Source organism: Bos taurus, chromosome 6 (assembly GCF_002263795.3).
Source record: "Bos taurus isolate L1 Dominette 01449 registration number 42190680 breed Hereford chromosome 6, ARS-UCD2.0, whole genome shotgun sequence".
NCBI classification, from domain to species: Eukaryota; Metazoa; Chordata; class Mammalia; order Artiodactyla; family Bovidae; genus Bos; species Bos taurus.
The window spans coordinates 44,571,058-44,643,146 of record NC_037333.1 but is presented as its reverse complement, the minus strand read 5'-3'; the positions used below and the strand labels follow the sequence as shown (position 1 = coordinate 44,643,146).

The window sequence follows — 72,089 nt, the reverse complement described above, 5'->3', positions numbered from 1 at the left end:
ATCTATCAGGGCCCAACTAGGGAAACAGAAATTTCTTTGGGTATTTACAGAGGGAATCAAATGCAGAACTTTTTATACCACGAAGACATAAGAGGCCAAGGAGTCAAAAGGAGACAGAGTGGTAATCCTGAGATCAGCAGCAGTGGGAAGCTATGATTGGGAGGAGGTCAGAATCACCTAGAAGAAGCTGAAACCATAGTGGGTTTATGTGGGTGAAGCTGGGGCTGCGGGAGATACCATCTGAGATAGATAGGGAGGGAAGAAATATCCGAGCTTGCCCCTTATCCACTCTCCCGTCCCGCTCAGTCCCTCTCATTGGTTGAACTCAGTCAGCAGATCCCTGACATAGCAGCTGAGAAATGGTCTCTGTTGCCTAGAGACAACAGAGCAGGGTAAGGACGTGGATTGAGGACAAAGCAGCCCAGGACCCTGTCGTGGTGATCAGATCAGATCAGTCGCTCAGTCGTGTCCGACTCTTTGGGACCCCATGAATCGCAGCACGCCAGGCCTCCCTGTCCATCACCAACTCCCGGATAGGCATCAAGAAAGATGCTCCAGAGGGTGGAATTACATTCTGCTTCTTCCCTAGAAGATTCAGAATCATTCCTTTCTTTTTTGTGTTTTCCTCTCTGTGGCAGACGGGTCCCCCAAAGATGTCCACATTCTAATAGCTGGAAAGTGTCAGTGTGTTACCTTATTTGACAAAAGGGATTTTCTTGATATGATTAAACTAAGGATTTGGAGATGAGGAGATTATACTGGATTATCCTGATGGGCCCAATGTCATCACAAGGGGCCTTATAAGAAGATAGGAGGTCAGATACTAGAACAGGGATGTGTTGATGGATGCTGAGGTTGGAGTGATGTTCTTTGAACATGGAGGCAGAGGCCACTAGCCAAGGGGTCCAGGCAACCTCTAGAAGCTGGAGAGGGCAAGGAAAGCGATTCTCCTTGAGGTGCTCCAGAAAAGAACAAGAAAGAAAGAAAGTGAAGTCGCTCAGTCATGTCCAGCTCTTTGCAACCCCATGGACTGTAACCTACCAGGCTCCTCCATCATGGAATTCTCCAGGCAAGAGTGCTGAAGTGGGTTGCCATTTTCTTCTCCAGAGGATCTTCCCAATCCAAGGATCAAACCCGGGTCTCCCACATTGTAGGCAGAAGCTTTACCAACTGAGCCACCAGGGAAGCCAGAAAAGAACAGAGCCCTGCCAACTCCTCATCTGAGCTCAGTGAGACTGATTTTAGGCGTCTGAACTCCAGAACTAAAAGATATTAAATTTACTTTGTCTTAAGCCACTAAGTTATGGTCATTTCTTTCAGAAGCAAAAAAAAAAAAAAAAAAAAAAATTAAGCTTTCTAACCTTCTACTTCAAACAGTAAGATTAAGATATCCAATGTTATTATCTCTCCAGTTGTCACACTTTATTTTTTCCACTCATTTCTAAGTGTACCTCTTTGCCAGGAAAGTCAAAAGGCCAGAGGAATAACTATACTGATTTCATGCAGTCTAAAGGATTGCCAGCCATTGTTTTTCTAGTAAATGATGTTAGAATTATTTTGTGTCAAAATTGGATTTACAGCTATAGGGTAGTGTTTAATTCAGTACCTGTACTCAACAGGTAATTACATTGCTTTTGGACAAATGCCCTTTTTGAACACTTAGGCATAATCCTTTTACTTTGGTGGTTAGTTAGCATTACTTGGTGATATTTATTAAAGCTATAAAGTGTCCTCTGCTATTACTTTAGTGTCTTCATTAAATTAAGCAGGATTGAATCACATAAATTAAGTGGGAAAGGATCTTTTCTAAAATAATACTTAATGTATTTGCAAAAGTTTTTACAACCTAATTAATGGCAAAGCCCATGGAAGTGACATTATTTTCCTTTCTTATTTCTCCATTCAAGGGGGCAGGGGGAGGGGAGAGAAAGAAAAAGGTAAAAAATAAGGAGCAGGGACCAAGTGATAGACTAATTATAACAGTAGCAATAGCAGTAATAATTCAGTTTAACTATATAGAATCTATGAAGCAATGATTTTGCATACTCTTTTCATATAGCTCTCACAACCTAATGAAAGAAGTATAATTAGCCACATTTCACAGCTGAAGCAGTTGAGTCTCAGTAGATCAAAGTCATCCAGTTGGTTAAGCATCCAAACTAGAACTCCTGAGTCAAATTTTTTAAGTGCTATATTCAGGTGTTTAATTTTTCCCCCTAGCTTATCTGGAAAAGGGAGAACGCCTCCGCTCAACAATAATTTATACATGGTATGCATTTGTTAAATATTTATCACACTCATATATGAATAAATGCATGAAAATTGTCCACCCAGCCACTGCACACCTCCAGGCAAGCTACGTGCTAATTCTATGCCTAAGCCATGTGTTAAAAAGAAGCAAGCCTGCTTCTGGTTTGGAAAAGGATGAACGGCTTGAGTTTGTTCATTCACCCATTCACTCTTTGCCCCATTGAACAGACATCACCAAAGATTTACCAGGAGCCAGGTACTGGGCTGGCTGGTGGGAGCTACAGGTAAGGAAAACAGTTCCTTCTCTTAGGGATGTTCAGTGGCCTCTCCATAGGGCCAAGAACCTCCACCTACTCTCATAACTTGGACACCATTGACTTACAAAGTCTAGGCCTGAAAGGAACCAGGGAGGGTGTCTTCACGTGAAAGAGGAATTAGCTGTCCACCTGGACTGTAGCTGAGAGTCAGATAGGCCTGGGTGATACTTACCAACTAGACTTCATCCGATGCGCTTGCCCATCTAGGAAAATCAGTACAGTCGTCCCTTGTTGTCTGTAGGAGAATTGGTTACAGGACCTCAAAACCCCAGAACGCTTGTCTCTTATATAAAATAGCATTGTATTTCATGTAACCCATGCACATCCTCCTGTATACTTTGAATCATCTCTGGATTATTTATAATACCTAATACAACATAAATGCTAGGTAAATAGTTGCCAGAGCACAGAAAATTCAAGTTTTACTTTTTGGAACTTTCTGGAATTAAATATATATATATTTCTATCTCTGCAGTTGGTTGAAACTGTGAGTACAGAACCTGTCAATGAAGAGCCCACAGTTCAGAGGGCTGGGGTGAAGTTCATATGAGATGATATCCAGTGCTTAGCTAAGGATCTCCCCCTAGAATGTGCTCAATACATATTTAAATTCTTACATCACTGTATCTGCCATGCTTGGGTCTGTATGCATTCCATTCTATCATTCTTGAATATTTAACATCTGTATGTCTTATCTGTTTATCAGTATTGTAAGTGCCTTCAAGATTGGTTAAATAACATGTAAATAGAAAAGCGATGAGACTGAATATTTTGGTAATTCTTTAAAATAGAGATGACCGTATGTAGAGAACAGAAATAGATTCACAGACATAGGAAACAAATTTATGGTTGCCCAAAGGGAAAGAGCAGAGGGATAAAGTAGAAGTTTGGGATTAATATATACACATTACATATATAAAATAGATAACCAACAAGGACCTACTGTACAGCACAGGGAACTGTAAAAACCTATAAGGGAAAAGCATCTGAAAATAATGTGTGTATTATATATATACATATTATATATATATATACATGAATCACTTTGCTGTATACCTGAAACTAATATAACATTGTAAATCAACTATATTTCAATTAAAAATAAAATAAAATTTTAAAGTTTGAAAAAAATGGAGATTTTAGGCCACAAATTTCCTGGTGCCACGACTTGTCCAAGCCCCCATGATGTCTTGCAGGGACCCTTCTATGCAAGTCTCTTTTTTACATGCCAGATCTGGCCACTCCCCACCTTCCAGTGAGTTCCCATTTCACTTAAAATGAACCCAAGCTTCCTATCGTGGGCTGCAGGCCCCTATTGACTTCTCTGCCATCAAGCCAGCCAATTCCCACTTTGATCTCTCTGTTTTGACCACCTAACCTTCCAAGCTGGTTTTAGAAAAGGCAGAGGAACCAGAGATCAAATTGCCAACATCCACTGGATCATCAAAAAACAAGACAGTTCCAGAAAAACATCTATTTCTGCTTTATTGACTATGCCAAAGCCTTTGACTGTGTGGATCACAATAAACTGTGGAAAATTCTGAAAGAGATGGGAATACCAGACCACCTGACCTGCCTCTTGAGAGATCTGTATGCAGGTCAGGAAGCAACAGTTAGAACTGGACATGGAACAACAGACTGGTTCCAAATAGGAAAAGGAGTACGTCAAGGCTGTATACTGTCACCCTGCTTATTTAACTTATATGCAGAGTACATCATGAGAAACGCTGGGCTGGAAGAAGCACAAGCTGGAATCAAGATTGCCGGGAGAAATATTAGTAACCTCAGATATGCAGATAACACCACCCTTATGGCAGAAAGTGAAGAGGAACTCAAAAGCCTCTTGATGAAAGTGAAAGTGGAGAGTGAAAAAGTTGGTTTAAAGCTCAACATTCAGAAAACTAAGATCATGGCATCTGGTCCCATCACTTCATGGGAAATAGATGGGGAAACAGTGGAAACAGTGTCAGACTTTATTTTTTGGGGCTCCAAAATCACTGCAGATGGTGACTGCAGCCATGAAATTAAAAGATGCTTACTCGTTGGAAGGAAAGTTATGACCAACCTAGATAGCATATTGAAAAGCAGAGACATTACTTTGCCAGCAAACGTCCGTCTAGTCAAAGCTATGATTTTTCCAGTGGTCATGTATGGATGTGAGAGTTGGACTGTGAAGAAAGCTGAGTGCCGAAGAATTGATGCTTTTGAACTGTGGTGTTGGAGAAGACTCTTGAGAGTCCCTTGGACTGCAAGGAGATCCAACCAGTCCATTTTAAAGGAGAGCAGTCCTGGGTGTTCTTTGGAAGGAATGATGCTAAAGCTGAAACTCCAGTACTTTGGCCACCTCATGCGATGGTGACTCATTGGAAAAGTTGACTCATTGGAAAAGACTCTGATGCTGGGAGGGATTGGGGGCAGGAGGAGAAGGGGACGACAGAGGATGAGATGGCTGGATGGCATCACCAACTCGATGGATGTGAGTTTGAGTGAACTCCGAGAGTTGGTGATGGACAGGGAGGCCTGGCGTGCTGCAATTCATGGGGTTGCAAAGAGTCAGACACGACTGAGCGACTGAACTGAACTGCACTGAACCTTCCTTCTGCTCCTTGAACACAAGAACCTCTTTTCTGCCCTAAAACCTCTGTCCCCTCTACTTAGAATGCCCTTCCCAACCGTCCCTCTGTTGACTCTGCCTTATTAAATGCCACCTCCTCAGTGGCAGTGTTTCCTTCCTAACTCTCCAACCCTTGCCTGGTTGTATTTCCCTCCTGATATTCATCCTGGGTGTTTACTTGTTTATTGTCTTCCTCTTACACTGGAAGGGAAGCTATAAGAACACCGTCTGCCTCATTCACATCTACATCCCTGCTGCCTAGGACACAGCCTGGCACAGAGCAGGTGTTCAATAAACAGCTGTTGAATGAATGACTAAATCTCTCATAAGTGGTTTTTTCAACTTGGGAAAACACACTTTTATAATTCAATAACAAGTCATTAATATCATTTTTATATTGTGCGTGCTTGAGCCATGACTGCTTAATAACAACGACAGAAGTAATAGTAGGTAATTCCTTATTCCTCTCCTGTAGCCCTGTGGGCCTCACTGGACAGAGTAGCAGGAAGACATATGTTTATGGACAACATTTTCAATACACTGGTGAGGAGAGTGTGTCCTTAAGGACTGTGATTCCCTGGAGTCCAGGCTAGACCAAACCAGGAAGAGTGCCAGCACCAAGGAAATAAAATTGCAAGCCAAAGAGGGCAGCTTTCAAAGCTTTAAAAAGAGGTATGGGATGTGTCATGGTCAGCATACACAGGACGTGGCTCAGTGCTCTTCAGATCTGCCCCCTTGTTCCCTACACCCTTGAAGAAGACACTTGGGAGTCAAGTGTCTTGTTCAGTGAGTTCTTAGCCCTGGTGGTTTGCTTTGAGAACAGACACCTCTGGAACTTTGATTCAATGGCTGAGGTAGAAAGATGGTATGAGATAGGACAGATTGTGCATTCTTTATGTGAAAACTGGTTCTTGGGTGATAAAAAAAATTGTACCATTTTTACGTATAAAACACATATATAAATCCACATTTCATGGTAGGGGGAATTAGGAAAAAAATTCTCTAAATGTTACATATAACTCACCAATAACCCCTGTGAGGTTAGGACTCTTTTGACCACTTTAGGGATGAAGACACTGGTTCTCAGATACAGTGAATGGTGAGCTCAGGTTCACACAACCATAAATGAGGGAGCAGAGACAGGAAGCCCCAAAGTGCCACATTTTTCCAAGAAAAAATTCTCATTAAAAACCCTAGCAGGCGCCTGGGTTCACTCAGGGCTGCTGGAATACTCTGTTCACAGAGCAGGAAACAAAACCGGGAGCTGGTTGTCCTTCCAACTTCCCATCAAGAAGCTCTCTGATGCCTCAAGAGTTCCAGAGCTCTCTATCTGAGACTTAACACTTATGTCATCGGTGTTCACGGGTCTTCTTATGAGAACACAAGGTGGTAAGGCCTGGAGGAGTTACACTGACAGAACACAGCACAAAGGGAAGACAGAAAGGAAAGCAAGCAAGAAAAACCACTAGGCTTCACAGATTTCTGTGCCTCCAAAGGACAATGCAGCCCAGTTCTACCCCTTGGCACTGTGTGACCTAGGCAAGTTATTCAACCTCTCTGAGCCTTGCTTTTTCCATCCAAAAGAAGAGTGTGAGGACTAGTGAGCTCTTCTATGAGGATGACCTCCCAGCCCCCACTGGAGAACGAGCTGTGTCTCCAGTCCCGGCCTGCCATCCTCCAGGACAAATGCTTTCTTTACCTGAGAGCTCCTCCCTTTCACTCTGATGCTCAACATGTCTCAAATGATTCACTGGGTGAGGGGATGAACCCTGCCAAGCCCAGTGTAAGTTTTCAAATGGATCCACCTCTGTAGATTTCATCACAGCCCACTGGTGACCACAAAGCTGCTCACTGGGTAAAAAACAAATCCAGGAGGAATGCTCAGTTCATGGGTAACTTTAAATTGCTCTCAATACTCTCTAATACTTTGAGAGCCCCTGTTAACACACAATTGACACAGTAGTTTCTAATTATTCTTTAGGTATAGAATAATTATAGCACTTATTATAGCACATCTCCTAGAAGCCTTTACTTACCTTCCTTTCTTAGTTCTTTTCACCCCATGTACAGGAGCGTCATTGATTTCCAGTTTTTGATGCACAGGAAATAAAAACCTCCCCACTACACTTTGTGTCTTGGGTTTGCCACTCCGCTCCGGAACTTACCATTTTCCGGCCTTTCCTGCTTATCTGATTCTTACGTGTCCTTTGAGTAGGAAGCAGTGTTTACTGTTGGAAACTCCACCCTCTTGGAGTCAGGAAGAAATGGCGGTGAACCTAGCGCTGTCATTTCCTGGCTAGGTGAACTTGGGAATGTTACTCCAGTTCTGTAGGCCTCGGTCCCTTTCTCTGTTGGATGGAAATGGTGCTTCCTGACATGAGAACTAAATGAGATCTTGTTTGCTCTCAGTGTTCTAAAGAACACTGGCAAGTGGCAAAAAACTCAGCTCAAAGTGGCAAAAATAAAAAAAGAGAGAATTTATTGGCTCATGGAACAAAAAATCCAGGGGTATAAGAGGTCAAAGACTGGACTAATATGGCAGCAAGGGACACCCCTCACACACAGTGGGACAGAAAAGAGGGGCTGTGACTGATGTGGGTTATTGAGCCTTTACCACTTACCACGTATTCCTTCAAGAGCAAAGACCCGCTGGTGCCTACATACACTCTGTGACTATCAGAGGAAATGTCTTTCCTCTCATGTCAGCAATGAGAAAACTTGGAAGTGTGTTTGGAAACATTTGGATAGGTGACTCTGCTTTTTCAACTGGAAATTTTATGAATGCTAGATACAGATAAAGTATTCTGGATGAAAATTTAGTGCTATAAGTATAAACTATTTTAAGTATAAAATATACCACTGTATATTATACTGTAAGTATAAGATTCATTACTAAACTTCAAAGTCTTAATAAGTTACACAGAGAAATGATATTTTAAGTACTTTGATGTTATAGGTTGAATTGTATGTCTCAGGATTCACATGTTGCAGTCCTAATCCTCAGCATTTCAGAACTCTACTTTATTTGGGAATAGAATCACTGCAAGTGGAATTAGTTAGGATGAGGTCCTACTGAAGCAGGGGGTGTTCCTTATCTGAATGCCTGCTACATGTTAAGTCGCTCAGCTGTGTCCAGCTCTGTGTGACCCCATGAACTATTGCCCACCAGGCTCCTCTGTCCATGGGGATTCTCCAGGAAAGAATATCGGAGTGGGCTGCCCTTTCCTCCTCCAGCAGATCTTCCTGACCCAGGGATCAAATCTGCATCTCAAGTCACCTGCTTTGGCAGGCAGGCTCTTTACCACTAGCACCACCTCTGACTGGGGTTCTTATAAAAGAAAGCCATGTAAAAAGGAAGACAAACTGAAGACCCAAGGACAATGCCATCTGTAAGTCAAGGAACACAAAAGATTTCCAGCTAACTACCAGAAACTAGGAGAGAGGCATGGGACAGATTTCTCCTCACAGTGCCCAGAAGGTACCATCCTGTTGATCCTTTATTTCAGACATCTGACCTCCAAAAATATGGACATTTCTGTTGCATAGCCCACTCAGTTTGTGGTTCTTTGTTAAGGCTGCCCTAGGAAACTAATACACTGGGCTGAGTAAAATATATTGTCAAAGTTAATTTCACCTTTTATGTTTTTTTTTTTACTTTTTAAATTTGATTTGTTTGTTGTTTTAGTCACTAAGTTGCAGCCGACTCTTCTGCAATTCTGTGGACTGTAGCCCACCAGACTCCTCTATCCGTGGGATTCCCCAGGCAAGAATACTGGAGAGGGTTGCCACTTCATCTTCAAGGGGATCTTCCTGACCTGCTGCTGCTGCTAAGTCGCTTCAGTCGTGTCCGACTCTGTGCGACCCCATAGACGGCAGCCCACCAGGCTCCCCCGTCCCTGGGATTCTCCAGGCAAGAACACTGGAGTGGGTTGCCATTTCCTTCTCCAATGCATGAAAGTGAAAAATCAAAGTGAAGTTGCTCAGTCATGTCTGACTCTTAGCGACCTCGTGGACTGCAGCCTACCAGGCTCCTCCGTCCATGGGATTTTCCAGGCAAGAGTACTGGAGTGGGGTGCCATTGCCTTCTCCACTTCCTGACCTAGGGGATCGAATCTCCTTGTTTTCCTGAATTGAAGGCAGATTCTTTACCGCTGAGCCACTGGGGAAGCTGCTATAATGTGATTACTAGAAAATGAAAAGTTACATAGGTAGCTTGCATAATATCTCTTTGGACAGCTCTTCTTTAGAAGAAAAACACAGGTGTTACAAGTCTATAAGACAGGGAGTCCTGATCTCCTTAGGGAGTTCAGGAAAAGTTCTGAGGAAGCCATGTTTGGACTGAGATCCAAGGATTGTTAGGGCTTAATTAAGTGGGGGAGTGGGTGAGTGGGATATGGAATGGCAGAGAGCTCCAGGCAGACAGAATGGGTTCTGCAGATACTCACACAGCAACACACACACACACACACCCCACAGCTCTTTGCGTGAACCCTCCCCAGTCAGTGTATACCAAAAGTTGTCCAAATGATACATTTCTCTGGCACAAAGTCAACTTCATTGACTTTGATGACTTTGTTGATTCAACTCCTATGGGGTAAAATACTACCTGCAATCCCACCCCTGGATGCTGAGGGACACTGTAGAAAAAAAACCGAGGACCTGGAATAGTAGAGAAGTATCAAAAGAAAGTCAATAGTTTGGGAAGAGGGGAACACAGCATATCAGTGAAAGCATTGAATAAGTAATGTGTCTAATAAACACAGATGTGAACAATTCAGGCACACTTGGAAGAAGAGATGAGCCTATTACCATATTTAATGATTTCAAGTTACTAAAACATTCCCTGAAAGGTGAAAGTGTTAGTTGTTCAGTCATGTCCAACTCTTTGCGATGCTATGGACTGTAGCTGGCCAGACTTCCCTGTTCATGGGATTTCCTAGGCAAGAGTACTGGAGTGGGCTGCCATTCCCTTCTCCAGGGGATCTCCCTGACCCAGGGATTGAATCCACATCTCCTTCATTGCAAGCAGATTCTTTATCTGCCTTTATCTTTATCGTCTGAGCCACCAGGGAAGCCCAAAATATTCCCTAGTCACCCCTCAAATGAAACTGCTTCCCTGTACCCCTTGACTCCCTTTTCATGGCAGGCAATTGGACCAGTTTTTAGTGAGTTATAAGAGATAACAATCCCAACAAGTCCACAAGGATTTCACTGAGTAACAGCTAAGAAGAAAGACCCACCAGATTCCAATCTCTGTGCCCAGAAGAGGCATCTGTCCTCCATCCAGACACAGAATGTGAACCCAACACCCTGAGCCGAGAACATGGGTGAGCTAACTTTACCGAAGAGATGACAGAATGGAAGGAAGGGTAGAGACAGGCAGATTCACATACTGATTTGCAAGCCAAGCTCCACTGCCTTTGAACGTATCTGTTTCTTAACTTGTGAAGAAATCTCCACGCTTTGAAAAATGGGAATGTAGATGGTGAGCACTTGAAGCACATCTTTGAGGCAGTCTAATTTTGCATTCAATCTAATCCCCTTCCACCTCCGTGCTCCACTGAGAGTTCCTATGGCATCATGTTATCATCCATTCACTCCAATAACAATCTGTGGAGCCCAAAGAGCTTAGGCGACTAAGGTCACAGAGTCACTTAGTGAGACAGTCTGTCATTTTTGGCTGTAGCATCACTCCTCTGATGAGAACAGAACTTGAGAAGCCAGCCTTCACACTGTATGATCCTGTATGAGCCTCCTCATCTTAGACCAGACATCCAAACGACTCCAGGGGCCTAGAGCATCCTTGGTGCCTGACTTCTCTGTGTACACTTTCTCCTGTTCATTAGTCCCATTCCACATGCTCCAAATCCTGATGCTGTCAGGACACTTCCTCGGTCATACTGTGGAGATGCTGGGATGGATATTGGTTCTTCCTTCCTACTTTAATTTACTCATCCCACAAGGATTTGAGAGTCAGTGATGTGTCAGAGTCTGTGCTGGGTAACGGGACTAGAACAGTAAACCAAATGAGGTGTTCTTTGCTCTCAGTCCCTCCAGAACGGTACTGCCTTAATAGCATCCACTCATCCACCCATTATCTAGTATTGATCAACAGGCTATTCCCTGCCAGGGGCTTTTCTGGCTTCTGGAGACAGCAGAGACTATGACAGGCAAGGTCTCCACCTTCATGGAGGCCAAATGCTAATGAGAAAAACATTACTAAACAAATCAGCCAATGAATATATACCATGTCTTGCAATGGGAACTGCTTACAAATAAGAAAGGTGTATGAATTGATGGAGGGTGATGGAGGGTCCATTTTAGATGGGGTAGCCTTGCCGAAGATGAGACCCCTAGAAAAGATCTGAATGAAATGAGGGGTGAGCCTCTGCTGAATGAAGATGAGTGATGGGTTACTATTCTTCCCAAAGACAGAACCAACAATGAAGGGACCGACTTCAGGTGGCTCAGTCTCTGTGACCTCTGAGTGGGGGAAGGGTTTATTGGTGCAGAGAAAGAGGGGGGTCTTCCCAGCATCCCTTGGTCTGCCCCACCCCAGGCTCATGATTTTGTGTCTGAAGTTGCCCAGTGCCCTCTCTGGCTGGAGATAGTGCAGCCAGGGGATGGTGGGGAGTCGGCTGGGGAAGTCAAAGTCAGCGAGCCAGAAAGGAGACACAGCACATGAAGTCGCATGCCTGCTGCCTCCTGGACTTCTTCATCTGCTCAGGAGAGGGGAAGGCATCATTTCCCAGAACTGCTTGATCAGAACCAATTATCCCTGGAGCCATGAGTCTGAGCAGTGGGGTTTTGTCACCTGGCGCTGGGAAATGGGTCAGCAGCCAGGACGGACTGTGCCGCCTCGCCAAGTGGGCAGCCTTGCCAACGTGCACGTCAGGACACAACTTCAGTACAGGGACACTTACCCAATTGACACACCTACGCTCAGCACCTTTTTGCAGAAAGGAATTGCAGACATAATCTCCCAGACAGAAGGGCGATCTGGCCCTACTTCTTATCCTCCCCAAAGGCATGCCCCTCACCATGGCCACGGCAAGTCTGAGTCCATGGCCTTTTCTACCTTTGCACCTGATAGCCCTGGAAGCCTCCCTGTAACCACCCTCTTTGCACACAGGACATGCAGCTCTTCACGGCACTCCTGCCTGCCTGCCCAACCTTCCCGAAAGTCCACAGGCATCATCAGTTGAGAAGCTCTGGGTTCACGGGGCCTGCTGCTCCCCCAGGGGATGGGACAGGGACGCTCGGCTGGTTTATCCAGCTCCTAACCATCGGTTCAGGGCAGAGCCAGGCCCATGTCCATCTGTGCAGTGTCACTCCTGCCTTTCGAGAGTCTGCCCTTCGCCTTCCCCTCCACTGGACTCAGTCTCCATTGCGGCTTCTCCAGGGGTGGCTGAAGTTCCACCCTCAACCTGCTTTCTCTTGATCACAGCCACCTTGCTCCATGGAAAACTTGACAGATTTGATTTGAATCTCTAGCCTGTGAAAGGCCAGAGCTTTGCCATGATTTCTGTGAATCCCAGGGGCTTTGATTGTTAGGGTCTCTCCTCCTGGGGCCTCTGCTCCAAGCACATAGACACTGTTGGACTCAGTGTGGGCCTGACATGAGAGGATCCTTTGCTGGCTTACACACACACACACACACACACACACACACGAGTCACGTCCTGAGCATGTGAGTTTTAGTAGTTTTCCCAAAGACTGGGGAGTCGTGAGGAAGGGCTCATAGCTGGCAGAGCCTTCCTCACCTCTCCGTGACTGTCCTTCTTCCTCTCTCCCTGTTTCTCTAGCCCACTCTCACCCTGGCGAACGTATCCTGCTCCTCTTCTCCCACAGACAAGGCACTCAGCCAATTTGTAGAGTCTCGTACTCAGAGTGTTTGCCAAGCAGACCCATTGCTCCCCTTGGTAAATAAACAGGTCTCTCTACCTCCTAACACAGCAATGGCCTCTCCCTGTGTCTCTCCCCAGCGCTTTTGCATTTTAAGTGCAAATTTCCACCTGCTCCTCGGCACATCCACCTGGACGTTCCACAGAGAACCCAGGACTTAGAGCCACTGTTCTTCTCCCCAGAATCCCTCCTCCTCCTCATCCTCCGATGTGCCCTCCGTGGCCACGGGTGGCATTGGTCTCCAACTCACCCACATTAGGGGGCAGTGTAGGGTTGGGAATGGACTTGCAAGTCAGACGACTCGACTTTGACTCTTGAATCAGCTGTTGCCTCTGCTGTAGCCTGTCAGGCTCCTCTGTCCATGGATTCTCCAGGCAAGAATACTGCAGTGGGTAGCCATTCCCTTCTCCAGGGGGTCTTCCTGACTCAGGGCTCAAACTCGGGTCTCTTGCACTGCAGGCAGATTCTTTACCATCTGAGCCACCAGGGAAGCCCACTGCCTATGCAACCTTGGGCAAATTTCTCAGCCTCTCTGAGCCTCAGATTCTTCTCCTGTATGTTGAGGATATAAACACCTCCTTGACAGAGATGTTTCAAGTCTTAAGTAAGGCAAACTTAAACCAAGTGCCTAACACAAATAGGCATTGCTGTTGTTATTAATCAGTGACTTTGCTCCTTTTATTTCCTCCATGAAAAATGTCCCTCTCCTTGTATCTGTCTGTTCAGATCCTACCCATTCGTCATGGACCAGTGACAGCAACCGGGGGAAGGCTTACTTACAAGTTAGAAGAAATCACTCCCTCTTCTGTGTATTTATGGCCCTCTGTGTTATTAACTCCTGTTAAGCAGTGAATTTAGAAGAAGAAATCACTGCTAATAGTCTCTGGGGTCTAAAACAACCTGAAGAGCTTCTGTAAAGGCTTTTACCAAGTTCCTCTCCCACAAATGCCTTTCTTTTCAATGGCAATTGTATGATTTCCTGCATTTCTTTAGTTATTTATCTGCTTCTTAAGTGCCAGCTGTCTGACTGCAGGGCTTAAGCCTCAGGAATCTTTGTAACCTCAGTCCTTCCGTTGCCACATTCAAGGACCTCAGTAGATAAATATTGAAAGTGCTCAACAAATGCTTGTTCAATCAAGCAATGAACTATGAATGCATGAGATTCAATGAGCATTGGTTATCAGCTCCTCTTAAGCAGTACATTTCTCAGAAGAAATCACTGCTAATATTCTCTCAGGTTCAGAAAGACCTGGAGACCTTCTGTAACAGCTTTCACCAAGTCGCTCTCAGTTCATGTCAGTTGGCAAAACCAGAATGTCTTTTTCACCATTTATAGCAGAACCGAAGAATCACAGCTCTGACAACTCTTCGTGAAAGGTCTGGCTCCTCAGCAGCCAGGAGTGGGCTTAGCTGACAGTCTCCAGCTGCCAGCTTCTTCTAGAGCCTTCTCAGCTTGCAAGCCAAGGTCACTCTTGTCTCAGGGAAACCCTGCATTGTAACTGAGCAAGGTGGTGGTACAAGGGCTGGCCATTCCTGCTGAAAGCTGGACCGCTTTACCAGGCATCAAGGTTGGCTGAACGTAGTGGGGTCTGACATCTCCCCTGCCCCCATCTGCTTCTCCCTGTTTTCTTTTACAGCTGTTCCCAATAAAGTCTTTTACAATTTCAACTCTAGCTTAGCCTCTGCTTCTTCTAAATCCCAAATAGCACACCACCGCAGACTAGTGTCCCAAAAGAGCCTAGAAAGAGCCAGAAGGAAGACTGACCTCATTTTCCAGGAGAGATGCACATTTATGGCAGGTGAGAAAAAACAGAATATTGAGCCGATCCGACAGCACCAATTTTGGCCATAGTCTGACCATCGGAGTCTTTCCCAGTGGCCTGCCCAGATAGCATGAAGGACACCAAGGGAATCTTTGGTTTTTAATGGGGAAATCCAACTATAATTACATTGTCCAAAATATAGTGAAATTGATCAGAGAGAATGCTATTCTCACAGCACATTTTTTTATTTCCCAAATGAGTTTAAAAACAAGACATTATTGATGGATTCCATTATTTCTCTCAAAGGATAAAAGATAAAAATAAATAGCACTGTCTGGACTATACACTCCAGGGAACTGCCTTGGCTTGTACTGGGGTAGAGAGGAATGTGGAGGGTGGCTGGAGGGAAATTTTTCCAGCTGGTCCTTTTTTGGTCTGGAGGCTCCAGGATTATTCATGGTCTATAAAGGTGACTCTGCCTTTTCCTCTCTCTGCCCTTGTTACCCTTTGGCAACTCTCTGTTGGCTCCTGGGGACTTTTGCCCAAAGCCGGGCCTCATGTGCATCAAGTAGAAATTTGCAGAGAGCCTTCATTCTGCCACTCACTCTTTTCACTCAGCTGGTGCCTCCTGGGATTTTTGGACAGGTTCATCGTGTAGGTCACATATGCCTGGAAATCACTGAGACCGCCCCCCCTTTGAGGGTTTGAGGAATGGTCATATTTGACATTGCTTTCAGACAACAGTCCAGCACAGAGCTGTGCCTTCGTTGTCAGACCCTTAGATGATTTCCATATCTTGGCTACTATGATTAATGCTGCAATGAACGTGGGGTAGTAGGCATCTCTTCAGGATCCTGAATTCATTTTTGGGGGATATATACCCAAGAGCGGGACTGCTAGATCATACAGTAGTTCTATTCTAAGTTTTCAAGGAACTTCCACATCATTTTCTCTAATGAAAACCCACACCAGTTTTCTTTTTCTATGTCAATATAATATTCTATTGTAGATGGATAGATAGATACCACAGCTTCTTTATCCATCCATCCATTGATGGACATTTAATTTGTTTCTATATCTTGGCTATTGGAAATAATGCTGTAATGATCATAGGAGTGCAGATATCTCTTCAAGACAGCTATTTCATTTCTTTTTGGATAAATACCCAGAAGTGGAATTGCTAAATTATATGGTAGTTTTAATTTTAACTTTTTGAGGAACTTTCACATTGGGCTGGCTGCACCAAATTAAATTCCCATCAACAATGCATGAATGGCTGGGGAGATATGCTTTCAGATAACTTATGGCAAGATGGAGGAAGAAATGGCAGGGCTTCTGCTTTTTAGAACACTGTGAAAGGCATTGTTTTTTTCCTCAGTTTATCCCTAACCCTCTCCCCAATACCCTCCAGCAGGCCTGTGATGGGATAGGACAACTCTGTCCACTGTACTCCTTGACATCCTAAAACTGACTGCCTGATCCTGGTCAGGACACTTAACTTGTCCATGCCTCAGTTTCTTCCTCTGAAAATTCCTTCTGTTCATGAGGCTGCACTTGAGATGATGATGGGTGAAAGGCTTTGTAAACTGCAAAATTGCTGTGTGAATGTCAGATCTTATCACTGCACCCTTAAGAGGTACTTGACTTCTTCCACCGGGGAAGGTAAATATCCCACACAGGGCTGCTTGAGATAGTAACATTTTCACAACTTTTTTTCAGCAGAGGGCAAACCTTTATTTGACATGAGCTAAGATGGCCTGTAGAGGACAAACTCGGGATTTACAACTGCCCTCTTCCCGAAATGACCGCTCCTGTGGGTCAGCATTCAGGCCAGTGGACACACCTCCTTGCCCTCACTTAAATGATGGATCACCCGCTCTCCTACTGAACTAACAGCCTTCAGGAGCCACATAAATTTCAAGCTTCAGTGTCATCCTAACGGTCAAGAACAAGGAGTCATGAGGTTTGTTTAAGGGATGAAAATTTATCTCCGTGCAGTGGTGGGTCTGGTCTTGCCCTAGTGTAATGGGAGTGTGTGTGCTGGGGGAGGGGAACAGTGTGCCAGAATCAGCATCTCACCCTTTGGCTAAGCTCCTAAGGTTCTGCCTAGTTGCCTTGGGGCTGCTGATCCAGGCACACAGGATGTCCTTCTGGATTGACTGCATGGACAGGGCCAGCCAAGGGCAGCGACCACATCTGGACCACATAGCTGGACCGCATCTATGGATTGTGCCTTGTCCACCATTATAGTCCCAGAGTCCAGCACAGTTTCTTCTCAATAAATATTTATTGGATAATTAAACTAATCTTTCTTGCTTTCAGATAAATGTACCGATTCTGTCTCTTGGGCTGTGGAAAGGAAGTGGTGGGGAAGAATTAAAACCCTTCTGAGTACTAGTAGGCTTATTTGACATAGAAAAGTCTTATTTGCTTGGGTATGTTTTAAGCTCTCTGAGGAGAATATATTTAAATCTATATCTATCCATATTTATATCAGTTTATATCCATATTTAAATCTACTATGATTTGTGGCTTTCAATAAGCAGATAAAGACCAATCAGCTAACCATGTAATTACCTAACTTCAAATATGAAAACTTCCATATTCTTCAACTGGATTTCATCCTTCAAGCAATCCAGGGTGATGTGTATTGTCCTCTCCCATTTGTAGAAGAGGAAATTAAAGTCCTTTGAAGACAAGACCTGCTGAATCTGGGATTTATATCAGGTACCTTGACAACACATTTGGTGATGTTCCCACGCCATCAGTGGGTCCTTCCCAGCACTAGATTCTGAAGAACTCAGAAAGGTGGGCTTGAGGAAGGACTCTGAAGATAAGTTCTAGACACTCTTCTTCAGAGCAGCTCTTCCTCTAAGACATGGGTGGGTTATAGAGGGGCTTCCCAGGTGGCCCTGGTGGTAAAGAACCCTCCTGGCAATGGAGGAGACCCAGGTTCAATCCCTGGGTCAGAAAGATCCCCTGGAGGAGGACATGGCACCCCACTCCAGTATTCTTGCCTGGGGAATCCCATGGACAGAGGAGCCTGGTGGGTTACACTCCATGAGGTCGCAGAGAGTTGGACAAAACTGAGCAACCGAGCACACACGCACAGGCTGCAGATGGGAGACTCATAGTTGGGCCTGTAGGCAGTAGTGGAAAGCTTAGTCCATCTTCTGATTTCAGGGAAGTCTGTCTGAAGTTCCTCTCTTGGTGTTGATTCTGATTAACTTACTCCTGAAAGCTATATTCAAACACAAAGAAAACATTCCTGGGAAGGGCAGTCCAGTGAAGTAACAGTCATTGAGAAGAAATGTGGATGCATTTTAGATACTTCCCTCAGGATAAATTTTGATATGGGCTGTGGTGGGTTGAGCAGAGGGCATAGTGTAGAATAACTGAGTCACAGAATAACTCAGATTATTTATAGAATAAAATATAGAATATTTATAGAATAAAAAAACATAAGCCCCATATATCTTTAGTCTTAATATTTTTAGTCTTATTTAAAATTGAGACCAGAGGCTGTAGACTTCAACAGCAAGAAACTTGAGAGATTATATGTCCTTTGAGAATGCAATGCATTGAATTAGCCATGGTTTATGGATTAGAGAAGAGCTAGAGAATATTTAGAGACCCCTGATTATACACTGAAGTTAAATCTGTACTCATTTTTAAATTTGTTCTCCTGAAGTAGACTTTCTAAGTCTGTTTGCTAAGAAGACTGAAGCTATTTCCCATAAAATTATTATATTGATCTGTGAGTTTGAGATTGTGAAAGTTGGTATGGAAAACTGTCTTTGTCTTACAAGATTGACTTTACTCACAGAGCTACTCTCTGTGACTCACAAATGTACTTCTAGTCAACTTACTGCAACTGAAAGTTGGGCGCATTCTCCTAGAACTAGAAATATAGTTAAAGGCATTCTGATGTAAAGAGATTGATGTATTCATTGGGTTCTCCAGGAAAATAGAATCGATATGCTAGATACGAGAGGATTTAATACAGGAATTGACTGGTGCAGTCATGGAGGCTGAGAAGTCCCATGATCTGCTGTCTGTAAACTGGAGACCCAGAAACACTGACAGTGTACTTTAATCCAAAAGCCTAAGAATTGGGGAGGGAGTGGATGTAAAGGGCATGGGCACAGTGGTGTAAGTCTTAGTTTGAAACCTAAGAACAGATGCACCAATGTCTGAGAGCAGAAGATAGATGTCTTAGCTCAAGCAGAGACAGCAAGTTCACCCTCCATCTGCCTTTTTGTTCTATTCAGGCCCTCAATAGACTGGATGATGTCCACCTGTAGGTGAGGCTGGGGAGGGTGATCTTTCTTAGTCTACCTATTCAAAAGTTCATGTCTTCCTGAAATCTCCTCACAGACATACCCAGAAATCATGTTTTACCAGCTATCTGGGCATCCCATGGCCCAGTCAAGCTGATACATAAAATTAACCATCACAAGTGACTCTTGTAAAATAAAGTGATTGTAAACTAATGTGATTCTGATTAACTTCTTTTTTAAAAGTGCAAAATTTCAGAATAAATAGTAGAAAACAGATGATAAAGACAAAAACATAGTAATGACATAGAAAACAAAGATCAAATAGAAAAAAAATCTTGGTTCCTTGAGAAAACTAATAAACAAAATTCTGACAGTATTGATTAAGAGAAGAAGAAAATGACCAAAAAACTACAGAATTTAAAAATTTTCCTGACAAAGGGGAGGGAAAGGATATCACAAATCTGGGGAAAGAGCTTTGAGAGGCAAAGCTGGGGACACTTACTGAGTTTTCCTTGCTTCCCAGTTTCATCTTGAAGTTGCTATGTATTGTCCCTGATGTCTGGATGGATTAGTGATGCCTGGATGGACTAATGCTGTCTGAATGAGTTCGTGATATCTGGATCGGCCAGGTAAGATTCATCTGGTTGCAATAAACCAAAACCCATTCTCTGGTTAGTTACAAAGAAAGGGAATTTATTGTCTCACAAAACTGAAGAGTTTACTGGGTGACTTAATCTGAGGCCCAAACAACACCATCGAATTCCTCTCCTAGAGGGGCACCTCTCCTAAAGGGGCAACCTGTGTGGGTTCTCCAGCTCACACTACCCCAACTCCTTGGCGAGTAGAAGGTTAAGACTGCTTCCCCATATGGTAACCATAAGACCTGTCAAGCAGTTTTGTTAGCCCTGATTGCTCGTGTTGGATGGTGCATTCACCACAAAACCAGTCACTGTGGCTAGGAGAGTGGAATGTTCTGGAATGCTCTAGTCTAGAGCCATGTGCAATGGAAAATGAGAGTATTCATCAAATGAGCCACATAGAATTGAATTGAATTGAATTGAACGTTGGGAAGAAATCATTCCCTTCAAAGAAAAATTGTGTCCTGTTGTCATGAGAAGGGATTGTTAATAACTGGTGACGCATATCCCACAGGTGTCCATTACCCTGGTGGTGGGGAGGAGGTGGCAAAGATCATCAGACACCATGGCCAGCATCATGAGGGCCTTTCAGCTGATTTAGGAAACTGCATGAAATATCCACAGGCAGCTCTTCAAGAATACGATTGAATTCAAGAGGCCAGTTTGGGGCATATTCAGAATGAATTCCAGACTTGTGACACCCACTGAGTTAATGAAGAAAGGAAACGATGGGAAGCCAGAAATATTTGACCAGCAGCCAACCACAAGAGTGGCATATTAGGGTGATGTGGTCAAAGAGAGATTGGCAAACTCTGATTTAAAAAAAAAAGAGACAAGACTGTTTTGGTTTTTTTCCCCCCAGAGAATCCAATTTGTAGCCATTCAAACCAAGTGCCTTTGAGGTTTGGATGAATAATTTTTCTTTGGTTATTACAGCAAGCATCAGAGCCAGTTAGATGTTAGTGAAGGCTTTCTAAAGCTTGTAAGTCTGGTGAGAACATCAGTAAGGTGGCAAGGTGGGAGTAGGGGTGGAGGTGGGGGGTGAGGGGGTGAGCCTGCGAGGGATGGAGGGTGGGGGGAAGGGAGGGAGGTGCAGTGGGGTTTAGTTGGAAAGTGGGGGAGGGGTATGAGAAGCATGGTAAGGTCTTTGAGATTCTTACAAGATTTACAGATTGGTTTAGAATTTGAAGATTGTGTTTGGTTTAAAAATAGATCCCCAAACTGCAGTATTCTTAAATTATCACTCTTCTGCAAGATTTCTGTGATTCCCTGCTGATTAGACCTCATAGATATTTTCTCTTTAATGTCTGTATGTATGAAATATCATCCATTCATTCCCTCATTCATGCATTCAATCAACATTGCTTTGAGGGCTCCCTGAAGGAGCATCAGGGTTTCAGACAGGTTTGAGGATTTCCTATCCACCCCCACCATCTCCTCCTTACCATCTTCACTGGCCATCTAGCTACCAACTCAGCATTACCATGTGGATGGCTCATGGGCATTTCAGAGTCAACATCTCCAATACAAAACCCTTGATACCTCTGTCCCAGCCAAACTCTCTCCTCTTCTAGGCTTTCTCATCTCAAGAAATGGTCCCTCCATCAACCCACTGGATCCAGCCAAAACTGTCAAGAACTGGCATTCTTGACATTTCCTTCAACTTCGTACCTAAATCCAACCCAGTACCTAGTAGGCTCTGAATCAATATTGACCTAATGACCTAATATTCAACCTAATGGTTGAATAAGAGGTGAATGAATGAATAACGCTTTGATTTGCCTACACATGACACTTCAGCCTGTGCCATTTCATCCCCCATCGAAATGCATGCTCCTAATGTGGAGATATAGCTTGAGTAAGAGTATGTCTGAACAAAAATTTTTGCATTTTGAAAAACTCTTGCTATTTCCTGGAAACAGATTGTGTTTCTCTGATTGTCTATTAAGGTTTTTTTTTTAACCACTGAAGATCTTGGAATCAAACCAAAATAATCTGCATTTCCATTTTTATATCTTAATTTATAAACTGCACCTTATAATTTACAAGCACTCATTTAGTGTCTCTAGCAGAGCTGAAACAAATACCAAGCCTGCCAGCTATGCCACCCAAGTCTTCTCTCTGCACTCTTCCTATCAGGATCTTTTCCAGGTTGGAGGAAATGGGCTGGAGATAGACCTAGCTTGGAGAGGGTAAGGATAGGAATAATGATGATGAAAGTGAAAGTGTTAGTCAGTCATGTCTGACTCTTTGTGACCCCATGGACTGTAGCCTACCAAGCTCCTCTGTCCATGGAATTCTCCAGGCAAGAATATTGGAGTGGGTAGCCATTTCCATCTCCAGAGGATCTTCCGAACTCAGGGATTGACCCAAGGTCTCCTGTATTACAGGTGGATTCTTTAGCATCTGAACCACTGGGGAAGCCCAATAATGATGATATGTCACATTTATTTAGGGGATAAAGAGGAAGGTTTCATTATACCCATTTTATAGATGAGAAAATATAGGCTGGAGATGGGAGTGACATGACCAAGGTTTGTTTATGAGTGATGAACCAGGCCTAGAATCTGCATCTCTGGAATTCCTCATGCCAAGTCTTTCCAGGACACTAGACCAGGGTGTTTCCACTCAGCACTTGTGGTATTTGGGCTGGATCATGCTTTGTTGTGCACTGCAGTATGTTTAACAGCATCCTGCAGTATCCTAATAGGTAGGCTCTACCTATTAGATGCCAGTAGCATCCACCCCACTGCAACAACCCAACTATCTCCAGACTTTGCCAAGTGTCACCCCTGATTGAGAAACAATGTGTCATGTCCTTAAGTAAAGCCAAGGGACAAAGGTTAGGAAGATTCATCTCCCTTCACAGCCTCTCACACCCCACCCACTGCCCATTCCCTTCAATCCTAGGGTTTATCTGAGAATTGTCCTGCCCACAATATCACACACATCTCTGAACAAATACTTAGTACCTCTTGTGTGGCATTGCGTCCATTATACTCTTGATCACATTTAGCTCCCAAAGATACACCCAACTATCCCATTTTACAGATGAAGAAACTGAGGCATCGAGTTTGCCTTAATGTGGGCCATAACTTGCCCACAATCACACACTATCAGGCTGAACTGCAAACCCACAGCTATCTAGCTCTGGGGACAGAGAGCTTACCTTCCCTACCCTACTTCCTTGATCCACTTCACAGTTGAGAACATTTTACTGGGTCAGCAAAAAGGTACTGTGTTTGACAATTCCCATCTCCTCCTCTCTATAAAGCAGTAGCCTGCCTCTCTCAAGGGAGACATCTTTCAGGATGTGCAGGACACACATCCATGGCTGTGGGTCCATGTGCCTATCACCCTCTCCAGGCCATGGTCTGCATCCACATTGCAAGCACTGGGTCTTGCTGAGAAGGGACGGGGGCAATGCATGTCAACACAGCGGTGAGGAGGACTTCTCTGGTGGTCCCATGGTTAAGACTCTGTGCTTCCACTGCAGGTGGCACAGGTTTGTTCCCTGGTCAGGGAAGTTTTGCATCCCCTGCAGAGCAGCCGAAACCAAACAAGAACATGGCAGTGAGGGCTACACACAGCAGCCAGTTCTGGAGTAGGATCCTCCTGACTATGTACTGTGTGACCCTGGGCAAGAGAAATACACCTCTGAGCTCAGTTTTTCCCATCTATAAAATTCCCAGGGCAGATGTGAATTAAGTGATGATAAATGTAGATTGGTTCCCATGGATGCTAGGTGCTGGCTAAATAATGACCTGCAATGAATGTCAACGTCCTCCATGAAGTTACCTGCAACAGACTGACTTATGATTCCTGAACCCTTATGGTCAATCTGTGACCCCCATGTAGCCATATGGAGTTACTTCTTCAGGGCTATCTGCACAGCGAGACTTCAAATTCCCTGAGGATACGGCGTGATCCTTTGCCCACCCAGTCTCTCTGCCCCCGTGGCCAGCCATATCTGCTTCAAATGATTGCTGAAGCAGCCATAGTACTGATTCCTACAGTCATAACCATTTGCATCTGGTACTGCTTCTTCTCGGTGTATCTTAGCATACGAAATGATTTCCTTGGTTAGTAGTCTGATGATGGGCTCTTGATTCTGCACTCTGAGTAGTCCTGGCTTTTTGCCATTTTGATTCTGCTTTGACCGTCTTCTTTGATTTCTCCACCTCACACTACCTTGTGGTAAGATTCAAGCTCAGCACATCAAAGGTAGGGTGAGAAGAGGGGCTCAGCAGGGCCTGGTTACACACATCCCCCATCCAGGCTCTAACCCCCATTTCTGCCCAGCCATTTACTCCTTGACCACCGGTCAGTTATTGACGTTTTCTGTGCCTCAGTTTCCTAATGGGTAGATTAGGACATGCCTCAAAGAGTTGGAAGATTAAATGTACAGAGCCTAGAATGTACCACACCGTGGGTCTCTATTAACTATTGCCCCTAGTGCTTTAATTCGGGTGGGTGGGGTGGCTAGTGATGCGCTGAGGGAGGGAGAGCTTGGATAGGCTTTTGAGCTCAGTGGCAAGCAGTAGGCAGGCCCCAGAGCAGCAGGGGCGCGCAGTGCTGTAGCGGCTTTTCTTGCCTACATGCTTTCAGGAGAGAAAGGCGGCTAGCTTCCTCAGCCTCCGGTGCTGAGGGCAGGGAGCCGACCCCACAGCCCCACCGTAAAAGACAAGCAAGCCCATCCCCGCTGAACTCAAATGACAGCATTCACATCCTTCAAGTATTAATAAAGGCAGCTCAAAATTCTGTACTCTTCAAAGACCCAGGACAAAGTCTCCCTTCCCAGTGATCAAGCCATTGCCCCGAGCCCTACTTTTTCCTTTTCCTCACGTTTTGGTCTGGCTCAAAGGAGCCCAGAGTTTCCCCCCAAATCATTTGGAGCCGGTGGAGGGACTGCGGGCATCTGATCCCTCATCGCTCAGCCAGGTCCCCGGGGCAGGGGCGGGGGTCTCCGTCCAGGCCGGCCCCTCCCGCAAGGTCACCTAACTTTTTCCTCTCTCCGCAGCTCCTGGGAAGGGTCCCGGAGGGGCCGCGGGGCGCGGCGGGGGCGGTGCGAGGCCCCCTCCCCGCGGGCGGGAGCCCGCCCAGCATTATTCATTGGCCAGAGCGGGCTGCGGGCGCGGGTGCTGATGTCAGGCGGGCGCGGGTGCGGCGGGCGCAGCGGCGGCGGCCGCCCAGCAGCCCGGGCGCGGGTGGGGGGGCGCCGAGTGGGGGTGGCGGCCAGCATGCTGCTCGGCTGCGGCTCGGCCTCCCACACCCGCGGCGCCCTTGTCCTCGCCAGTAGCGGCGGCGGAGTAGCGAGCAGCGCCCGCGTCTGCAGCGGCGCAGGGTCCGAGCACGCGGCGCGGCGGCGGGGGTCGTGGCCGGGACGGGGACCGGGGACCCGGGCATGGCGCTGCGGAGGGGCGGCGGGGGGCCGGGGCTGCTGCTGCTACTGCTGCTGGGCACCGCGTGTCTGATACCGCCGAGCGCGCAGGTGAGGCGGCTGGTCCGCTGCCCCGCTACTTGCAGCTGTACCAAGGAGTCCATCATCTGCGTGGGCTCCTCCTGGGTGCCCAGGATCGTGCCGGGCGACATCAGCTCCCTGTGAGTGAGTGGGACCCCGCCAGCCCCTTGCCCCGTCCTGCCCCACCCTGCCGCCCGGGAGTTGCCTCTGGCGCCGGGACAGCGCGACCCTGACTCCCTGGCTTCCCGGCCCCCTTTCTTTGCGTTTGGGGTGGGGAGTGCTATGGGACGTGGGTGGAGCCTCGGGCCCCGAGGAGGATGAGGGGAACCCGAGTCTGGGAAGCCGGACAAGTCCCTGTGGTAGTGTTTTCTCAAAGTCTGGCCCGCTGGCCACCTGCATCAGATCCACCTGGGGGAGTTTGTGCCAAGGCAGATTCTGGGGCCCGCGCGGAATGATGCAGGGTCTGGGGAGTGGAGCTTTGGAGTCTGCATTTGGCCGTCCCCAGGTGGCACTGGCATGCATTAAAGTTTGAGAGGAGGATGTGTGCTGGAGTGGAGAGGTGTGGGGGTTGTGTGGGGGCGTGTATATGCAGCCCAGCAGAACTGGAGCAATGATGAGGCCTCACTGTCCCACCCGAGGTCTGGGGCTGTGGTTTCCACAGTGGCCTCCTCTGGACCTGTTCACACTGCAGGTTGGACAGAACCTGGGAAAGGGCATGTCATCTCTGGAAGTGGTGATGCTGTTCCATGTGGCCTGGAAGACGGAAGCACAGGGGACTTGGTGGAGCACTAGAGAGTGTGGGCATCCAGCTCAGTGGGCAAGTGCTGGGAATCAGCCTGACTTCTTGCCCTGAGTTTACAAGGCCTTCTTGCCAACTTCCCCACCACGCATTACCTTGGCTGCTTATTCAGTGCTGGAGGAGCAGATAGGAAAGGGCTTCCCCTTACTGATTCACCTGCTTGAGAATGCTTTCAACCTGGCCTTACGCAGTCACTCAGGCCACATGACCAGGTCTCATCATGGCTGTGGAAGGGGCTCTTGGCTTGTATCTTCACTGCTAGGAACTGTTTCCTGCTGAGATGACTCCTTTGTTCCTGGCTGAGGTGCTGGAGTGATACCTATTCTGTCACAGGGCACGGATTCCCCCTGGGGGTGGGGAGGAGAAAGTTGCTCACACTTTCTCTTATCTCCACTTCCCTGCCTCCATCCCAAGCAAGGTACTGGGGTCTGGACCCAGGAGTGAAGAGCTTCATGTTTGCATTTTTAGAAGTCAGGAGACTCTGGCCAGGCCAGAACAGAGGGCCCATTTGATGCTTAATATTGCTAAGTCAGATGACATGGAGAATTCCAGAAATGAGAATTCCCCTGGTTAAATCCCTTATACCACCAGCTGCTTAACACAATGGCATGCTAACTGAAATCATTCTGAAATGAGGTATTGAGGTCCTGCTGGGGCCAGAGAGGATGAGGGACCTGGTGGCTAAAACAGTCAAGTTCCTTGCTCTGGTTAACCGTTAAATCTGACAGATGGCATTGCCTCCCACTGCACATTCAAGTTCAGGTGTCTCTGAGTTTTTCCCCAAGGCTTTCACGGTGCATTTAATCAGAAGTGCTCTGAGTGACTTTCAGAGCTGTGCTCCCAAGGGGAATGCTTAATCCTACCCTGGAGTTTCGTGGGCCAACATTAATGCTGTGTCTACACAAACAGAATCATGGGCAGAGGTAAAGCAATTATCCATTTTCAGCTAGGGCCTCCTGTAGTTAAGAAAAGGAAGTAGGGGGATTGATTTAAACCGGCTGAGATAATGTCCATGGAAGGAGCTAGACTGATGGTAAAGGTTTCCGTTATTCAGCACAGTTTTCTTATTGATCCAGTTCATTGGAAAATGGCTGGACTCGTCTTGTTTCTTATCCCAAGAAGTCCTGCTTGAAGCCTCACTCCTGAGTGGAGGAGTTTGGACAAGGCCACTCGCCCATCCTGCCTGGCACTTCCGGAAGCAACATAGTTTCCATTTTGTTCCTCTCTTGCCTGTAGGAGCCTGGTAAATGGAACATTCTCGGAAATCAAGGACCGGATGTTTTCCCATCTACCGTCCCTGCAGTTGCTGTGAGTGTGGGAAATCCTCTCTGGAATTGGGGGTCCTGGGGCTGTGGTCTTGGGAAGAGCCATTTCTGCCTCCTGGGTATCTGGCCTTCCCAAGATACCCGTGCTCCACCAGTAAACCAAGGCAGGCTCTTAGTGTTGATTTGGCCCATCGTGCCCCCACCAAGCTGAGTCCCCAGTGTCCAGCTCCCTTTCCTTCTCTGGCATGTGTTTTCTTCAAGGACTTTATTGTAGATGCCATCGCCCACACCCAGCAACAACTGGGGAGATTAATTACATTGAATTATGGCCTGAATTTTGCCCAGATGAACCATTTCCCAAACACCTCCCTTTAAAAGAGAGCCTGCATGTTCAACTCTTAATGTTATTATGGTCATAGGAATATTTCTAGTTGACTGAGTATGTCAACTGTTGGGCAGCATGCTACGCATTTATGGGCAAATTTTTATTTAATGATATCAGTATTTTCCTTTTCCCATTTGACAGATGGGAAAACTGAGGCTCAGAGAAGTTAAGTAACTTGCCCCAAATCACAGCCAGAATTCTGACCCAGGGCCCAAAGCCCACAGTCATAACTCCTCTTCATCACAGGTGCTCCTGCCAAGTACTTGTGTCCTGTGCCTTTAGCCTTGGTCAGTTAATATTTACTGATAAAAAGCAATGTCCAAAATGCAGTTTTCAAAAGCAAATCAGTGACAGGCAAAGTCAGGAGTACGTAGCTCACTCTTTATTTGTATTCATTTCTTAAACTTGAATGAGATCAGAATGAAAACCACCAACATTCTTGATGCATACAGAAAAATATGAAGACATGGCATATAGTAGACTCATCCCAAGTCAATTTCATGTTGATATTTTTGTTCTTGAAATGTTATGTACCTACTTACAACATTATCCTTACCATTTTAAAATCTGTAATTTATGAGAAATTATAGTTCTATTAAAATATTCTTATGATACAAATGCAGAATAGTCATCAGTGGTGACGGTAGAGACTATATAAACTTTTACCAAAGGCTTAAGTGGCAGCTCAAACAGCTATGTGGTGAAAAAGAATCTTCTGAAGTTTTCTTAAACTTTTTTATGATTTCCCATGGGCGCGTGTAGTATGCTAGGAAGGTTTTGTGTTTTGTTTCGTTTTGTTTGGTCTCAGCTGTGTGACTTTGATCAAGTCACTTAACTTCTCTGAATTCAAGTTTCTCTAAGAGTCAGAGTGCTTCTTTTTAGATGTGTGCATCATAAAGCACTCACTGGCTGTTTAGTTGTGCTGAACATTAGAAAGCTGTGAGATAACAGCTCTTAAGTCATATTTACTGATACCCACGGGGAAGAAAGGTGGAAAATAAGGGGGACCAGAAAATCTGGCCAAAGGGAATCCACTTGCCATTATCCATCTGCGTCTATGAGTCAGGTTGTGCACAGAATGGGCCATGCTGAGAAGAGCCCATGTTTGCCCACAGATCAGAACATAACCAAAGAAACAGAAATGGCCTCACCATGAAACTCAACTTTTGAACTTCTTCACTGGCATCTGTTGATATCTGTCTCTTGCTTTCAGGTTGCTGAATTCTAACTCATTCACAGTCATCCGGGATGATGCTTTTGCTGGACTCTTTCATCTTGAATACCTGTAAGTTTTGTGCTTTGTCTATGTGCTGAGTAATTGGTATGTCAGTGGAATGGCTGTATTGCTTTCCAAGCTGGAACAGCATCTCTTAGAGAGCTTGGGGGTGGGGGAGAAAATGCAGAAAACCCCATTCTCTTTTCAGCGCTGACCTTTTATAGTTTACTTGTGTATGAACATGCTGGGACAGGAGGAGGTTGGAGAAAAAGAGGGGGAAAGGGAACAAAGAAGGAAAGATATTCATTCATTCTCTGCTGACATTTAATTTGTCATGTCGTAAGCACAATTGGAAATTGCATCGGGTATTTTTACCTCTCAAAACTAGGCGTGGATTTGCTGATCAGCCAGAAATAAAGCTGAAGGATTCCGAGGGTTACATATTTGTAAGAAAGTCTCCCTATTTGGGGTTACAACTTCATGTTTTTAATTCAACTGCTCTATATCCCATTTTCAGTATCCCCTGTGAGCTGCTGCTGGGAGTCTAATTTTATTTTTTCTCCTTTAAAATAAAGGTTATTTTTCCCTTTTCAGATGTGCAGTTGTCCCGTCACCAGCAATGAGCTCTGCCCTCCCTCCGATTTCTGCCTTTTCACACTCTCATAGTCTTTTTTCCCCTTAAGTTCTCCCATCCTTGTCTCTTGTCACTTTGTAATAATATTAATCCAGCTATCAGATGGGATTTCCTCACTTAGCATTCAGAATGATTTTTAAAACCTTGTCTCTGCCTTCTTATCTGAGATATTTGAATTCTAAGCACATCCTGTGTCTAGGAAAGCTCTCTGCTGATTTTCTGTCCCCAGGAAAGATGTCTCTGGAGGAATTCTTTCTCCAGAGGACACGTAATACAGGTACTGTCATGATACCTGATAGTCTAGGTAACCTGGGAAGAGTAGTCAGGCTGAAGCGCTAAGTTTAACTAGGTTCTACAGAAGCACATAAACAGTCAGGGGAGGTGCTGAGTGAAGAGCAGTCTGTTCTCTCTTTCCAGTAGTGCATCTTCCTGTCACAGTTATTGAGGAGGAGGTTTGCTTCTCAGTTTTTACTGAAGTCTATTACTGAATAGACCCCTGACTTAAAAAAAAAAAAAAAGACCGGATCATTCTCAGTGTACGAATCAAGAACTGTTTTACTAACTAATGACATCACAGTGCAAAGCCTCTCCCTTGGACCATCTCATCAGAGACCCTCTTATACTTGAAGAAATGTGAGGCCGTAAGCTGAAATTTCGTTCTCTGTGGCCCTAGGGAATAGTCCCGGTGCATTCACTTCATGTATTTCCCACAAAGACTTTAAAGCACGGCTGGAGTTTTTATTGTGAGATCCTATGTGCAAGCCCTAAGACATTTAAGCACTGAGTTTGGTCTGTGTTCAACTTCCTTATACTTTCCATTTCCAGTGACCTGGAGATCAGAGAGTATCTCTGTCTTGTCGCCCATGTGTTCAGAGGTGACACTGTGCAGGACATGATGAACTCAAGCTTGTTGGAGTAAGGGAGTGAAAATCTCTGTCATGTCCGACTCTTTGCAACCCCATGGACTATACAGTCCTTGGAATTCTCCAGGCCAGAATACTGGAGTGGGTAGCCTTTCCCTTCTCCAGGGGATCTTCCCAAACCAGGGATCGAACCCAGGTCTCTTACATTGCAGGCAGATTCTTTACCAGCTGAGCCACAAGGGAAGCCCAAGCTTGTTGGAAGCCAAGTTTAATTGAATTCTCCCTGGGCAAAGACTTCAATGTGTGCATAAGCACTCAGTCACTCAGTTGTGTCTGACTCTATGCAACCATATGGACTGTAGCCACCAGGCTCCTCTGTCCATGAGATTCTCCAGGTGAGAATACTAGACTGGGTTGCCATGCCCTCCTCCAGGGGATCCTCCCAACCCAGGGATTGAACCCATGTCTCCTGTGTCTCCTGCCATTGGCAGTCAGCTTCTTTACCCATTCAGCCACCTGTGAAGCCCAAAGGCTTCAATATGGAGGTGTAAAACAGAGGGCTGTGTTCAAGGGACAATGATATAAAGAAAAATATTAATAGCCAGGTGCTGTGAAATGTAAGGTTGGAGGGGGAAAGAGATCTGGAAGTGTTCCAGTCTTGTGGAATTTGAGAATATCTTGCCTTTGTCTTGGAGAAGGAAATGGCAATCCACCCCAGTACTCTTGCCTGGAAAATCCCATGGACAGAGGATCCTGGTAGGCTATATATAGTGCATGGGGTCGCAGAGTCGGACACGACTGAGTGACATCACTTTCCTTTCCTTTCCTTTGCCTTTGTCTAGGGCTTTCTTCTTTCTCCCCCAAAGTGTTTCTACCCTTGCTGCCGACTCTGACTTTGAAGACTTCCACGCTGCTTCTGGAAGGAATGCAAAAAGCATATCTGTGTGCATGCACTCTTGCACACACACCCGGTTTCCACTTGGAATCTGGTGTCGCTGGCCGAGCCCTTGGGCATGAATTTCTGAAATTCATAAGTGCATTCAGATTCCATTCTGAAAGCATCCCAGTATCTTTTTTGAGGTATTAAGCACAGAAAATTCAGTTTAATTATATGGATTTTCTTCTTAGGTTCATTGAAGGGAACAAAATAGAAACAATTTCAAGAAACGCCTTCCGTGGCCTCCGTGACCTGACTCACCTGTAAGTCCTGTGAAAAGTGTTGTAACTTCTTTAATGTGTAGAGTGAGGGTCACTTCCTGGTGCTTCTCTCCTTTTAAAAAATTTTTACTTTATATTGGGGTATAGTTGATTTACAATGTTGTATTAGTTTCAGGTGTACAGCAAAATGATTCAGTTATACATATACATATATCCGTTCTTTTTCAAATTCTTTCCCCATGTAGGTTATTATAGAGTACTGAGTAGAGTTCCCAGTGCCTCTCTTTCTTGGCTGTTTTGTCCATATTATAATATCCACTGAAGGAATTCATTTCTAGGTTGCCCGAGAGGTTTCTATATTGTCAGTCGGGCACCATCCCATCATAAGCACTCACACACTTGGCTTTCTTATCTTCTCCATCCTCCTGAACCACCATTATGGTTCACATGACTGCCTGTGAAATCGGGGAGTGATGGGAGTGATGGAGGAGGTGGAAAGGAAAGAAACATGTATTGTATACCTACTCTGTGCTTAGTAAGCTTTTCTTTATCTTTCTCCTTAATCTGGGAGTCCCCATTGTACAGATTTGGGAACTGAGGCTTACCTAACTCATTGAAGAATGCTGAATGGAGGAACAACATTTGTTGAAGCAGAATAGAGACATTTTTGTGGTTCCTTTAATTTGAATGCAAATAGCTTTTTCTTTTATGTTGGATTTATCTGTTGCTTAAGCTAAGCTCTCTGGGTTCTTTAATAGCTTTCTGGAGAAAAAAATTAAACAAATTGATTTGAATTGGTGTATCAAATGAAACAAGCACACACACTTAGCAAATTTAGAAAACTGGAGAAATAGTGGCTGAGCTTATGAAAATGTGAACATCGTCTTTGTCTTGGTAGGAGCAATTTAACAGCCAGGAACCAGTCACATTTGCATACTAGAAACTTTGTGTTTGAGTAGGATAACATACCCCATTTCCACAGTGAGCTTGCCTATGGTCAAAAAAACAAACTGGGGAAATTGAAGGGCTTTGAGCAGGAGTATTAGGCAAGGGTGGCAGTACCTCCCGTATGTGAACTCTAACTGATAAAGCATCTAGAGAGATGATCTTTTACATCAGACCCTGATAGAGGCAAAGGTATCTGTCATTAGGCTCAGCGAGCACTTGATTCTGGAGTCCTACCAATCAAAAGTCTTGCCTGAGTCATAGTTTGTAGAGGAAGAAGATGAGGGAGCGGGAATGGGAGGTCCAAACAGCACAGCCAATCCTGGACAGCATCAAACTCTTGTTGGCGTTATTTCTCTGTGATTTCTTTCTTTCCTATAAAAGTCTTGATTGTTTTTTCAGATTCAGCCTAGATGCCCAATCCCCACATTCTTGCAGAGGCCAAGACAGTGGGCTTTGAGTTACATAGACTTAGGTGCAAATCTCAAGGCTGCCATTTGTTAAGATTATTTAACCTTTTTTGAGCCTCACTTTCCTCATCCGTGAAAATGGGGATGATTATACTGAACTCATAAAATAGCTACACATAGTGGGTTAATGCTTGTTTGCAGAGCATCCGGCCCATTAGCCGTGGTAAATGCCCAGGATCTGGTTGGCATTATTATCATCTTCCTCCTCCACAGCAGAGCATCATCATTCCCTCCATCCACTCAGGAAGAAGTCTCAGTTTTCTCCAATGGCTGCTGAGTAGCCTTGGCAGTTTGGGTGGCTAGACAGGGTCTTTGGTAAGACAGCTGTGGATGTCTGGAGAGGAACAGCTGTGGCCAGACAAATCCACTTCCCGAAAGTCAGGAATGAGGGGCTTTGTTTCTGACCAAAGGCTCTGGGCAGATTCTGCATCTAAACCAAAGCCAGTGTGACTGGTTGACTTTGCCCAGATGTCAACTTTCATTGAACCAATTGGCTGTAAGTCCCTGATCTGAAAATAGGTGTGAATATGCAGGTACTGTGCATATATATTTGCATATTTTTGTGTAAGTGGGTCCATGCACTTCTATTTGTGGGTGCACATAACTGTGTGTGTGCTTGTGCATTTGCACATACAGCCATATGCTATGTTACCCATATATGTGCAAGAGGCACCTCTTTGTCTGTGTGACACGCAGGGGCACACACAGAGGAAACAAAGGGGTCTTTTGTTTGGTCCAGAGTGCATCTGATGTGTTAGAGGAGATGCATTACCATCTGGCATGTGTTACCATCCTCCAGTCAAGCCTACAGAGCACCGCCCTCCCCAGCTCTCCAGCCCTATTTCCCTGAATATGCCCACAATACTGGGCTCTCCTGAGCACACCCAGTTCACCCCCATAACCAACCTTTCCCTTACATCATTTCCCTTGCCCAGGAGATGGTTTCTTCTGCCCACAGTCATCTGGAATCTGCCTTTTCCTCCACAGTCCAGATTAAGTTCTCTCTCTTCCCTGGAGCCAGTCCTGATCCCCCCTCCTCCCTTCTTGTAGCCTGCCCCGCTGACTCCACACAACCAGTTCTTGGCTGTAGACACTGGCCATATTGGTTGATGCCATTTCACGGATGCTAGTTTCGTCTCTGAGCTGTGTTGAGAGCTCCCTGAGGGCAGGGTTCCTACAGCTCTTCCATTAGCTCTACTCCTCGCCAGCATCTCACATGGGGCTAAACCAGCAGGATGTTCTTTCTGACTCACTGGCAGACCAATGAGTTACTAAGCTGAGTTTTCCTTACATGCTCTACTGCAGTGCGAGTCTTATGACTTTTAAAGTTGACTCCTCTAAGGCTGGAGATATATGTAGTAATAAAAAACATTTACTATGCTGTTCAGGGTTTCCCAGGTGGTGTAGTGGTAAAGAATCTACCTGCCAATGCAGGAGATGTGAGTTAGATCCCTGGGTTGGGAAGATTCCCTGGAGTAGGAATTGGCCACCCACTCCAATATTCTTGCCTGGAAAACTCCATGGACAGAGGAGCCTGGTGGGCTACCATCCATGGGGTTACAAAGAGTCAGGCATGACTGAGCATGCATGCAGTGTGAGCACAAAGCAGCAAAACACTGTGTAAAGAATGAGCTGATCACCCATCCTCTTTTTTTCTGTGTGAACTGGTAAGCTCATTCAACTTCACTCCTGTGCTTAAGGAAGTGACTGTCTGAAATTTGCTTGTTTAAGTACCTGCTTTTTATCTTTTATGAACTTTTCTAACACCTGCAGACTCACATTCATACACAAAGAAACACAGATCAGGTTTCAAAGCATTGAAGGAACAGTGCCAATCTGTAACTAAAATCTGGGACATTTGTTTTTCCAGCGGTCCCACAAAGCCCAAGGGACCAGTTAAGTAGTTTTAGAAATGAAGTATGTGCCATGAATTTGTAGACAAAATGAAGTGGAAAGTGAGATGTTATGCACTGAGTCTGGGGGTATGGGGAGGTGGTGGTGGATAGTCCATCTAAATAATTCAGCTTTCTGAAATCTAAATTGAACATTTAGAACAGTTGCTTTTATTTTGGCCTTGATGACTCTATATATGCTTATCACTTCAATCCAGTGCATTTCAATTCACTAAAAATATTTAGCTAAACTAGTAATCTTTAATTAGCTAAAAAATTGTGCTTTACTTTAAAAAAAAGTGACTAGCAACCAGAAAAAAATAAAAACAACTCTCTCCTTTTTAAATTTCAAAAAGCTGCTTCTAGAGAACATTCAGTCTGATTACAGTCCGAAGTCTATAATCTACAGTCTGTAGTTACAATTCTAATTTATCATCTGTTCAACCTATTTCCAACATCTTAAAAAATATGCAAATAAATCATTTAGGAAAGAAATGTAAAATGATACATGAAATTGTATTTTAATCCATTTGTGGTTACCTGGATGAGAAAGGACATAATTCAGAAACTATAGGTCTCCCTGTATTCTGTTGGTATCACACAGTAAGAATGTTTGGATTAAAAATGGGCACAAAGCTTTCTATCCTAGCTGACTCTAAGGAAGAACACTCTTTCATTCCTACTTCTTGGATGGGTCATTAGGATGCTATAAAAGACTGGTTTCATATGTGTTTTTAAAGAGGGTGGTGCTCAATTCCCTACGTGTTGATTATCATTTATATGTTTTCTGTTTGTACTCAAGTGTGTAGAAGAAAACAAAAGTAAGCATGAGTGTTTTGGCTGACTCACTCAGGGCACGAGGCCTGGGGGAAATCAGACTTGATGTACATCGTTTCAATGCCTAGCATCTTTCTCCGTCAGCAGCCCAGCACCGTGGACATTCATCTTCAGCAGGATGATGACAGGGCACTGCATAATCCTAAGTCATCAGAGAAAGCGTTGATAATATTCGTTCAAGTCTACTTCCTGAAGATGGGGACTATATTATAGAGAGACATTATAGAAAGCTCTTCAACTCGAAGAACAAAAATGCAGAATGGTTTCTAGTCAACCTTCATTAAGGAGAAAATGAGATTGATCTCAGTCATTCCCTAAACTGTGGTTCACTGAGATTTTGTATCATCATTAGGGTTAGTGCTGAGATTCTTTATGTAAAAGAGTATTTACTGAGTCCTTTTTTTTTTAAGTCACAAGTAATAAAATTCACTTGGATGCCCTACTAGGGAACTTCTTGGGATAAGACTGAACATCTGTTTTTGGGGTTTTTTTTTGATCATTCCCATTTGGTGTTTAAACTATTCCTCGAGAGAGAATTACTGAGTACCCACTGTGTGCCACTGTGCTAGATGCAAGGGGTACAGATGTGGACAGACAAAAACCTCTGATCTTATGTTTAGGGAGAATACACAGTCCATAAACAAATAGATAATATATAGTGTTTGCTAAGTGATAGTTGTGCAATGAAGATCCACAGAGCATGGAAGGGACTTGTGTAGAGATCAGGGAAGGTGGTGAAAGTGGAGGGTGGACCTGGAGAGGGTGCTGGCTGAACCATGTGAATAACTAGAGGAACAGCCTGAGGCAGATGAACACCAGGTTCAGAGAACTTGAGCTGGGAGCATGCCTAGCCTGTGTGAGGAATAGCAAAGGAACCAGTGTGGGTGATCTGAGTCAGTAGAGATTCAGTCCCACGGGTAGGTGGGAATGGAGGTAACTAGACAATGGAGGGCCTTGGGTGCCATCTAAAGGACTTTGGCTTTTATTCTGAGAAACGTGAGATGCCAACATGTATATCATATATATCATAAAACATGAGGTTTAACATATATATCAAGAGCTTAATAAATGATTGTTTTAAAAACAAAATAAAAAAACTTATATTGTGTAGTTCAGCATCTCTAATGTTTTCTTTGTATAACTAAACTAAAATTCTTTATCTCAGTATCAGTGACCAAAGTCAGACATTGAACTACACTGAGCTCTGTTTTAAATCACTTGCATTATTTAAGGGACTTCAGAGTGACTGGGCATAAAGATAATATACACATTAAATCGTGACTTTCTTGTTCTAGTTCTTTGGCCAACAACCACATAAAAGCACTCCCAAGGGATGTCTTCAGTGATTTAGACTCTTTGATTGAACTGTAAGTAATGAAAATTAAGTTTATGTGTGCTTGTCTTGAAATCCAGTCTTCCCCTGGATTTTTATTGCATTTTGTTGTAATAGCTAAAAACCCATGACAAAGCAGCGAACACTGGGAAACAGCATATAGATTGTACTGTGTTTAATTTTGCCATGTTAACTGTGCTTAGTAGCATTAGGCCAGTAGTAATTCGGTATGCTGGGTGATAGGGTCCCCCTTTTTTCCCATGAGCAATGGTCCCGCTTTTTCCCCATCTGCTTTATTTTCTTGTGTTTTGTCATCCCTTATTGGACAAAGTTTAACGAGATCTTAAAGTATCAATCGGAGAAGGCAATGGCAACCCACTCCAGTACTGTTGCCTGGAAAATCCCATGGACAGAGGAGCCTGGTAGGCCACAGTCCGTGGGGTTGCTAAGAGTTGGAACATGACTGAGCGACTTCACTTTCACTTTTCACTTGCACGCATTGGAGAAGGAAATGGCAACCCACTCCAGTGTTCTTGCCTGGAGAATCCCAGGGACGGAGAGCCTGGTGGCTGCCGTCTATGGGGTCGCACAGAGTCGGATATGACTGAAGCGACTTAGCAGCAGCAAAGTATCAATTGCATTTGTCAGAGCTATCTTCCTGTAGTGTCTTGTTTTCGTGTAAGGACCTATGCTGGGTGGTGTTCTTCTTTCACCCCTCCCCCATTTCCAGCATGGTGTGGTGACATTTTCAAGAGGATTTGCAGAAATAGTGGTGTGTCAACTCTGAGAACTCTCTGTGTGCTATATGGTTAAAATCAAGGACACTAAAGAGTGTTCAATGAAGTCAATGAGAAGTAAAGGACATTGGATGCATTAAATAGAAAATTTTTTTTAATTCCATTTTTTGGGATTTGTTAAATATGTCAGGATATTAAGAATTCTGGAGTTTCATATTACTGCCAAAACATTTCTGACATGTCTATTTCTCTGCGTCTGTGTTTGTTTTGTTTTGTTAGAGATTTGAGGGGCAATAAGTTTGAATGTGACTGTAAAGCCAAGTGGTTGTATCTGTGGTTGAAGATGACGAATTCCACTGTTTCTGATGTCCTGTGTATCGGTCCGCCAGAATATCAGGAAAAGAAGCTGAATGACGTGACCAGCTTTGACTATGAATGCACAACTACAGGTATTCAGAACCTTTATCATCAAAGTCTGTTATTTAGAATAATCCTTTCTTTAAAAATACTATCAATAGGGAGTTTGGAAAATGTAGGGATAAAAGTTTTCTATCAAAATTATTTTAGGGGAAATTTAAGCGTTAAAAAAGAAATGAATTGATGTGGCAGGGAAAATATCTCAGCAGTCTGGAAGGATTTTTATTAACTGCACTGACTTTAATTTTGATTCTTTACAACTTCAAATTTCTCTAAAGCTTTTAAGGCAGGAACTGGTGAGTTTGGCATGAGAACATTTTCAAATCAGGCTAAGCTTCATGGAAAGGCAGTGCAGAGATGCCTAAATTACTGTTCTCTTGATTGAATAATATGAAATTTATTGGACACTTAACTAATAAATACCAGAATTACTCTCGTAGTTTCATGTAAAATGAGATAACTAGGTAAGTCATACATAACCATGGCAGAGTAGAAACACAAGTTAACAACGAGCTATCAAAGGGAAAAATTCACACTGAGGAAACAAAATGTAAAGAAAGCTTGATTATTTTTTCTATGGCCTGCCTCAAGGTTTCAGTTTATACATTTTTAGGTTAAAAGATAAAATTAAAATACTGTCTCAACTGTCATATCTTGTAGAAAACAGGAGAGTAGTTCCATATGAAAGCTTAGATGGAGTTTCTACAGCTTTTAAAGCCACATTTTAAAGGAGAGCGGATCAAGCCACAGTATGCAACCTGCTTACCAGACTTATAAAAATAAACATTCAGGCTGAGAGTTGATATCTACAAAGCCTCAAGGCATGTCAGTAGGAGCAGCAGGATTGAAAACTCAGAAAATAGTTACAGAAACTCAAAAGACAAAAACTCCAAGAACAAAATACCACATTTAAACTCTACTGCTATCCCCTGATCAAGTAAACAAACAAAAACTCAGAAGTAAAAATTATTTCCAGATATCTTTGTCAATAAGGGACGCCGACAAGTTCTGTCCTTTTCTGAGAGGAAACTTGAAGTCTTATGGAAATGCCCTTGTCTTTCATCACTGAACAGGGACTTATTCAGCTGTGTAATTGGCAGGTGCCCTTTAGCCAGCTGAGGCCACTGGGGGTTTATTTATTGTATTGTAGAGCAGCGCAATAAATCAGAGGTCACGGTCAATGACGTTTGCACCAAAAGGTTGCATTCAAGGCCATGCCATACGAAATGTGAAACCACAGCTCACTGGGGCTCCTTTCTGCCTCTTCTCATTTTTCTGGAAAGTTTTTTAAACCCTACACTGAAGTGAGCAGCTTTTCCGTTGTTCTCTTCACACCTGGCCCTAGTGTGTGAAAAGTGCCAGTCTCAGAGAGAAATAGCTTGGGCTGTAGAGAGCCTTGGAACTCAGGCATCTGTTCCAGACCTGGCATCTCTGGGGTAGCATGAAGTCCTTAACATATTTTGGGCATTCTCTTATATATATTTCTCTTCCCTAACAAGCTTTTTGCTAAAATTTAGAAAGTTAGCACCCCACCCTAGAAGCAAGGAAATGATGATTCTGCCTTTGTACTTGTTTTATCCCCTTAAGGCTCATGAACAAATAAACTCTGGCTCACAGCATCTTCCATCATGAAAAAATGGTGCCAGCAAGCTGTGACCCACCCCCAAATATAGTCCCTTCCTATCTTCTGGCTCAGATCAAGCCTCATCCTCTGCTGCTTTATTTAGGACTAGGGAGGAAATAGGTGAAGAGGGATGGAAGTTGGAAAGTCAAGTCTGAGATTCATGGTACCGGTATTGCATCCTTACACGAGATTGGGGAAGAAGCATATTTTCTCAGTGCCTTGTTTTCCTCTTAGCTCAGGGTTTTAGGAAGGAGTAAATTCTTTAGGTAGATGTCTCACCTTGTTCTTCCCAGGGAGAGGAACGTATGATTACCATCCTGTTCCTAGCGCAGGGGTGTAATTAACACCACAAAGCCACCCCTGGCTGGTTTCAGCTCTCCAGATTAATCACAGTCCCTCCATAACACTCTGCTTCAAGTCTATTTTTAACCACCTCCAAAATCCCTGTTACCTGCTCATGATTCCCCACGTTAGGTGGATAATTCACTAAATTCCTTAGAGGGAGTGAATTTTGCATCCTAATTGTCCCGTTAGCTTCCCTATTTCAGGGCTGATGAAAATGCAAAGAGAAATAATGCATTAATGTGCAGTTTCTCTCCCCATAGGATCAGCATCATGTATAATTTATTTCCTGCAAGTGCTATAAATAGCTATGTAAAAATCTGTTGATTCCAGTGGGAGCAAGGCCTAAATTGTAAGAGTCCTACTGACATCATGAACTTAATCAGATGTGAATGGAAGTGGCAGGGCTTCTTGCAGAGAAGGCCATTAATACTTTAACACTAGTAAATTGATGTCATATCAATATGTGGATTGTTTGAGATCTTTCCACAATGAACGTGCTTTTGCTGTCTCTGACAAGTAATGTAAGAGGGGGATGAGGGAAGATGTTTAAATTCTCCAGGTCCCCTCCCCCATTCACACAAGAACACATTCATCAATCATATTGTTTCCCCCGTTTCTTCCCCTTTTTCTTCTCTTCTTTCTTCCTCCTGTTCCTCCTCCCCTTTTCAGTCAGCAGCATCAAAGAGGGAGAAGGAGTCTCCTATTAAGAACTAGATCTATGAGACTTCCTTGGCGGTCCAGTGGTTAAGATTTTGCCTTCCAGTGCAAGGGGTGTGGGTTCGATCCCTGGTAGGAGGTTAAAATACCACACACCTTGAGGCCAAAAGATGTAAAACAAAAGCAGTATTGTAACAAATTTAATAAAGATTTAAAAAATGGCCCACATTAAAAAAAATTTTTTTAAAAGAATTCTATTTATAATTCAAATGATTTAGGAGTCTGCTTTGTCAGCTAGGATATAGAAAATATTATGAAACCAACGTTTTTGGGGAAATCAATGGAAATAGGGCCATTAGAGGCTAGATTTGTAAAATGCTCTCTATTTTTGGCAGCTCTCTTTCTGGAACTTTTTAAAATAAAAAAATGTAAGCTTTTGGGTCTGTGCGTTGAACAGCCTGCATTTTTAAGCTCACGAGTGCTCATGTTGCTGGGGATTCAGTGTAGGCAGAAGTCTGTGCATACAAGGAGTTGGGGTTATAGTCATCGGGAGTGTTTGTAACCTTGGGCACACTTGGATGAGAAAAGACAAGCAGAGATGCTGGAGGAGGTGATAGCCCTCTTGGCTGTAATTCAAAGAACACGGCTGTACTCGCTGAGTACTCTTCTACCTCCAAGAAAGGGAACAGACCATGGCTGCTCCTGTTCCCTTTCCCATTGACCAGCCTGTGAACATGGAAACCTCTTGCAGCCCCCAGAGCACTTTCTGACTTTTACACTGGGACCACCAGGGCCCACTGGAATGAATCAGGCAAGTTTTCCAATTTTTAGTCTTTGACCAAGCAACGCTGGTATTTGGTGGGTCTTGAGAGAGGAGAGGGAGCCTGGAGCCATGCTGGAGCCCTAAGTCTTCACACAGGCAGCTTCTCACTGTCGTTGTGACATGTATAAAACTCCTGAGTGCAGCCACGGCTGGGCACTCACACTTACCAGCTCTCTCCTGTTGGGTCTCTGCAGCACCCTTGTGAGATAGAAGTGGCTCTCACTTTATTCCTGGGGAATCTGAAGCTCTTTCCTGAGTTCCTGGAGCAGTAGGTGCAGGTGGGTTAGGAGCCATCTGTTCCACCTGCCTTGGTGCTTCTGAATGTTTCAGAAGGGAGTTACCTCCTCCATTCCTGCTGCCTGTCCCCACAGATCCTTGGTCACCTTTTGCTGTCAGAGGTAGAGGCAGCCTTCTCTCTGCTTCTCCCCCTTCTCTCTATACCTGCAAGTGTCCTTCATTCAGGCTCATCCTCTCCCCCGACATCTTCAGAGTAGGCCAGGGTGAGGTCAGCCCTCCCACATTCACCAAGTCAGTAGCTCCTGTCCACTTGCAATGAAATGGGCCCCTCCAAAGAGGTGACACGTATGAACACACACCGCATGTAAAGCACTGTTCTACATGAGTATGAATCATAATAAATGACGAGGAAACTGAGGCCGGGCAAGGTTGGGCAACTTCCCTGAGTTCACTCAGCAAAAAAACAGTCATAACTCAGGCATTTTATCTTAGATGCCGTTACGATGGACACTTACCCCGAGAGATAGCCCAGCAGTGGCCAGAACAGTGGAGGGGACTGCCTCGTGTGTGCTGAGTCTGAGGTCAGCATGTCCACCGCATTGCCTAATCTGTCCCTGACACTGTGCTTGAGAGGCAGGTATCATTGTCCCCATACTGCAGATAAGTAAACTGAGGCCTTGTAGAGGGAAGTGCACAGCCTGGGAATTCAAAGGCAGAAGGTGGTTTCAGGTGGTTTGACTGCAGGCACAGTGCTCTTTCCGGTGCCTCACTCTGCCCTTACTCCTCAGCCCTACTTTCTCCTGCCCCTGACTGGCATTGCTCATCCCACCCCTGTCCATGCTTCCCACCTCAACACTGGCTCAGCTGCTCTGCCACTGACCTGCCTCTGGTCCTTCTGCACTGGCCTTCCTTAGTTATTACCTGGTGTCTGGCCTGTGAATGCCTTTCTCATTTGGCATCTTTGTGAGGCTTCTGAGTCAGTTATTTCTTGAATGGCGGCTGTGAGCGTGTGTCATGGAGACCCAGGCCCTTCCTTAGGAAGCCTTTCCAGAGACACATCATGCTGGTTGTGTGTCAGTGGCCAAGAGCACACCCTCTCTGAGCTTCAGCTTCCGGAGCTAAGATTCCTTGAATTTTTCCAAATGTGACCCTGATATCACTATAGGTAGGTAGGTTTAGTTGCTAAGTTGTGTCTGACTCTTGCAACCCCATGGATTGTAGCCCACCAGGCTCCTCTGTCCATTGGATTTCCCAAGCAAGAATACTGGAGTGGGTTGCCATTTCCTTTTCCACGGGATCTTTCTGACCCAGGAATTGAACTCAGGTCTCCCCTTGCGGCAGACTCTTTACTGACTGAGCTACCAGGATGCCACAAAATTGGAGATTCAATCACTGTGAATAATCACGTGTGAACAATAGTGCCTGATTCTGAGTCCAGTGAGTTAGGACTGGTCCTGTGGATTGTACCCATCAGAACAGGTTTGCAGAGGAGATGGGACTTCAGCAGGCATGGAGAAGGATTGAGAGGGGAAGAAGTGGGCAAAGCCAGGCTTTTCTCATAGGAATGACTTTCCTAAACCAGACATCCACCCTCATTTTATTCTGGGCGCTTTTAGCCTGCCAAGAAGCAGCGAACCCTAAAATATTTCTGGCCAGAGAAATAAACTCTTATGAATGTTTTGGGTTTTTTTTTGTTTTCTTCACTAGTTCTCTGGCTACCCCACACACTAACTATTCTTGCATCCAATGGCATGTTAACCCTGTTTCTTGGTGACACTGTACATTCCTACCAAGATTTCAGACAGTGAGTCATTGTAGCTCAGGGGAGCGATACAGATGACGGGTATTGACTTACCACTAAATGGAGGAGCAGAGCGTGTGCTCAAATAGGATGACTTCTATGCTGCTGGAAAATTTAAGATCTCCTGCAACTGCCCTCTGAGCTGCAGAGTGTTGCCCAGATCCCAGGTACTGCCATACTTAGCACTGTACGAGGCTAGTAATCAGTAAACACACTTAGGTTAACTTCCCCAAACTGTGGGCTTTATAAACCTCCGAGACCTAGTCAGAGAGTTCAGTTTGGTTTCCAAAAGTGCCTTTTTGGGAGTTAACTTTCACTTTTCTTTACTACTGGGACTATTCTGAGTGAGCTAAAAATACAGCATCTCGAAAAGGAATTTAACCACAGCATCCCGTCTTCACACAGTAAATTTCATGGTAATTTCAGGAATGTTACTCTGCAGCATCCTTGCTGTCCTGTCTTTTTGAAAGCCAGGTCTCACCAAATTTGTTTAAAACTTTGAGATACTCTAGCCAAGCTCGTGAGCTATTTATCTCAAGGAAGCTGTGTAAGAAGCTGTGCGTTCAATCTGCTAATCCCATGCAAGCCAGAACCCTCTGGAATCTCTCAGACTGAAACATGCTGGGATGTGTGGTGTTCTCTCCCACCCTCCCTTCTCCCCAGTCTTCTTTGGAATCAATGAGAGAAAAGATAGAAGGGGTGAGGGTAGCGGTCTGTAATTCTCACAGGAGATCTCATGGGGACTTTTTTTTTTTAAACACACATTCCCAGATTTTGTTGTTCATCAGACTCTGCCCTACCAGTCAGTTTCAGTGGATACGTTCAACTCCAAGAATGACGTGTACGTGGCCATCGCTCAGCCCAGCATGGAGAACTGCATGGTGCTGGAATGGGACCACATCGAAATGAATTTCCGGAGCTATGACAACATTACAGGTGTGTTGTGGCTTTGACTGGATGTACTGACCTCATTTCAGAGTAGTCTAAAACCCGGGAGAGAAGAAATGTTCTTTGTCATCCTGAGAGGGAGCTTGGCTCTCCCACTTGATTTGATTTGGGAACACTTTCCAGCCTACCCACTTCTCTCCAACTTTTTCTGGATGTGGTGAGTTATGGTGCAAACAGAAAGCTCAGGTGGTGATTCTACTTACTGTTGGTGATCCTTTTGTAAAGGGAGAGGGTGATGGGGGGCCTGTGGTGGGAAGCACTTTCCTGAAATGGGGAGAAGTCACTTCTAGAATCCCTTGATTTTGAACAGTCATGACAGCCTAAGACTGCACCAGCTTTCTAGCAGCTATATGCATCCTTTGACTTTTGTGATGCTGGTAACTAGAATGTTAATACATACACACACGCACACACACAGTCTCATGCACACAAGTGTGGACACACACACAACACACAGACACACACTCTGTAGCTGTTTCTACTGCCCCCTGGCCAGGCCCTGATGATCACTGCTTTGTTTTAGCGTGTGCATGCAAAGTTGCTTCAGTTGTATCCAACTCTTTGTTACCCTATGGAATATGGCATTCCAGGCTCCACAGTCCATGGGATTCTCCAGGCAAGAATACTGGAGTGGGTTGCCATGCCCTCCTCCAGGGGATCTTCCCAACCCAGAGATCAAACCCAGAGATCTTTTATGCCTCCCGCTTTAGCAGGCAAGTTCCACCTGGGAAGCCCTTCCTTTTAGTAAATACATACAAAATAAGCATAAATGGCTTCCTAAATTCAAACCTTTGGGATAAGACTTGGTGATTCATTCAGTGCTGTCACTGAATCCCAGTGTCTTAGAGCTACTAAAAATAGACCATCTACTTGCTTTTTAAATAAGTGGATAAAGTCAAAATAATCTTTCAAAGACTTCTGTATTGAAATGCAATCTAATCATAATCCTGACTTTACAAACAGCACCGTTAACTGTGGCCCCGTGTGCGGGTTTCCTTCTGTGATTCCTGGTCTGATTGCAGCAGCATCTTGCTGCTGCAGAGGGGGCACGTCCAGGTAGCATTTCAGGGTCCAGAGGCTCCTAGGAACCTCTCAAGCCCAAGGTGGCCTTGCCACAGGTGCAGGGATGCAGGGAGAGAGACGCTCACCATTGGAGGCAGAGCTGCTAATGAGCCTGATCTGGCGAGAGGTCTGTGAGACGTACATCTCGATGCTCCAAGATGCCATCTGGCCTCCCAGTGCTGAGCCCACATTCCTGGGGAGCAGCCTTACTCACTCCAAGTGCAGACTCAGCACAGGTGAGTGCTGCGGTTCACAGTGCAGTGCACGATGGAGGGAAGCCCAGGCCTCAAGACCCAAGAGCCAGTCCATGTTAGAAGAAAAAGGAGGGTGAGAGAGGGACTCGCTTTGTTACCTGCAAGGTTTTTTGCTTGTGCCTTTTCTCTGACCTGGAAGATCGGCAAGGGCTAAGTGAACCAGCCCCTCTGCCTTCTCTCCTGCCTCCCACTTGAGGAAGTAGGAGCAGAGTGAAGTTGTGCCTTAAAGCAAGGAGTTCTGATGCCAGTGCTTCATGCTGGCCCTGGCTGTGGGCTTACCGGGATCCAGGCACTGGTTAGTCTCATCGGAACTCACAATAGCTATTTGAGGCGTTACTGCAGGTCCCCTGCCCATAGGTAGAGGACAAGCACCATTCGTTCAAGAGAGAGGAGGTGTATAAAGCATAAAGAGCTCAGGGTTTGAAAATCTATGAATGTGGGTTCTACTCCTGACTCCGCTATGGGCTAGGAAGTAGCTGTGGCCTCTGACCCTCAGCTTTCTCATCTGTGAAATAGGCAGGAGACTTGCCTCACTTGGGTGTGAGGACTGGATAAGTGCAGGCACAGCGCAGGCAGTTCCTAATGCCGATTTCCTTCTCACCTTTATGAATGAAGAGATGGAGGCTCGGGTATGTTGAGCCACTCTGCTGTCACTTCCAAGGCAGAGCCCAGGGTTCATCACTGCTCATCCCTCCCTTTCCCTCTCCTGTTTGACCTTGGTCGAAAGCAACAGCACTGCCCTGCATCTGCCCTTCCTACACACTGTTTAGGTCACAGCACCAGGTTCTTCAAGCCATTCGTTCATTCATTTGTTCACTCAAAGGTTTCTTAAGCACTTACTCTGAGCCAAGCCCAGTCTAGGTGCGGGGGCCATAGCAGTGAACAAGCCACAGGAAAACCTCCACCCTCAAGGAGTTTGTATTATAATGGTGGAGAGAAAAAGAGGCAAAACAAGGCAAATAATTGTCATACATACAAAGCATTAGATGGCAGCATGCTAAGAGGGGAAAAGGCTGCAGGGAGGAAAGATTTGAAGTGCTAGGCGTGGAAGGATTGAAATGTTACATAGAGTGTCTGGTAGAGGCTTCATTAAGGAGGCATCTGAATAAAACCTGTGGGACATGAGGGCTTGATGCACATGGACAGCAGGGGTTGGAGGAGGTGGAGAACATTCCGAAGAGCAAGTACAAATGTCCAGAGGCAGGAGGGTATTTTTCCTGTTTGATGAACATGCAGGTGGCTAGTTTGGCTTGGACAGAGTGGTCCAGGGGCCGTTGCAGGAGACAAAGTCAGAGAGGCTAAAGAGCTGCTCCTGAGGGCTTTGCAGGTCCTGCCAAGGACTTGGGTTTTTACCTGAGTCATGGAGGACTTTGTGCAGGCATCAGCCAGTCTACACGGAAGATTTGGGTGCCTGCTACAGAGTGCTAGGTTGTGTGCAGCTGCTGAGTGGAGAGTAGTCTATGTGTGGGGAGGGGACAAAAGTGGAATCAGAGAAAGTAGTTGAAGGGCTGTTGCAAGGGTTCAGGCAAGTGACCTGGCAGAGGCCACAGAACTGGTGGGTAGGAAGTGGTGAGGGCAGAGTGGGTGAGGCTAGAGCCAGGACTGGAGCTTGCTGGTTTCCAGGGACTCCTTGGCCTCTCAGGGTCGAAGTCTGAATCTTCCGAGAGGTGGCAGATGGACACAAAGCCCACGGCGATCTGCCTTACAGCAAGCCCAAGAAATGAGCTACAACAGCTCATTAAGCTTTGTGTTTGTTAAGCTTAGGAACACCAACATGACACTGTTTTTTCATAAATTTGGCTCTGGATCTTTCTAACTGATGACTTTGGCTGAGTTTTAACATCCATGAGCCTCTTTCATCTGTAAAATGGTAATTTCATGAATTCCCATTTCATCTGTAAAATGGGATCATAGTGTTGGGCCCACGGGAATTTAACTGGGTAGCTTATATAACACTTAGCATGGGGCCTGGCATATAGTAAATTCTTAACAATTGGGATATCAGTTGAAGATAAAAAATAAACACGTGATTCTCCTTCCTTGCTGCCACCACTAGGGAGATCCACGAGCTTCAGATATTTTACTTAATTTACGAAAGCACACAGAATTCATGCATCAGGGTCCCAACACACCTTTCCAAACACATATTGCCAATTTTCTGTCAATGCTTTCTGATCACATCTTACAATTCAGCCACCTCACTTTCTTTTGTTTCTCCCTTTACTTGGATTTCCAGGTTCAAATGCAGCCTCCTACAGGGAGCATTCTTTGATTACCTTATTAGAATGATTTACCTGTTCTCTCTGCTCTCATAATACATGAATTTCCATTAAACACAAATGACATTCACTGTCACATAATTTTTCACTTAGAGGAAGGCAGCTCATATTTATGTGCTCAGTGATTCATAAGTCGTTTCTTCCCTCAATCACACAGCCTCATAGTGTGTACTATTGTCTGTATTTTATAGTGAAAAAATCAACAACCAGAAGCGGCTCTCCTTCCCCCATTGACCCTAACTCTTTGACTTCAGTAAAAATGTCTCTACAACTTTCCAAGTGTAGGAATGCCAGGACCAGCAGAGAATGGCCTGAGGGAGGCAGGGGAGAAGGATGGTTACAGAAGCAAGGAGATCAGTCGTTCTTTGGAGGAAGGAGTGTGACTCGCTAGAATTCAGCCTGGTATGAAGAAAAGCTCTGTAGCTCACACAAGCTGGGCATACGACAAATGGATGAGCCAGGGCACAGCCCTGAACCACTTGCCTTAAACCAGACCAGGGCAAATGTGGGCTGTTCTTCCCTCTCAGGGCTGTGCATGCCTCATTTATCATGTTTGATCACATGGTGATCCCAGAGTCAGCAAGGGCTGGGCAGGCTTTTCTCCATTCACGCCTGGCAAGTCTGGGGCTCCAAGGAATGGTAGGGACACATGCTTCCTCTTCTGTGGCCCTACTGGGCATCATGCAAAAGGGACATCTGTCTTCTAGTAGGAGAGGGAGACCCAGGGTCATGACTCCCATCCCCAGCTTTGCTCCTTACATCTTCTTTCTACGTAACTTAACTCTCCTATTTTGGGTTAATTTCATTTGCTTTTTGATTTCTGTCCACTAAATATGTTGCAGCATCTCTCCTCCTAGATTAAAACACACACACACACACACACACACACAAGATTTCTTATGCTGTTGCAACTCCATTAACTACAACTTCATAAGCTACCCCTGGACAGAGGTGTTATGGAGCATCTCCAAGAAAGGAATTCTTTCTGTCTCACATGGCCCCTCTGCTGAGACCCCAGAGCAGGGACCTCCATAGCTAAGGCCTCAGGGGAACAAGGAGCATGCACCTCAATTAGCGTTGGCAGGTGGGAGTCAGAAGTTTCTGAGAAGCGGTTTAATAGCTTAAACTCAGAAGTCTTAAAAATGTGCACAACATCTGCCCTGCAATCTCTCCACTGCCAGATGGTTTTCAAAAACAGATTTCCCTGCAAGGAAACATACTATCTACAATAATGAAAAACTGAAAATAACTGCAATGTCCAGCAGTAGGGGATTAGTTAAGTAAGATATGGTGTCTTCATGCAATGGAATATTATGTAGTGTTAAAATCCAAGTTGTAGAAGATGCAGTAACATGGGAAGATGTTCACAACATAATGGTCAAGGGGAAAAAGTAGCCTATAAAAAGTCCGTGTATACTGTAAGTGCATATCTATTTTTTCCTCATTTCTTTTCTTTTTTAATTTATTTTTTTATTGAAGGATAATTGATTTACAGAATTTTATTGTTTTCTGTCAAACCTCAACATGAATCAGCCATAGGTGTACATATATCCCCTCCCTTTTGAACCTCCCTTCCATCTCCCTCCCCATCCCACCCTTCTAGATTGATACAGAGCCCCTGTTTGAGTTTCCTGAGCCACACAGCAAATTCCCATTGGCTATCTATTTTACATATGGTAATGTAAGTTTTCATGTTACTCTTGCCCAAGTCTATTTTTAAAAAGCACCTTTGAGTATGTGCAGAGATTGGCAATTAAAGAACTATATCAAGATATTAAGTGTTATTTCAGCATTTTCAGTTGAAGTGATTTTTTAAATTTCCTTCTTTGTGCTTTTTGGTACATTGGTAGTGGAGTGTGGGCTGGAATGAGACTCCCTGGATTTGAGTCTCAGACTCTACCACATGGTATAATAGCTGTGTGACCTTATATAAGTTACTGAACTTTTCTATGCCTTTATAGAATGAGGATCATGGTGATGGTAATAAGAATACCAGCCTCATAAGACTGTTGTAAGTATTCCATGGGTATATACTAAGTATATAGTAAGCATGTAAAGGACTTAGAATAGTGCCTTTATAAGTGTTATCTATTATTATTTTCAAAATTTGCTTTGATGAACATTAAAAAATTAGTTTTCAACAAAGGAAAGGGACCAGGTTCTTGCTGGGAAGCCAAAGCAATGGAAGAGAAAAGTAAATACCACCCTATAAACCAGTCACCATGTTCCCCCAAAGTTAATACTAAGAATAGAAATTGGGTAATTATCCTTGTAATTTACAGACCAAATTCGCTTTGGTCCAAATTGCCTAGGATATAAGGGGAAAGAAATAACTTTTAATTGAATGACCTACATGGAGGGTCAGTACTATTTGAGATGTGGATGGTGCTATTGTTCTCTGGCTGGAATGGATGGAGGGTCAGTACTATTTGAGATGTGGGCGGTGCTATTGTTCTCTGGCTGGGATGGGAAGACTGGGGAGACTTTGAGGGAGACTCTGGGTGCAGACGGGGAGAGGATGGTGGGAGCTGAGCCAGACAGAGGAGTCATGACTGAAAAGGTTCCCCTTTTCCTGCAAAGTTCCGGTGTGGTGCTGCCACAGCTGAATCATTCAGATGGTGGCTCATCAGCAGGTATTCCTGCAGCACCTGCTCTGGGCAGTTGCTAAAGAGTCGCCTCTAAGTCCTGATTCCTAGTGTTTTAACCATCAAGAGAAGAAACCCATTTAATTGCTTCATTCTGACCTGTGGAGCTAGGAATAGCATGCAGACAATTTGTGTCTTAGTGAATTTCCTGAATTATGTACCTGCCTCTAAAGACACCAGAGGCCAAGGTGACCAACACTTACCTATTTCTCTGGAGATACATTTAAACTATTTTTTTAATTGTGGGAAAATATACATAATATAAAATTTACCATCTTAACTATGTTTGTGTGCTGTCCAAGACAAGCATCGATCCCCAGAATTCATCTTGAAAAACTGAAACTCCATGCCTATTAAACTGTAACTCCTCTTTCTCTCCTGCTCTCAGGCCCTGGGTACCACCCTTCTGCTTTCTCTCTCTACTGCCTCCTCTAGGGACCTCACATGAGTGGAATCACACACTATTTGCCTTTTTGTGACTGCTTACATCAGTTAGCCTAATGTCTTCAACATTCATCCATCACATCGCATGTGTCAGAATTTCCTTCCTTTTTAAGGTGGTACAGTATTCCGTGATGTGTATTACCACACTTTATCTATTAATCCATCAATGGACACTTGGATTGTCTCTGCCTTTTCACTATTGTGAATGATGCTTCTGTGAACATGGTGTTCTTCAAGACCCTGCTTTCAATTCTTCGGGTCTAAACCCAGAAGTAGAATTCCTGGATCATATGGTAATTCTTTGTTAGGATTTCTGAAAACTGCCACACTTTTTTCCACAATGGCTACATGTTCACAAGAATACCAGTTTCACGATGGACAAGCACTTTTTAAAATTTACCTAAAGACTTTATTAGTTACCAATTTTTAAATACAAGTTAGATTTACATAATTATTTATCCTTTTCATCCTCTTGATTAAACTCAAAATATTCTGGTTAATATGTTCTTATTTAATACAGTTGATTTACCTGAAGAAATTCTTGTTTTATATAGTTTGAAGTGAAGTGAAGTCGCTCAGTCGTGTCCGGCTCTTTGCAACCCCTTGAACTACTATATAGTTTAGATTTACATAAACAAATATTTACTCTGTTCATTGTTGTTTGTTATTTCTTTTTTTTTTTTTTAAATTGAACTACAGTTGGTTTACAATATTGTGTTAGTTTCAGGTATACAGCAAAGTGATTCCATTTTGTATACATATGTATGTATTTCAGATTATTCTCCATTATAGATTATTGCAAGACAGTGACCATAGTTCCTTGTGCTATACAGTAGGTCTTGTTGTTTATCTATTTTATATACAGTAGTATGTACCTGATAACCCCATACTCCTAATTTATCCCTCCCTGCTTTCCCCTTTGGTAACCGTAAGTTTGCTGCCTATGTTTGTGAGCCTGTTTCTGTTGTGTAAATAAGTTTACCTGTATTATTTTTAGACTTCACGTGGAAGTGGCATCATATAACATTTGTCCTTCTCTGACTCTGGACAAGAGTTTCTCACAGTGGCTGTCCTAACCCCCCTCTCTCCTCTTCTGGAGCACAGGTCAGTCCATCGTGGGCTGCAAGGCCATCCTCATCGAAGACCAGGTCTTTGTGGTGGTGGCCCAGCTCTTCGGCGGCTCTCACATTTACAGATACGACGAGAGCTGGACCAAGTTTGTCAAATTCCAAGACATAGAAGTGTCTCGCATTTCCAAGCCCAACGACATTGAGCTGTTTCAGATCGAGGATGAGACGTTCTTCGTCATCGCCGACAGCTCCAAAGCCGGTCTGTCAACTGTGTATAAATGGAACAGCAAAGGATTCTACTCATATCAGTCCCTGCACGAGTGGTTCAGGGACACGGATGCTGAGTTCGTGGATATAGATGGAAAATCACACCTGATCCTGTCCAGCCGCTCCCAGGTCCCCATCATCCTCCAGTGGAATAAGAGCTCGAAGAAGTTTGTCCCCCACAGTGACATCCCCAACATGGAGGACGTGCTGGCTGTGAAGAGCTTCCGCATGCAGAACGCCCTCTACCTGTCCCTCACCCGCTTCATCGGGGACTCCAGGGTCATGAGGTGGAACAGCAAGCAGTTTGTGGAGATCCAGGCTCTACCGTCCCGGGGGGCCATGACCCTGCAGCCCTTTTCTTTTAAAGAGAATCACTACCTGGCCCTGGGGAGTGACTACACGTTCTCCCAGATATACCAGTGGGATAAAGAGAAGCAGCTCTTCAAAAAATTTAAGGAGATTTATGTGCAGGCGCCTCGTTCCTTCACAGCCGTCTCCACTGACAGGAGAGATTTCTTTTTCGCATCCAGTTTCAAAGGGAAAACAAAGATTTTTGAACACATAGTTGTCGACTTAAGTTTGTGAAGGTGTGATTGGTGAAGTTAAAAGACACGTAGCTTTAGCTCTTACATGAGAGAACTGAGGGGTGGGGGGTGGGGTGGGAAAGAAGCCAGGTTCACATCTCCGAAACTGAAAATGCACTAGGGAAATAGTTAGAAGTTTGCAAACTTTTAGAACTCATATTTTAATCAGGGATTGCATTTATTGGCTAACTGCATGACACGTCCATTCTCCCACTTAAAAAGACATCCTAAAGCCTGTAATTACTGAGAAAAGAGTACAGCATTAACTCTTACCATCTAGGGACGTAATAAGCTTTTTTTTTTTTTTCCTTTTAATGAGGAAGGAGAAAACTCGATAAGTTGGGACCGCTCTTATAATGAAATAAAAACAAACAAACAAAAAAGACCAAATACACTTTGGGCCCTTCTCATTCCATTGTAGCAGTCTATTGGGTAAGAATGCTTAAAGTCAGAGACAGCTGAAAAGATTTGCTGATGATCAGTTTAAAATCTGATAACAACTCAGCAGTGCTATTTTGAGCCTTTCCAGTTTCCTGAATCCCCCCTAATAGCAGAGCCTTGATTATTTCATTGGTTCCTATAGATGGATCTTCATCACGGGTGTGTTAACAAAATAAGGTTTAACATTGCTTTCTCTGCTACAGAGAAAGTATTCTGCTGACACGCATGCTGGTCTATCACGGCTGCGGGCCCAGAAGTGAGACGAAGGCGATTCTCCCTCTGCTCGTGCTTCAAAGCTGACCCCCGCAGTGGCCAGCACAGTCGTGCTCATTTAATGCTTTCCACGACTCATGTGCTTCTCTGGACCCAACCTTTGAGTGCGTGGGTAACCTGCAGGCAGGCCAACAACTGAATGGTGCTTTTTATTCTGTCCTAGAGCAGTAGAACAGGTATTTTCATCTGATGAGCATTTGGTAGAGTTTTTGAAGTCAGATTTTGTGGAGTCAAAAAAGGGTTTGTACAACTCTCGACGTTCTTTGAAACCTAGAGATGAGTCTGCGATGGATGCGTGTTTTGCCCTCGGGGCGACTTAGTATGTCACGTAATTGAAATACTGCCTGCCCCCCTGCCCCTGTTCCAGTCCTGCTTGGTCCGCTTGCTGGTACTGTGGCCGCCAGCCAGTCCTTCTGAAGGTGCTGCTGCATCAGATTGCAGAACCCCGGCATTCATGGTGGCAGTGCCCCTTCCCCTCCCAGCCCATTAGCAGCAGAAACCCACACCCTCACATGGGGTCACGTGCCAGCAAGGCCTCACCCTGTACAGGCCGGGCTCTGGGGGGTGGGGGGTCTCTAGCTGATCCAGAGGGACCAGGTTTGGAGCCAGACGCAATGAATCCCCATCCACACTCAGGGGACACGGTGACCTCTTTGGTCTGGACGGTGTGGGAAGCTCATGGGGTCTGGTTTTGTAGGAGGTTCCAGGTGGATAGTCTGCCTGGCTAGGGGGTTCTCTTCAGAGTATATGAAGTGGAAGCTTTCAGGGGTGGCTCTCCAGTAAGTTCTCTTCTGGCTGCAAAAGTAGCACACTCATCTTATACTGTATTGCTGTTTTTTAATGATTGTTTGCCAAGTCATGCGTAGGTAGATGTTTTGTCACAAATATGAATGTGTTTGTTGTTTCCAGACTTTGAGCAATGCAGATCAAGGCCATAAATAGCACTTAGAGAACGATGCCCAGGGTCACGGCAGCACTCCTGCGGACGTTCTGGGACTGCAGGCTCAGGGCTTCCAGCCCAACTCACCCACACACAGTAGCGTTGCTGCTCCAAACTTTCCTGCTAAACATGAGTGAACAGGGAAAAAAGTGGTTAGTTTTCATTTTTAAGCACAAATCATTCTTTTCTTCTATGTTTTTTGCCTTCCTGGTTTATTTGAATTGACTACAAATACCAGATCCTCAGGCTTTCCAGGTGGCTCAGTGGTAAAGAATCCACCTGCCAATGCAGGAGACATGGGTTCAATTCCATGGGTTCAAATGGCAACCCACTCCAGTATCCTTGCCTGGAGATTCCCATGGACAGGGGAGCCTGGCGTGCTACAGTCCATGGGGTCGCAAAGAGTCAAACACGACTTAGCAACTAAACAACAACAAACCCAAATCCTCACATCAGAGGCTGAAGGTGGGACAGCTCTGCCTTTCCCTCCAGCTGTCAAGATGGACTGCCTATGCTTTCTGGCACCTGGAATCCCTCAGACGAGCCTGGCAGAAAAGCAGGCACTTGACAAGAAGTGTAGGAGGCATTTAGACCATCCCAGCATTTGCGCCAGGTCGCAGTGATGTTCCTGGTGTCAGCGGCTGGTAGAGGAAGCAACAGGGCATCTTCTCCATTGCTGCCTCCTCAGAGCAGTGACCACCTTCTCAGCCTTGCCTTTCAGGGTGGAGTTGGGGGCCGCCCCCTGCCCTCACCACACTGGGAACCATTACCTGGAATCTGGAAAACCCGGGAAGCAGAGGGGACGGGGCTGGGTTGGGCGGGGACTTGCTGAGTCCAGATGAGACATCAGAGAGTGAAAGAAAAATCTAAAGCAGCTGGTGGTGAGGAGGGGTGTGGGGATAAGAGGGTGGGAAACCCATCAGTGGCAATCAGTTTTTCTTTTTAAAAAAAACTGTAGACAGGATGGGAATCTTCAGTCTACAGAGTCCCCATGCCAAGGGACGAGGTATTTGTTCTGGCCGACTTACCAAAACAGCATAGATGTTCTTGGCACGAGGCTGTGGAAGCTTTACTTCATTAATCTTACTGCTCCCTCCAAAGAACCCTAAGAAACAATTCCTGCAAGAAGCTTTCTTCCAGTAATAATGGAAGTAAAAAAACAAATAGAAAAGCCCCAAACAACAACAACAGAAACCCAATGCAGAGAAACACGTGGGCCCCTCCCCTGTGGGGCTGGCCTTAGAGGACATTGCCCTGGCTTCTCCATGCCTCTCCATCACCCGCTGGTTGATCATCTTTGCAGCTGATTTCTTCTTTATAAACTCAGTGTCCAGGCACCCATGTCAAGTCCCTCCGTATGGCCATGTGGCCAAGCCCCACAGCCTTGAAGGGAGAGGACTTGTCCCCAAACTCCATGGGGTCAGGCATAGATCTCTCGCAAACACTCTGAAAACAAACTTTAGGTGTGAGTATCATGGTGTTCTCAGGAGCATGATTAACAGCTAAAAGCTACAGAACTGCTATTACATGCAAGACCCTTGTAATTCTGCCAGAAGTTACAAATAATTTTCTGTTCTAAGGAGTGTTTTTACCTAGCATAATGGGTGAAAAGACAACCCTGCATTTTGGAAAAACTTTGTTTTTCCAATGTACAATTGTGTTCATCTCAGTTTTTCAGTTTTCGAAGGCATACTGGAGGGCAGATACTATTCTAATTTTGGAGAAAGAATTAGACACAGACAATCTTAAGTCAATTGCCTGCTCAAGATTATCCAGTTGTGAGTGACAAGGCTAGAGCTTTCCTCTGAGCAGCAGGCTTTGTGTTCTCTTTCTGTGACACTGCCATGCCCTCCCAGTAAAGGCTTTTTAATCCCGATTTTGACTATAGCAGCACCTTGAGATAAAATAAAAAATGCAACAAAATGTGTGTAGACAGAGGAAAGATCGTCCTAAACAGACACCATTCAATCAATTGGCCCATTTAATAATTAAACACTACAGAACTGCAGTTATGTGCAAGACTCTTTAAAAAATCTGCCAGAAGGCACAGATAATTTTCTGTTCTCAGGAGGGTTTTTAGCTAACACGATAGTTCCTCCCCACCCCACCCCCGCCCCTTCCCCAAGTTAGCTAAGGTGGGGGGCTGTTAAAGTTAAGACACATCTGGTCCTTATCACAATGTCCATAAGATAAACAAGAAGAGTTCCATGAGGGAAATGCCAAAACCTCCAATGCACGAATAATGATGAATTGCTCCCGGGCCGTCATCAGCCTTTGGGGAGCATGCTGGAAATGGCAGTGTTGCATTTTTCTTCCCCATGGAGTGAGAGGCTGTGTATTTTTAGGCAAGAAATCAGCATGGGATGCTGGAGGTTTGGCTGCCAGGAACACTCACAATGGAAATTTCTCCAACCTGGGGTATAATGAAAGAGAGACCAAGGTCTGCGGGAGGGGAGTCTTATTTGCATGCCATCCAAAGAAAAGCTCTTTAGCCAGCTTCCCCATTCTTCTGCAGAGGTAACAGCCCCACGACCACAGTTTTGGAAGAGAATTCTTTAATTAGGGTGCGGTCAAAAATTCTGTTAAACAGGATTCTGGAGTGGGCTGCTAGAATCTAGGTGTTGATGCAGTGAGCAAAGTGACCCAGACGTGGGGACACTGGAATAGGCAGAAAGGCAGGGCAGATGGCTGTGAAAGAAATGCTTTTGGGAAAGTAGAAATAAATTGGAAGAAAATGAAAAGTAATAATGGTTTTCTTTGGCTCAGCCAGACAAATGGAAGGTGGAAAGACCAGGCAAATTTAACAGTATTCCAATTATTAAAGAAGGGAACCAGTTGTAATGCTAATTAAAATGAGAGTTATATTGTAAAACTACTTAGCTCTACACCGAGGCACTCTTGTCCTGACACTATGCCACTGCTTGTATCAGAATCTCCCTTTTTCTAGTAGGAAGCTATGCATTCTCTACCAATCTCTTCGACTTATCAGGAATGTATAAGAACTGTGGTAAAATTGGCCAGTATGCCATCTGGTACCATTTTATGGATTTTAAATACATAAATTAAATCAAATAAGAATAGTTTGTATGTATATGAAAGCAAATTTCGCAATCTATAATGCAAGCTACCATGGATGAATTTTAAGGCTGAATACACATTTAGCTTTGGCAAATAGACTTACTGAATGACGTGCCTCTTAATTCAACATATTCTGTAAGCCTATGAATAAAAAGTAGCCCTGCCTGATACGGCTTGGATTTCTGCTCTGCTTGAATCTGGATATGCCCACTTGAGTCAGAGTTAAAGGGCTGCCCACAGTGGGCTCCTGAGGAAGGGCAGTGTGTACCCATCCTCTTGGTGTGCTTCCTCCTCTTTGACATGGAAGATGGGCACAGCAGGGGCCTCTTGCTTCTTCCACTTGCAAACTTAAAAGCCACGAAGAACTTTTACAGTCACACTTCTGCCAGATCTGCAGAATCATAATCTTGACAGATGACAAAGAAGTCTAGGATGTTTGGGTATTTTCTGATTGCATTGCTGGTGAGAAGGAGATGATGTTACAAGATCCCACTGGCTGGGTTGAACCACAATCAACTTGAAGGCTTTTGATTTGTTCTCTGCATGTCTGAGACCTAAGTGGGTACCCATTAATTATGCAGTCAAGTTTGTCCCCTGTACCTATGTCTTTAAGACCCATTTGGTTTAATTGAACAAATAAAGGGTCAAAGCCTCCAATCACTTATGACTGTGTCCCATGTGTCAGGTACTTTGATATACTGGGGGGCTTTTTAAAAAGTAGAACAGAGTTCTTGCTCTTGTGGTACTAAAAATCAAGTAAAGAGGAAAAGTCATAATTGCATTAAGCTAAAATTACAACACGGAGTCTAGCGGATATTCTGCAAAGCAATGTACGACTCATGGGGCAATGAATGGGACAAGGAAGGATGACAACTAAATTAACTACTGGTATGGTGTATGCCCTGAATTAGTTTGATATATGACGACACCCAATGGCTCAGCAGGTAAAGAATCTGCCTGCAATGCAGGAGACACAGGAGTTGCACGTTCAATCCCTGGGTCGGGAAGATCCTCTGGAGGAGGAATGGCAGCCCACTCCAGTATTCTTGGCTGGAAAATCCCGTGGACAGAGGAGCCTGGCGAGCTACAGTTCAAAGGGTTATAAAGAGTCGGACATGACTGAGCACAGATGGGACCAGATGATGACCACGTCTTAAACACGTTCGTCAGCTTCCAGTTCCCATGGGTCAGAAGTCCTGGCATTGCTCACCTGCTCCTCTGCTTAGGGTGTCATGAGGCTGCAGTCAAGGTATCAGCCAGACTGTGTTCTCGTGTGGAGGCTCGTGGAAAGATCTGATTTCAAGCTCATTCAGGTGGTTGGTAGAATTTATTTCCTTGAGATAATAGGACTGAGGGCCTGTTTTCTTGCTGGTTGTGGTTATGAGAACACCCCCAGCTCCACAGTTACATGCCACTAACCTTCACCATAGGTCTCCTCACAGCGTGAACCTTTGGCTTCTTCATGGTCATCAGGGATCTTGGGCCTGATGTCCTGTAACCTTTGCCTTGTTCTATTGGTTTGAAGCAGGGCACAAGTCCCGCTTACTCACAGGGAGGGGATTATAAAGAATATGACCCCTGGAGACAGATCACCTTAAAGTGTGTATACTACAAGCACCAGCCAAACAGAATGGATGCCCCGCTGATCATAGCAGACACTATTCATAAACAAACTTGACCAGTATGTTCCAGTCAAACATGAGCTATGAACACAGACAATACAATCGTAGGAAAAAAGGTCACTTCAGGCCAGGATAAGAACTCTTGACAAGGATAAAGGGGAGAAGGGCCTGGTTCCTTTTCCTGGTTTCTGTTTGGTGTTTGTGGGGAAGTGCTTGGAAGCACTGATTTTCTCTAAATCTGCAAGTCAGAAGCTCATTCATCCCAATCTCTCAGTGCATTTCATCTTAGAACTAAAACGCTCCATACAAATTGCCTGGTCCTGACCATGTGCCCATGAGATTATGGCCAAATGAATCCATTAATTTGAGGAAGTTTCGAAACCAATGTATACCCATGCCATACCCCCCTACACACATACCACACCATACACACACACACACGCAACATCCAAACACATCACACACCATGCCATATCAGATACAAACATACAAATACGTACCACATGTACTAAACCCCTACAAGCCACCCATCACGTTACCATACCCCCCAACACGCACACAAATACACATACACATTGTATAAGTGACAGGTGCCATTTCCACAGATAGTGCTTAACTAGGTTAATACACATTTCCTGAGTAAAAATCTGTATTAAAATTAAAAGGAGAAAATATTCAGTTGATCTAGAAGAACCAATGGGTGTTACTTGAAGGTATTTGAGCAATGTCTTGACTAAGAATTGACTAAAAGACACTTGCTCCTTGGTAGAAAAGCTATGACCAAGCTAGACAGCATATTAAAAAGCAGAGATATTACTTTGCTGACAAAGGTCTGTATACTCAAAGCTATGGTTTTTCCAGTAGGCATGTATGGATGTGAGAGGTGGCTCATAAAGAAAGCTGAGTGCCAAAGAATTGATGCTTTCTCCAACTGTGGTGTTGGAGAAGACTCTTGAGAGTCCCTTGGACTGCAAGGACATCCAACCAGTCTATCCAAAAGAAAATCAGTCCTGAATATTCATTGGAAGGACTGATGCTGAAGCTGAAACTCTAATACTTTGGCCACCTGATGTGAAGAACTGACTCATTTGAAAAGACCTGATCCTGGGAAAGATTGAAGGTGGGAAAAGAAGGGGATGACAGAGGATGAGATGGTTGGATGGCATTGCTGACTCAACGGACATGAGTTTGAGTGGGCTCTGAGAGTCGGTGATGGACAGAGAAGCCTGGTGTGCTGCAGTCCATGGGGTCACAAAGAGTTGGACACGACTGGGCAACTGAAGTAACTTGACTAAGAATTGAGTATGGAAGAGGAATGCAATTGCCTTAACTTCCTTAACCACTTCCAAGAAGAACTCTTAGTGACAGTGTGGCTTGTTGGCTGTGGCTGACCTAGAGCAGGGTATCAGTGCTCTGAAGGCCATCCAGGATACCTCAGAGACATCCTTGTCAACTCTTGGGCTTTGAGGTAACTCTCACTAGCTATGGACTGAATATTTGTTTCCTCTCAAAATTCATATAGACATGATCTCAGTCATGTCTGACTCTTTGTGACCTCTTGGATGGTAACCCACCAGGCTCCTCTGTCCGTGGAATTTCCCAGGCAAGACTACTGGAGTTTGTTGCCATTTCCTTCTTCAGGGGATCTTCCTGGCCCAGGGATCAAAACTGCTTCTCTTTCATCTCTTTCATTGGCAGGCAGATTCTTTATCACTAGCGCCGCCAGGGAAGCCCAAAATTCATATGTTGAAGACTAATCTCCAATGTGATGGTATTTGGAAGCGGGGCCCTTTGGGAGGTGATGAGGTCATGAGGGTGGAGCGAGAATGGCATTAGTGCCCTTATAAAAAAAGAAAGAGGAGGAGACCTAGGATCCCTCTCTCTGTCACATGAGGATATTAAAAGAAGACAGCTGTCTGCAAGCCAGGAAGTGGATTCTCACCAGAAGCAAATCTGCCAGCACCTTGATCATAGATTTCCAGCCTCCAGACTGAGAGAAATGAATGTGGTTGAAGCCCCCTGGTTTACCATTCTGTTACAGCAGCCCAAACAGACTAAGACACAAGCTTTCTGTTCTCTGTCTGAAAACTGTGCCCACTGAGAAATAAGAAAATGACAGAATAGCATCTCTCTAACTGATAAGGGTCACCTTGGAGACTGACATCATCTGCAGGCACGTGGGTTTCCTAACACTGAACCCTGAAACTGACTGTTTGGTCATAGACTGACAATACAGAGGAGGAAGAGACATACTTGCTCTTGGCAGATAGACCAGGGCGGGGCGGGGGGGGGGGCGGTGGGGGTTGGTGAGATTGGGTTAGTGGATTCAGTTTCACATCCTAAGTCACCAGTCTCATTAGGACACCCCCTACCTTGTCTATGGTGGAGAGGGTGAAGCCAGCATACTGGTACCAGGAGAATCACACTCCTGGGCTCCTTCCATGTGGAGGGAAACATCAGCAGAAGGAAAGGAGCCTTTTCTCCACTACTGTCAACAGCTCAGGACATGTCAGTGTGTCTTGGTCCTTGACTGGATCTGGGGAGCTCGACTTTCTGTTCCTTACCTCTATTTGCAAGTTATCCACAGAGACCATAAAAATATAGTCTTAACCACTTGGCAAAGATATTTTGGTATAAAATGCTGCTGCTGCTGCTGCTAAGTCGCTTCAGTCGTGTCTGACTCTGTGCGACCCCATGGATGGCAGCCCACCAGGCTCCCCGTCCCTGGGATTCTCCAGGCAAGAACACTGGAGTGGGTTGCCATTGAAATAGACCAGAAGAAAAGGGAAATTTGCCCACATTGAGGCAGGGTCCTTCCTGCAGGTGATGGAACTAGATATACCTCAGTAAAGCTCTGTTTTCCCCACAATAATGTTCTAATTTTTAATTTTCTATTTTATCAGCTTTTCATATCATATAGCACCAAATATAGTGAAATCTAATGTCATTCCAGGGTCCTGAAAGAAGAAGCAGGTCAACTTTAAATGTCTTTCAGTAACGTAGAAAGTCAGGTGAATTTTCTGGCATTCATATATTCAGCGAAGTGGAGTATTTGCTCTACTTACTAAAAATGACACTCTCTCCCCACCGTTTCCATCTGCATTTACGTACTGTGGGTACTGCTGAGGTAGCTATTTTCCCTGATGTTTACTGCCAATACATTTGCATTTTCTGTCACAATAAATAACCCAGTAAAAACCTCCAATGAGTAGGTTCCAGCCCTGGCTCTTTCTAAGCATGGAATCACAGACCATGATTTATAGTCATGAATGCCCAGAGGAAGGGATAAGTGGACACTTGCAAAGGAAATATAAGTGAATTCAAACAAAAGCTCAGTGGCTGTTAGGAAATTAAAGATGTGAAAGTTCTACAACCATTCAAGTCATGGGTGGAGAAGGAGGCCATGGCAGGAAGAAGCTCTCCCTACACGGGCTGTGTCTAGGGGTCACCCCAGCACCTGCTATGTCACCAGCGTATGAAGCCGACACTCTCATATCTCCACTTCGCAGATGAGAAAATGGAGACTCAAAGAGTTTGAGGGCTGCCTGGGTCACACCGCTCAGTTCAGTTCAGTTCAGTCGCTCAGTCGTGTCTGACTCTTTGCGACCCCATGGACTGCAGCACGCCAGGTTTCTCTGTCCATCACCAATTCCCGGAGCTTGTTCAAACGCATGTCCATCAAGTCAGTGATGCCATTCAAACATCTCATCTTCTGTCGTCCCCTTCTCCTCCTGCCTTCAGTCTTTCCCCGAATCAGGGTCTTTTCCAAGGAGTCAGTTCTTCACATCAGATGGCCGAAGTCCCACTGCTAAAGAGTGGCAAACTCAGGTGACTTGTTCAAGTTAGTACAGAGATTAAGACCTGGAATGGGAACATAATTACATAGTTCACCACCAGAATAGGGTTAAAATGCAGGATGCCCAGTCAATTTGAATTTCAGATAAGAACTTTTTTTTTTTTAAGCATAAAGATATCCCAAATATTGCATGGGATATACTTATGCTGGTGGCTCAGCCAGTAAAGAATCCACCAGCAAGGCAGGAGACCCAGTTTAGATCCCTGAATCAGGAAGATCCTCTGGAGAAGGGAATGGTTAACCATGACAGTATTCTTCCCTGTGTATTCCATGGACAGAGGAACCTGGTGGACTATAGTCCATGGGGTCACAGAGTTGTACACAACTGAGCAACTTTCATTTCTCACACTTTTATGCTAACAAATGATCCTTTGTTTTTCTGAAATTCAGATTTAACAGATACAGTGTCCTGTACTTTTATTTGCTAAATTTGGCAACCCTAATCCAGAATCCACACTTTTAAGCACATATTGTTTTGAGATGCTCAAAGTGCAGCTGGGGAGAAGCGTTCCCCACTCATTTTAGTTTGTATGTCTGTATAGTTTACGTCATACATAAATGGTTGCACCTTATTCTCATAACCAATGGGAAGGGTCAATACTACGAGGAAGCTGAAACCAAACAGCTCATATCATTTGCCTTAAATCAGAAAATACTAATCATATCCAACCCTGACCTGGCACTTGGCCAATGCCAGGTGCTATTTTATGAGTTTTTTACCTATCTTCTCACTTAGTCCTCAAAAATCCTGTAGGATAGGTCAAATCATTATATCCATTCACAGACTGAGCAAAAGAGGCACAGAGGGGTTAAAGAAGTTGTCTGGGTCACACAATCAGCAAGTGGAAGAGCCTGGCTTTGAACCCAGGAAAATCTGGCATCAAAGATGGTATACTTTCATCCACTGTGCTACATTCCTGCTTTAACTCACAAATACAGAATAACTGTAGCTTTGTTCATGCCCAAGGCTGTTCACATGTGTTTGACTCCAAAGTCCATGTTGCTTCTGTAACTCCATTGTAAGTAAAGCCTGCATGTGTGGTGTTAGAGCAGGGGAACACAAAGAATGCTGTATGGGAAAATGAAAAGCTGAAGAGGTCATCCTTGTCCCCAGTCCTCACTGCAGCAAGGACTCCTGGGGATCAGTGCTGTCTGATTTTGTAAACAAAATTTTATTAGAACTCATCCATAAAAAAACTTTATTTACATTATGCTTTCCAACTATGGTGCTGGAGAAGAGTCTTGAGAGTCCCTTGGACTGCAAAGAGATCAAACCAGTCAATCCTAAAGGAAATCAACCCTGAATATTCACTGGATGGACTGATGCTGAAGCAGAAGCTCCAATACTTCAGCCACATGGTTCAAAGAACTGACTCATTGGAAAAGACCTCGATGCTAGGAAAGATTGAAGGCAGGAGGAGAGGATGACAGAAGATGAGGTGGTTGGATGGCATCACCGACTCAATGGACATGAGTTTGAGTAAGCTCCAGGAGATGGTGAAGGACAAGGAGGCCTGACATGTTGCAGTTGATGGGGTCGCAAAGAGTCAGACATGACTTGGCCACTGAACAACGCAATAGAACACAGCCACGCTCACTATTTACATATCACCTGTGGCTGCTTTTATGCTTCAACCACAGAGCTGAATAGTTGAGACAGTTTCCATGACCTACAAAGCCTAAAATATTTACTGTCTGGGCTTCTATACAAAATGTTTGCTGCCCTCTGGTCTACACAATATACACTTGTGATCATTTTACACATGAAGAAACTGAAGCCCTCAAGGGTTAAGTAAGTTGTTCAAAGTCAAATAGCTAGTGAACAGCTCAGCTGGAATTCCACACCAGTACTGTCTAACTCTCAAGTTTAGGTCAAGTAGCCCCTTTGATAAGCCAGGCTAAGAGTTGATGTTAAGTCATAAGTTGACTTGCACTCCATTCAAACAAGTGAAAAATTAAGCTTCTGTATTTTTTCCTCTAATTGACCTAATTATTTTTTAGTGGATCCCACACCAGTGGGTAAATGTAGGCCAGTCCAGTAAACTCAGTCTAATCCTACGGTTTTAATAGTTTCATTAGATCATTCAGGCTGTGGTGAGTCAAACACAGTATTTCAGATTTCCACCCTCTCGGCTTCTTCTTCAGGAGAGCTTTCAGGCACCTAATGGCAGTAGGAGTGGGGTAAGGAAGGATCTTCACGTCCACGTAGAATTTTCTAGATCCTGGTTCTGGGAGCACTAAGGTCTGGCTTATGCCATCTGTTCTCTCTCAGTGACCTTGGGCAGGTTCCCTTATCTACACAGTTGGGATCATAATAAAAGATCAGTTCAGTTCAGTTCAGTCGCTCAGTCGTGTCTGACACTTTGCAACCCCATGAACCGCAGCATGCCAGGCTTCCCTGTCCATCACCAACTCCCTGAGTTTACTCAAACTCATGTCCGTTGAGTCTGTGATGCCATCCAACCATCTCATCCTTTGTCGTCCCCTTCTCCTCCCACCCTCAATCTTTCCCAGCATCAGGGTCTTTTCAAATGAGTCAGTCCTTCGGATCAGGTGGCCAAAGTATTGGAGTTTCAGCTTCAACATCAGTCCTTCCAATGAACACCCAGGACTGATCTCCTTTAGGATGGACTGGTTGGGACTCTCAAGAGTCTTCTCCAACACCACAGTTCAAAAGCATCAATTCTTTGGCACACAGCTTTCTTTGTAGTCCAACTCTCACATCCATACATGACTACTGGAAAAACAATAGCCTTGACTAGATGGACCTTTGTTGGCAAAGTAATGTCTCTGCTTTTTAATATGCTGTCTAGGTTGGTCAAAACTTTCCTCCCAAGGAGTAAGCATCTTTTAATTTCATGGCTGCAATCACCAACTGCAGTGATTTTGGAGCCCAGAAAAATAAAAAGTCAGCCACTGTTTCCACTGTTTGCCCATCTATGTGCCACGAAGTGATGGGACCGGATGCCATGATCTTAGTTTTCTGAATGTTGAGCTTTAAGCCAACTTTTTCACTCTCCTCTTTCACTTTCATCAAGAGGCTCTTTAGATCTTCTTCGCTTTCTGCCATAAGGGTGGTGTTATCTGCATAGCTGAGGTTAGTGACCTCTTTGTCCCCCTGTCAGTCCTCTTGGCCTCTGCAGCCCTGCTTTCCCGGGCATGTAGACAGTGAGATCCCAGAGGGCTAGAAGCTTCTCCATAAGAGTCACCATCTTTCCACTGGAGCCATGTTGGAAGAAGCCACTCATGCCTTAGACCCTGCAGTCTCCACTGGGACTTGGGGAGAAGTGGGCCCCTGGCTCTTCTGAGTTCTTGGCCCTTGCCTCGACCTCTGCAGCACATCTTCCACTTCTAGGACCTTGGCTGGTCCTTGGCCTCCCCTGCCTCTCTCCCCTTCCTCCCATAATCTGCCAAAGTAGAAGAAATGGACCACCCATCTTCTCTGCCTCACACCATGGCTTCTTTCTCCTCTGTCCTAAGGCAAACTCTGTTCTAGTCAGTCAAGCTCTAACGTATAATAAAACTAGAGGAATTCAGAAAAATCCTTTTCTTTTGACAGTGCCTGGCTATGAAGACTATTGACTTGCTAAAGAGGTCAAGGAAGGCAGGTTAGAGGCTCCAGCTGATGAATGGCTTTTTTCTTCCAGATAGAACCTGCTCTTTCTTCCCTGGGGCAACTGAGGTTTATTATTATCCCCTCTAGAGAAGCACTCTGGCAGGTCCACTAGGTGGTGATGTTGCAGAAGGGAACCAAGCCTGGATGTCTGATTGGCCTGAGTCCTCCAGGGGCCTTCCCAACTGGGAGGACTGGAGTCAGTTTCCTGCCCTCAGCTGCGGTGCCAGCTGGGGCTTCCCAGGTGGCGCCAGAGGTAAAGAACCTGCCTGCCAAAGCAGGAGACATAACAGACTAGGGAAGATCCCTGGAGGAGGGCATGGCGACCCACTCCAGTATTCTTGCCTGGAGAATCCCATGGGCAGAGGAGCCTGGTGCGCTACAGTCCATAGGGTAGCAAAGAGTCGGTCAAGACTGACGCGACTTAGCAGGCAAACACGCTCTGCGTTTAGTTGTTTGCTTGCTGCCTAGTCCCCACGCCACCCCATCTCCTCCCAGAATGTAAATTTCATAATGGCAAACTTTGCCTCATCTTTCAGTGCCTGGGCTTTCAATACCAACTTTATTGTTTCAGCTCTTGATGGCTGATCTAACAGCTGGAGGGAGGCCAGGCAAGAAAACAAGTGTTCAGAAGAGGTCAGAAGATCAGAAACCATATAGAAATAGGGCAGAGCTGGTCCTTAACGAGCTCACAGTTCAATGCCATCTTTTACCCTTGAGGAAACAGATGCCCGGAGACAAGGACTTGAATGACATGGGGGGTTAATGGCAGAGCTGACCCCTAGAACCAAGTCCCCTGATCCTCCTTCCAGTCTCCTCCCACCAGGTCACATTCATGGTGAGTGAATCCACACAAAGGCACCGGTGTCTACCCTGCTCGCTTGGTCTTCTAATATAGTTTAGCTGAACATGGACAAATTGAAAGATATTTTTTATTACTTCTTTTTATTTCTCTATTAAAATACAGTTAGAGCACCATATTGATTTAAAAAAAAATATGTGTGGAGGTAGGTTATTAAGAATGAATTTCATTTCAGGAGAGTCATGGGGATCATCTCAGCCTGAGTCCCCAGAAAGCAGGGCCTGAGACAAAAGCTTTATTGCAAGGGGACTGTGACTCCTGGGAGCAGGACTGAGGAACAGGGGGAGGAGACCGGCTGGCCTGTGACACAGGGACTGCTACCCGATCCCACTAGGGACAGCTAAGTGGCCATGTGACCTGAATTTCAGAGCTCCCTGCTGAAGGGCTGGAAGCATTTATGTATCAGCTCTCAGCCTCCACTGGGCAAGGGTGGCCTGGCAGGCATTCCCTGTTGCCCTCTTCTGCATTGGGCAGTCTCTGGGCTGCCCCTGCCATGACATCAGGATGCATATCCTCCATCCCAAGGTGGATCCCACACGACATGTCCAGTTGCCCCTGGGCAAAGCTGGTCAGCATCTGCCTGGAGCAGGTCACTGCAGAGGCAGCTGGAATAAGAGGTGAGGCCCAGAGAGATTTAAGGAGGATTCAGGAGGGGTCTGATCCTCAAACCTTGGTTCTTTCCTATGCAGATGGATGTCAGTGTCCAGAAGATGAAGGTGACTTGGAGCTAGGAGCCTCCAGTGTTTCTGGCTAATTACATGGCCTGGATTTCTCATCGAGGAGTTCTCTAGGAAATTCCATCTGCAGCATCAAAGTCACAGAAGTGCAATGTGCTCTGACATTTGGAAAGAACTGAAACAAAATTCCACCTAGGGGAATTTGGGGTTGCCTAAGTTTTCCCACTTCCTTGAAGCTGCAGTAGGTGTCAGATTTGTCCCCAGATGGGCCCTGACTATATGGAGGTTAGTGAGCAAGCAGGAGCTTAGCCTGTCAGGCAAGATGCTGCAGGAAAAGTAACCTGCACCGACATGGAACAGTTATCATTTGTTGAGATGATGCTATTTCCAGGCACCAGGCTAAGATCACAAGAGTCATTTTCTCATTTGATTCTCATGGCAAACCTTTGAGGTAAATATTATTTCCACTTTATAAAGTAGCAGGACTAGCTACATCGTTTGCTAGGCCCATGAAAAATGAAAATGCTGGGCTCCTTGTTCAAAATTTAAGCATTTCCAGATGGCAAAAACGAAGAAGGAAACAAAGCAGGGAAACTTCTAAGCAGAGGGAGCTCTGTGTGACCATAGTTAACACAGTCAAGAAGGCAGTTCTGTAAAAGAGGAAACCAGAGCTCAGAGAGGTTAAGTGATCTGGCTAAGGTCACACTGTGGGTTAACAGTTGGTGCAATGATTTGAATCCACACTGTCTAACTCTACATACATTTGCTTAGGCTGAAGGTGGAGAGGTGAACCGGAAAGTGTATTTTATTGGGAGTCAGAAGGCTGAGGTTTGAGCAACTCCTCACTTGTTAGGTTTCCCTATGCAGGTCTGGTCTTTACCTTAGTTTCTTCATCAGTAACTTCAGCTCAAAAATCCCTGCATTGTGGTGACCTAAGAGATGAGTAGGAGTGCCAAAAGTTGTCTTGCACTTTGCCCGTGTCACAGACGTCCAAAGGAAGTACCTGATCTCTGGTCAGTCATTCCTAAGGGTTCATATGTCTTTCTGGGGGGAAACCTGGAGTTCAGTGAGAGACTCTGGAGGAGCAGGACCTTCACCAAATCACAGTGGTGTTTATTGGGCTTCTAGCTTACAGGCTGTAGATGCTGACGTGGGCTGACTAAGCAGAAAAGGAGCTTACTCAACGGCTATTGAGGCATAACCCACAGATTCCCTCTCTCCAGTTCTTCTGAATTGAAGTCTCCCTTGTATCAGTCTGATTGAGAGAGTCTCATGAGGGGAAAGGCCTGAGCAGTCATGTTTTCTGAGTTCCGCCATAGAGAAGCCCAACTCTTAATGCCAGAATGTCCCCAAACAGACCAAGGATGCCCTAATGTTTGGGACAGAGTGAAAATATCCACTGTATTGACTCCAAAATGTAAAGATGGCTATTGGTTAATCTAATGTTCAGTTCATGTAAACAGGAACCCAACTTCAGGAGCCTACTCAAAAGAGGTTCTGCTTACAGCACGAAGAGTTCAGGGGTGGGCTGTGTCGGGTTAGGGATGTTGCTCAAGCAACCAATTCCTTACTGCTCCCACCATTCTTAGAGAATGACTATCAACTTCACGGCTTCAAGAAGGCTGCTCTGCCTCCAGACGTTGTGCTGCATTCCAGGCAGAGAGAGGGGGAAGGAGCAACGGGCAAAAGGCACTTGTCAGCCAAATCCCCTTTTTCTCAGTTTAGCAATAGTTTTCTCGGATGCCCCATCCAGTCGACTTCCATTTGTACCTTTGGAGCAGGAACGAGGTAACATGGGAAGCTAAGGAAAAGGGCATTTTCCCAGACTCAATCAGTATATTGTTAGTACAGAAGAAACAGAATACAGATATTTGTTGGGCCATTCTAGCAGTGTCTGCCCCAGCAGCTCTGACCCATTATGACTCTGAAACCTCCCACAACATCCCAATCCCTACTAGCAATGCCCAATACAAATATAACAGAAACCACAAATGCAAGTTATGGTCTACTTCAACATTTTCTAGTAGCCACTTTTTAAAAGTAAAAGGAAACAGGTGAAATGAATCCAAATGTCTTATTTAATATACTGTTTTCAAGATATTATCATTCCATTGTATAATCAACATTACAAAATATTCATGAGATACTGCAGGGTTTTTTTCCATGCCAAGTCTTTAAAATCCAGGGTGTATTGTTTTACACTCACAGTGCATCTCAATTCAAACTAGCTTCATTAGCTTCATTTCAAGTGCCCCATAGGTTCACGTGGCTGGGAGCTTTCGCATTGGACAATACATGCCTACACTTAGCAAAACGGTTCTCAGTTGGATATTTTAAAAGAAGTACAGGGGTTGAGCTGTCATATGACTGAAGATGCACTGGCCATGCTTAGTGGGCAGAGAGGCTGAAGGTCTTCAAGGACCTTGACAACCGTGCAATGCCTAGGACAGTCCCAAAGAGGATGAACTGTCCTGCCCAAGAGCAGATAGGATTTTTTGATGTTGTTGTCTGTTTTTTGTTTTCCTGAGAATCACTGCTTTAATGTGTGGAAAGTGCTCGGAGCTCAGTGCAAGTTTATCATCATCATTAGGCAGTCAAGTGCAGCCTTGATCTTCTAGCATAAAAAACCCTCTGTATAGTCTGATTCCTACTACTAAGAAACTACATACACATGCACCCACAATACCCATAATAATATATATGGGTCGTTGCTATATCTACCATATACATTGTATGTCTGTATATCCATGTATCTGTATCTATATCTACATCTAGCTGTCTCTAGGTTCTTCATGTTTCTTTCCATCCGTATTCAAATAGGAGAATATTATTTATCCCATTGTACATATGAGAAAAGTAAGGCCATAAAAGTTAAGCTGCTTGCTTAAATTCATACAACTGATGAGAACAGAGCCATGACTTCAACCCTCTTTGTGACAGATTATCCATAAATCTGGGAGTCATAGGAGGACCAACGTTACTGGCATCATGGCTTAAGCCAGTCCATCTTTCATTTCCAGTGATCTGCCAAGCCTTTCCTCCAGCAACAATCAGAACAATCCTCCCCACCCCAGCCTCAAGCTCACCAGACTCTTTCTCTCATGTCCTAGAAATGAGCCTGGAGCTGGCGGCAAAGAGAACCTTCCTAGCGCAATTGCAGCCCCAACAATGACAACTGATGAGGCACAATAGCGGGATCTGGCCTGTAATCAGTCTCAAACGATGCTCAGCTATTTAGGCATCCATTCTGTGGGCTCCAGAGAGAGTGAGGGGAGAGGCACGTGCCCCCAAAGGCAGCTCCTTGCTCATCATCGCATGCACCGCTGCCGGGAAAGGACCCCTTTGTGACAGTACCACAAATTACAGCCCGAGCAATCTGGAATCTCAGCTAGAGCTGATTCTCCTCTTCCTAAAAGAAAAATATGTCTTAAGCTTAATTATAGTCTGTCATTACCAGCAATCTTATAATGATCCAAAGTCCCTGGGAAAATGATAATAATAATAATAA

The 72,089-nt window shown here is 44.8% G+C and overlaps 1 protein-coding gene across 1 annotated transcript; it reads left to right on the top strand.

Moving 5' to 3' along the window:
• Positions 1–25,171: 25,171 nt before the first annotated feature.
• LGI2 (leucine rich repeat LGI family member 2) lies at positions 25,172–53,609 on the top strand. The gene is made up of 8 exons (NM_001192816.1): positions 25,172–25,368; positions 27,264–27,335; positions 28,891–28,962; positions 31,519–31,590; positions 36,988–37,059; positions 38,042–38,211; positions 44,438–44,602; positions 52,403–53,609. The coding sequence occupies exons 1-8, from the start codon at positions 25,172–25,174 to the stop codon at positions 53,218–53,220; spliced, it is 1,638 nt and encodes a 545-aa protein (NP_001179745.1). The 3' UTR covers positions 53,221–53,609.
• Positions 53,610–72,089: the final 18,480 nt, after the last annotated feature.

Coding starts and splice junctions, on each gene's coding strand:
- LGI2 (NM_001192816.1), top strand. CDS start 25,172: ATGGCGCTGCGGAGGGGCGGCGGGGGGCCGGGGCTGCTGCTGCTACTG. Junction 25,369..27,263: donor CCGGGCGACATCAGCTCCCT/GTGAGTGAGTGG, acceptor TCTTGCCTGTAG/GAGCCTGGTAAATGGAACAT. Junction 28,963..31,518: donor CTCTTTCATCTTGAATACCT/GTAAGTTTTGTG, acceptor TTTTCTTCTTAG/GTTCATTGAAGGGAACAAAA.